Here is a 72,089-nt window from a genome sequence, read left to right as displayed (position 1 = left end):
AGTTACAGTTAGCGTCAGCGTTACTGTTACACGTTGGCTGTTGTGTGCAGCAAACACTTGGACAGACAGAAAGCTAGGCAAAGATGGTGGCTCTCAGGAATGGGGTATGAGGGTCCTGGTATCTGAGACCAGAACAGGGGACCACACCAACAAGTCTCTGAGCAGAAACTGGGAAGTTAGCTGGCTGAGGCATTTGTGAGGGCCTTCCTGAGGCAGAGAATACAACACTTGAGTCAACTAGACTCTGACAGCCATCTGTAGAGCAAGGCTGTAGTCTTAGAATATTTCACTCTCCAGAAGCCAAAGCAGCAGCAGAAGAAATCCAAAGGCCTCTCTGTCAAACAGAGGAGAGACATGAGACTGTTTGACATTAACCCAGAGCAACAGAGGTACATCCATCTTTTCTAAAGGCCTTGCCACTCACTGTTGCCTAGTCTTCCAGTTCAGGCTGTGAATTCCTCAAGATTCCAAGTCTCACTGGGCATCCCTGCCCCCTCAGTCACAAGGGCTCCTCTGGCTTCTGCAATAAGAGGGGAACCTCACCCTAGCATTCTCTCTCTCTCTCTCTCTGTGTGTGTGTGTGTGTGTGTGTGTGTGTGTGTGTGTGTGTGTGTAGTATGGGCACTGAAGTTATGTAAGGAGTGTCCTTTGAATGCTGCTTCGATGCCTGTGTTTTGAGAGGAATCAGAAGGCAGAGCCAAAAAAGAGCGGGTTGCTTGATCAGCTAAGTTATTCCCTTTGGATAAGGATCCAGGGAGACCTGAATGAGCATGAGGGTGGCCATTAAATATAAGGGAATGTTCTAGTTCTTATGAGAGAAATTAGCTGCCGAAACAGATTACCAGTTTCAGAGATTTTTTTTTAACCTGACCTACAGTCTCTATAGGTCATGCAAAATAGGCTCTGTCAATAAAAATGTTGATTGGTTGATCTGAAAATGCAGTGAAGACAGCTATGACAGCATATAGTTCTGTCAATTGAGCAGACGAGGCCCCAGTTTGAAAGTTGGTGACTTCATTCTTCCATTCATAAGCAGCTATTCCCATGGAGAAACCATCAGTAAACACTGTTATCGCCCTTGAGATAAGATTCGAGAGGGTAATTTTAGGGAAAATAAACTCTTGGGAGCAGGCAAAGTCAATTAATTTATTGGGGGAATAATGATTATCTATTTCCCTCGTGTAGTCAGCCAAGGCTATGGGCCAGCTCTCTATAGAGCCCATGAGCCAATCAACCTGTTCTTTGGTGTAAGGGTGAAGAATCAGGTTTGGATCACAGTCAAAGTAGGCCTTTGCTTGTTTTCTGGCCATGACAATTTTGTCTGAGATTACCTGAAAATAGAGATTTAACACCCTCTTAGTAAGTATTGGTAAATGAACCCATAGTATTGGAGCAGTCTGCCAAAACATTGACATGGTAACCTGTGCTGTTTTACAAATGATGAACCATAATGGGCGATAGTAATCCAGAAAGGTGACTTGTTGTACTTCTATCACTTGTTCCACGAGGGTTATAATATTACAACATTCAGTGAAAGCTATCGAAGCGAGGTGGGGTCTGAATTGCAGGGGAGAATATCATAAAGGGATTTTAATTCATCCTTGTTAATTTTCAGATCAGTTAATAGCCAAAGAATATCTCCCAAGAAATTTTGAAAGTCACAGTCAGTGTCTAAAGCCTGTCTAATCTCAGGATGAAATTTTTAGAGGGTATTGTGTCTTCAAACATCTGAAAACCTAGATAGGTTAGGGATCTCTGAGTTGCACTTTTACTGGGGCTATCTGTACTCTCCTTTTTGTTAGATAATCACACTGTTCTTTATAACAAGATAATACCTCTTCCCCTTTTTGTTCTGCTAAAAGGATATTGTCCATATAATGTATGATATTTATCTGTGGGCATGAGTCTCTAACTATTGAAATGGCAGAGGCAACAAAGGACTGACAGAGTGTGGGACTATTGGCTATAACTTGGGGAAGAACACGCCATTGGTACTGGTGCATGGGTGCTTGAGAATTTAGAGAAGTGATACTAAAGACAAAATGTATTTTGGTCTTCTGGATGCAAAGGTATAGTAAAGAAGCAGTCCTTAAGGTCAATTATGATTTTAAAGTATCAGAAGGGTACTGCAACAAGTGAAGGAAGCCTGGCTGTAGGGCCCCATGAGATCCGTAGTTTTAGTTACAGCTCTAAGGTTCTTCAGCAGTGACCATTTTCCTGGTTTCTTTTTAATAACGAAGATGGGGGTATTCCAAAGAGAAGTGCTAGATAGAATGTGGCCAGCCTTAAGCTGTTCATGTACCAGTTGTTGAGCAGCAGTGAGCTTTTCAGTGGGAAGAGGCCACTGATCGAACCCTACTGCTACCACCTGTCAAGTGGGACAACCTGCCTGCATGATGGCCTCTGAGGTCAGGCTCCTGGATTTCCTGCAGTGGATTAAACAGGCATATGTCACAGCAGTGCATCCTGTGCTGCACTTCAGCCATTCTGAATCAGACTCCAGGAGTGAAACACTTATCTGTGTGTTAGTTAATATGACACCCAGCCCTGCAGTCACCAACATATGGTGATGGCACATTCCAGCTGGCATCTAATGCTCTTCCAGGCCTGATGTCTGATTTGACCATAGATGCTTGAGCCAGTATTTAATGGATGCCAAAAGGATCACCCAATGTCTAGTCTTTCTAGTTCTGAAGAATAAAAGTGAAGTTTCTTTTCCAAATCCATCAGTTAACATAAAAGGCTCACTTTCAATGTTTATAGCATTAGTTTAGTTTGCATTTCTTAACTATAATACCTCATTAAGGCATCTCTCAAATGTTATAGTGTTAATTTAATAGAGGGGGCTCTGCTAGAACTGTATTGGAAATGTCCATTTAATTAACCTCATAGGCCTGTAGGTCTTAACTAGAAATCATTAATAAGATTGCTAGCCAAATTCAAATTGGAGTCAGTTACATCCTTGATAATTTCTCATGAGCTGTGAAAGACAAGAATTGATAAGTAGGCAAACACAGAAATGGACTTCAAAAGAAAAGGTGTTGGAGGAGCAAGACATCCAGGATGGACAGGGCCCTAAGGGTTCACCATTCTGTGCCCAGTAAGATTTTGACACAGATAGTACTCAGGAGCAAAGGCTTCAGCCTTTATATGCATTCACAGAAAAGATTTCTGTCTTTTTACTACATTGGGCAGAGACCCCAGGAGGGCAGAAGTGAGGAAGGGAAGAAGATGAGGACAAAGAAAGGGATAAAGAGACAGAAGCATAAAAGAGGTGAGGGCTGTGACATTGGACTATGGACTGAACACAGCAGGACTGACTCAGGTGAGGCAGTTTGGTTGGGATGGTGGATGGAATGTAAACATTACATTGCTTCTGCCTCCACCAAGCAAACACCAACTCATTTATGTGATGCATCTTTGCAAAGGCTAAGACTGACCATATTTATCTCATTTGACCTTCCTCCTGCCAGCATTTAACATGACTAACCATTCCTCACCTCTATCCCCACCCTCCTTTCTCAAACTTCCTGGCCAAGACATATGCATATTAATAAACAATAAGCCTTTATATAATGCTTCAGAAGGTGCACTATCAAGAAGTAGAAGGAGTTGGAAGAAGTACAACAATAACCATGAATAAGGCTATGAAGCGCAAGCTTAGCTGCTAGGAAGGACCATGATTAAGGCTACTGGCCAGGTGGTGGTGGTGCAGGCCTCTAAACCCAGGGAGGCAGAGGCAGGAAGACATCTGTGAGTGCATGGCCAGCCTGTTCTACAAGAGTAAATTCCAGGACAGCTTCCAAGCCACAGAGAAACCCTGTCTCAAAATACAAAGCAGGTGGGGGGTGCTATTTAATGCAAGCTTAGCAGTTACCTGAGGTAATGTGAGCATCACCCTAGTAATCTTATATCACAGAGTAAGTCCCAGGCTACTAAGAACTGCAAACTTAAAGCAAGAAAACACGTAGTCCGAAAGATTTCAGTGTGTCAAAACAAAACAAAACAAAACAAAACAAAAAACAGTATTTTATTATCTCCTGCTACCTTACAAAATATTGGTAATATCTCTTCCCTGGATCTCTGGAAAACAGGGGTTCAACTGTGTTTCAGTCACTAGGGTTTGGTTGCCTTGAATCTGCTTGCCCACCTCATAGGTCCTCCCCAATTCAATGAGTAAAGTAGTAACTAGTGGAGAAGAGGCCTTGTGACTATAGAGTGGGACAGGGAAGAGAGATGCCTATGTCCTCTGGGAACTGATGTAAGAGTGAGGTCAGATGTCTACACTACAGTAAGGCAGACAGGAAAACTGGCATGGGCTATGACGCAGTGGCTTCCCTGATCAGGTGCAGTTGGAAGCTTTAGGTTATGGGTGGTCTGGGAAAAAGTCAGGGAAAATGGGCAAGAGTAGAGGGGTAGACCAGAGAGACCAGGGCAAGGACCAGTGAGGAGGTAGCCATGACCTGTGAGGAATATCTGAAATCTAGACCAGGGATAGCTTTGGAGGCTGTTTTAGTTAAGGTTTCTTTTCTGTGACAAAACACCATGATGGAAAAGCAAGTTGGGGAGGGAAGAGTTAATTTGTCCTATATTTCCACTTTGCTATTCATCAGTGAAGGAAGTCAGGACAGGAACTCAAATAGGGCAGGTACCTGCAGGCAGGTGCTGATGCAGACACCATGAAGGTGCTGTTTACTGCCTTCTTTTCTTACAGAACTCTAGGCAACAAGCCTAGAGTGGACCCTCCCTCATTGATCCTAACTGAGAAAATGCTTTAGAGCCAGATTTCAAGGAGGCATTTCATCAGCCAAGTCCCATTCCTCTCCAATGACTATCTTGTGTTAAGTTGACACACATAACCAGCCAATGCAGAGGCACACAAACATGGTTGCAACACTGGGAACTAAAACCCACCCTTGAACCTGCAAGATGAATACTGTACCGATGACCTATATTCCCACACTTTCTAAAAAGATTTCCTTTGTTGCTAGGTTGATTGGTTTTTATTTTTTTCCTTACAATGGAATCTCAACCTTGATAGATCAGGCTGGTTAGACAATACCAGATCTCTCTGCCTCAGCCTCCCAAATGCGAGCCTTATAGGCATAATATAAGCATGTTTTACCATGGCCTCTCAGAAAGTTATGAGTCATGAAAATACCACCCATGAGCAAGATTTCAGAAGCAGCCTCTGCCTCTTCGAACATCTATGTACTCACAGGCGGGTGGCCCAAAGAAAGATGAGCTAACTATGGCACACATGCATTGTAGGCTGGTTAGATGGAGAAGCTGGGGCCTAGTGCTAGAACCACTAAACAGGTGGAGACAGGCCTGCAAGCAAAGGCTCAGAGAACAGGGAAGTGAGAAGGGAGGCAGGAGAAGCCTGTTAGGTCCCAAATATCAGGGGCAAGGTTGGCACAGCTGAGTACCAGAAGGTGTTTCCTTGTCTGTCTTGTTTTTTTTTTTTTTTTTTTTTTTTTTGACATTACACAAGCCACCATCATCTTCCTAATACCTCAGGGTCATTTTTAAAATGAAAATTATGAGTGAAATATGTAAGGCATAAAGATGTTATATGTGGCTTCATCCAGAGTTGTGGATCTCTAGCACTGTCTTCCAAACCAGGGAACAGACACTTTCAAAGGCTGTTGCTGCCATAGAAAATTCCAGCTAGCCCTAAGAAATCCACACTGGCAGTTCATTGGCTATCTGATTACACAGACCCATCTACCTAGAGCTAAGGCAACAGCACGTGGGTCACATGGCTGGACTTCCCTCCCCCAATCATTTGTATCTTCAGAAATGAAACTCACCCTGAGTCTAAACCCCATGAACAAGAAAGAACCAAGGCTATTTTCTGCCAGTCAGATACCCCTGCCAGCTTCGTACTACTACCTGTGTTTCCTACAGGATTGATAGACTGCTATAACCATCCAATGTTCTAATATCCAGTAGCCTAATTAATGTAACAGATGCTTATCATCCACACACTTGACCTTATTTTGCTCTGTGTAGGCCCTGATAGCAGCTTGTGCCCCTTTCTAGGAGCTTTTTATAGTGGCAGATCCTCCTTGACTGTGTTAATTGAGACTAAGCATAGCCTTAAATAATGGAGACAGAGAGGTACAGGGGCTCCTGGAGTAGGGCAGCTGAAGCTGAATCTTGTGTAATCTTGTGGCAGCTCAGTACTATGCTTCTCTTTCCTTTCTTATGCAGTCTCAGCTGCTGCTCAAAACACATGTGGCCATGTTCAGAGGTTTCCCTGTGGGGTACAGAAAGGTGGTGCTTATCCCTCAAATGCTACTAGGTCGTCACACCTGGCTCTGTGCCTTCTCTACTCTCCTCATCCAGGCTTCCTTTTATACTTTGGATCACATGAAGCTGCTGCACTGATTAGGGTTGCCAGTGTCTTGAACCAACCAGAGTGACTGGTCACTGTACTTCACCTTGGTTGCAGACATGAGCCTGGGATGTCTTCCTTCCATGGGTCTACATCTTCACCTGTTCAGATTGATATCACAAAACCACAACACATCAGGTAACTGCGGTAACCAAACAACCTCTCATCATGTAATTTATAAAAGCCTTGAGTGGATCTGGGTGTTGGCTTGCCCAAAGTCAGAGTTTCAAAAGCTTTGATATTAAGTAGGGCCCCATTCTTTAAGATACCTGTCTAGCTGAGACATAGCTAAGGGTCAATTCTTGTCTGGTGATTCTTTCAAAGGATCCTATATTCTTTCTTTACCACAGCCTTCACAAATCATTCAGCTCTGAAAGGCTTTGGTGTGTGGCATGCATTCAAGGCCAGCCTGAGCTACATAATGAGATGCTGTCTCTAAAAACCTAAGGTTGGGAATGTGGCAAGACTCACAGTTCTACCCCCAGCACAGAGAAAGATAAAGACAGGAAGTCTATGAGGAAAAGGATGGAAACAGGGTCAAGTACAAGTAGATATTCATTATATTTTCTCAGTCTTGTTTCATGTTTTTGAATGGATAACTGAACAATCATAGTTTGCCATTGTATGTATGTCCCCTAGATCCCCAAGATAACTGTGGCCACAGACAGGGTGGGGTGCTTGTCTGGCCCAGAGTCACCTCTAAACAAAGCCCACATGGCAGGGGTTTAGGTGTTTCATGACCTGCCTTGTAAATTCAGAGGTTTTGAACACTGAGAAATCTGTCAGATTCTCAGCGGTTAGAAAAAAGGCTAGCAGGTGTTTAGTGAATGTGCACAGGCTGTTATCATCAGGCACTTGTAGGTCACCTCAAAGGCCATCATTTGTTCAAGCTGTCCTTAAAAGAAACTTCACTGATCATCCCACCAGGACATGTCTGTCTTAGCATGTCTTGAAGTAAGAGTGCCATGGGCTAATGCCTGCAAACTAGGTATCCTGACTGTACCATGTCTTGTTATTAAGATAACAGCGAGGAGAGTTGGAGAGATGACTCCATGGTTAAGAGCACTTACTGTTTTTTCAGAAAACCCAAGTTAAATTTTCAGCATCCACAGCACTGAGTGTGTTACAACTAAGTGTAACTCCAGTTCCAGGGGATCCAACACCATTTTCTGACTTCTATGTACCTTTGCATGTACATGCCAAACATAAATTCATGAAGGCATACATGGAAACATTCATTTAAAAAAAAAGCATTTTAAATAAAAGATAGTAGGGACAACAATGCCCCCCGCCCCATTTTCTTTTTAAGAAATGAGATAGACAACGTAATAAAATACCAAACTGCTACCAGGTGGTAGTACAAACCTTTAGTCCCAGCCGACAGGAGGCACAGGTAGGTTTGTCTTAGTGAGTTCAAGCTAGCCTGTTCTACCGAGAAAATTCTAGGATATCCTAGGCTGTTACAAAGAGAAATCCTGTCTCAAAATAAACACAACAACAAAAAGAACGGCAGGGGGAAAGAGAGACAGAGAGAGAGATGAAAACCTAACTCAGTTACACTTGGGGGCTGAGAATGTCAGAGAACACTCAGTCTGTGTACCCACACACACACTATCTCAGCTATATTCACAGACTGGAGGTTCTAGTGCTAGCTCAATCCCCACTCACCACCATCCAAATCTCTGCTGTAAATCACCTGTGGCTCTCATATATATATATAGATCCTAGTTCCCTCTCCCTCCCTCCCATGCCCCCTTACCCACATCACATTCCACACCCCCCAATTCCTTCCAAAACCCATCACTCCATAGGGAGACTGATGTGTTTCCAGGAGAGATTACCAAAATCTGTCAAGTCATTTGGAGTGAGGACTGGGCCCTCCCTCCTGCGTCTAAAGGAATATTCCTCAATGGGGAATGTGATCCAAAAGTCATTTTGTGCACCCGGGATACATCTTGGTACCACTCTCAGAGGTCCCTTAGACTGCCCAAGCCTTTTAACTGAGACCCACGTTCAGAGGGGTCTGTGTTGGTACAATGCTGGTTTCCCACCTCTCAGTCTCAAGGTCCATGAGCTCCACCTTGTTCAGGTCAGCTGTCTCTGTGGGTTTCTGTAGCCTAGTAATGATTCCTTTTCTTATCACTCCTCCCTTTCCGCTCCCGGAATCCAAGAGTTTGGCTCAGTGTTTAGCTGTGGGTGTCTGCTTCTCTTTCCATCAGCTACTATATGAGGGCTCTATGATGCCATATAAATTAGTTATCAATCTCATTATCAGGGAAGAGAATTTACATTAGCATTTTCACTGTTGTTCAGATTTTTAGTTGGGGACATCCTTGTAGGTCTTTGGACATTTCTCTAGAGTCAGTTTTCTCTTCAAAACTATAATGGCTCCCTCTATTATAGTATCTCTTCTCTTCTCTCTCTCTATCTCTCTCTATCTCTCTCATCTGTCCATCCCCTGACTCAATATACCTGATCCTACAATTTCTCCTTTTCTCCCCTTCTAATTCCCCTAAGTCCCTGTCCACTTACTGTTCCCCCTATGTGCTTGCAATATACTCAGGAGATCTTGTCTCTTTCCCCTCATATGAGGGAACCTGTATGAATCTCTGAGGTTTCTCCTAAGGCTAGTGATCCTTTGCTCTATGTCAAAAATCATATATGAGTGAGCACATTCCTTGTTCCCCTTTATGTGAACGGGTTCTCACTCAGGATGGTTATTTCAAATTCCACCCATTTGCCTGGGAATATCAAGATTCCATTGTTTTTTTTTTTCCACTGAATAGTATTCCATTGTGAAAATGTGCCACATATTCTTCTCCATTCTTCACTTGGGGGTCATCTAGGATTCTTCCAGGTTCTTGCTATTACAAATAATGCTGCTATGAACATAGTTGAGTAGATATCCCTGTTGCCTAAGACGGCAATTTTTAGCACCTGTGGTAGAATGATTCCCATTTTCCTGAAGAACCAAGAAACTGAACTCCAAAATGGCTTTCCAAGTTTGCACTCCCACTATCAGTGGAGGAGTGTTCCCCTTTCTCCACAACTTCTCCAGAATAAGTTGTTATTGGTGTTTTTAATTTTAGTCATTGTGACAGGAGTAAGATGGTATATCAGAGTTGTTTGATTTGCATTTCTCTGATGGCTAAGGATGTTGAGCACATTCTTAAATGTCTTTCAGCCATTGGATTCCACTATTGAGCATTCTCTATTCATTTCTTTACCCCAATTTTTTAAAAGAATTATTTGGAGTTTTGGTGACTAGTTTCTTGAGATATTTGTATATTTTGTAGATCAGCCCTCTGTCAGGTGTGGTGTTGGTGAAGATCTTTTCCCAGTCTGTGGGCTGTTGTTTAGTCTTGTCAACTGTGTCCTTTACCTTACAGAAGCTTCTCAGTTTGAGGAGGTCCCATTTATCAATTATCGATTTCAGTGTCTGTGCTACTGAAGTTATGTTCAGGAAGCACTTTCCTCTACCAATTTGTTCAAGGGTACCTCCCACTTTCCCTTCTAAGAGGTTGAGTGTGGCTGGATTTATGTAAAGTTCATTGATCCATTTGGACTTGAGTTTTGTTAGTGGTGATAGACATTGGTCTACTGCAGTCTCCTACACATCATCATCCAGTTGTGCCAGCACCATTTGTTGAAGATGCTTTCCTCCTTCCATTGTATACTTTTATCTCTTTTGTCAAATATCAGGTGTTTATAGGTGTTTGGATTAATATCAGGATTTTTTATTCAAATCCACCTGTCTATTTTTGGGCCAATGCCAAGTTGCTTTGAAGATTATAGCACTATAGTAGAGCTTGAAGTCTAGGATGGTGATGCCTCCTGAAGTTCCTTTATGGTAAAGAGTTGGTTTGCCTATCCTGGATCATTTGTTTTGTCCATATAAAGTTTAGTATTTTCCTTTCACAGTCCTTTGGATTCTCCTGAAGTGGGATTATCTGTTGCCTGTGTCTTTGTGATCTTAGTTAATTTCCTTGGGTTGGAGGTTTCCTTACAGAACTTTCTGTAGGGATGCATTTGTAGATATGTACTGTGAATATCTGGCTTGGTCATTAAATATCTTGTTTTCTCCATATGTAGTGATTGAGAGTTTTGCAGGTTATTGTAGCGTGGGCTGACATCTGTGAAATCTTACTACTTGTAGAATATCTATCCAGGACCTTCTGGCCTTGAGAGTTTCCTTGGAGAAATCAGGTCTGCTTTATATGTTACCTGTATTTTTCCTTTACTGCTCTTAATATTCTTTCTTTATTCTGTATGTTAGATGTTTTGATTATTACATGTCTAGTGTTCTTTTTTCTATGGTCCAGACTGTTTGGTGTTCAGTATGCTTCTTGTACCTTCATGGGCATGTCCTTCTTCAGATTGGGAAAGTTTTCCTCAAAGATTTTGTTGAATATGTTTTTGGCACCTCCGTGTGCTAGGGAAGGAGAATTATGAATCTGAGGTGTGGCTACTCCTGACTTCAAGGCTAGAGAACAAAGTTTGTATATAAACTGTGGGTACTGACCCCATAGAATAAGTGTGTAGGAAAAGGCTGTTAGATCTATATACTTGATACTGTGTTCCCTTTTTGGTTAAGGTATATAAGAGTGTTGAACAAGAAACTAGAGACATTTCAGTATAGACTGATGGATACTCCCTACCTTTATTCTGTCTTTCTGACTTTTCTTTATTGTCGATAACTAAACTTTCCCTCATCTTTTCTCTCCTCCTCAGATATGGACTTGGGGCTGACCATCTGGTTCTGATTGTAACACCACAGAGGCTACTTGGAACACTCAGACAACTCTATTGGTAGGTTGGCTTTAAGGCAGCCCTCAATAATTGTGGTTTAGCTGTCCCCTCCACTTCTTTAGTTCTTCCCATAGGCACAAAAGCAGGAGAGAGCGGTTAAGGAGAGATTGAGACTGTGAACCTGCACTCCTGCATTCTTGTGGATCTTAAATGTTCTGAGATCAGGCTCAGCTTCTTGCATTAATTATCCAGGGCTACAGGGAAGAGGAGATCATGAGCACAGTTTCTAAGTCGTGTACTAAAGAAGGCATTATGCAATTATGGGACTTCCCTGGTTCACATTCTGAAATTTCTAATTAGGAGGAAAATTCAGGGTCACACTCACAGAAAGTTGTGTGCTGTGATTAGCCACAAGTTCATTGTTTGTGGAGTCCTTCAAAACTTGCAGGCAGTAAGCCAATCCTATGAAAGAAGCTATTAGAAATGCAACTTAGGCCATTTTACTCTGAGTTGGTGGTGCGTCTAATGTAGGTTGTTCTTGCATGTTCAGAAGGCATGCAGTAGAGTATGGATCAATCTAAATTTATTCCATGTCAGGTAAACTCAGCACCATCTAAACAGGCAGGCTTCGCTCAAACATTTGGCATCCATTAAAATTTTCTACAAATTTTACTTTTAAGTAAATAGGCTTGCAGATTGAAGTCTAATTTGTTTGTATTAACTCAGCAACTGTTTAAAAACACAGGGAAGTGTCTGAATGATAGTGAGGCAAGACAGACAGCAGACTTCTAGCAAGATCTATTCCACAGAGCCCATCGTAAATGAAAAAGGGCTAATTCGTATGATAATAAAATGAACAACTAACACATATCTCCGTGGATATACCTATCACACCCTATGCCCCAAGCCTCTGGGGTCTTCTTGGAGTAGGGTTCAGGAAACAATGTAAGAGGTAGAGGTGATGGATCACATGAAGAAAAGAATTTTCCAGATTCAGCAGGGATGTTGTACATTTGAAATCACAGCAATTGTGAAAATGTGAATAAGAAATATTCAAGCTCAAATAACACAAAACCCTAGCATGGAGCAGTGAGGTAGGCACAAAATCCAATCCCTAGATGAGAAGTTATTGGTTGCTACGAGAGGGTCAGTTCTCTTCAATGACATGAATGCTCTTTAACCAAAGTCAAGGGCAGATGTCATTCCCAATACTAGTTGCTCATACAGTGTAGACATGATGAATGGGAGAAGAAGGAGGAGGAGGAGGGAAGGAGAAAGAGAAGAAGAAGAAAGAGGAAGAGGAGGAATAAGAAGAAGATGAAATCTTCAAGTTGTTTATGTAGGGAGGTGAGAGTGGAGTTATTGATGAGGTGTGAATATGATCAAAATGCTCAAATAATTAATTACACTGTTGTAAATAAAGAAAATATTCATGTGAAGAGCTCTTCTTAATGTCTAGGGAAGAACTCACTTTTCTTGTAATATTTCTATCTTAGTAAAGAGCAGGGACAGGAAAGATGTTTCAGCAGTTAAGAGCACTGGCTGATCTTTCAAAAGACCTAGGATCAACACCCAGATATCATGTGTAGCATAACAACAATCTATAACTCCAGTTCCAGGTGAACTGAAAATCTCTTCTGAACTCCATCGACACAAGACATGCATTTGGTTCATGTACAAACAACCAGAAAAAATACACATGAAAGAAAAATTAAATTAGAAGAGAAGGAAGAAGCATGGGTGGAAAGAGTGGTCCTGTGGGAACTGAAATTTGAGTCTAGAAAGGTTGAGGAATCCAGTACATAATCACTGCAAAAAACAATGTCTATCACAAGGTAGTCAGAACAGAAAGAGGGGCTGGTTTTACATGCAGGTGGTTTTATATTTGCATCAGGAAAATGCAAATCAAAACCACTCTGAGATACCATCTTACACCTGTCAGAATGGCTTAAATAAAAAAAGACCAACGACATTTTTTGTTGGAGAGGATTTGGAGAAGTGGAGCACTCCTCCATTGCTGGTGGGACTGAAAGCTTATACAGCCAACTAGGAAGCCAGTATGATGGTTTCTCAGGAAAATGAGCATCAGTCTACCTTGATGAGTATAAACTGTAAGGTTTATACTCAAAGACTGCACATTCATACCAACAGCTGGTGCATTTTGACTGCCTGCTTCTGCGAGCTGAGAGACTTGTACAGCCATTAAGTTTCTTCCTGAATCTGAGAAAAGTGCACAAATGCAAAGCCAATACATTTGTTCCCAGATCTCCACAAACTGGTGAGGTTTACAGTCTAATTTCAAAGAAACTAAGCATTCATTAGTATGCAGGGTAAGTTTCACTACGATTACCACATGGAGAAGCTTATGAAGACAGAGGGCCATTAAAGCCTGAATAATAAAATAAAATGAATGGTCATAAAACAATAAAAACCACGAAGTTCCCAAATCTGTACTTAACAGGGGTAATAGATAATTTGAATTGTACAACGGACAGCATTGCCTTACAGATCCTATTGCTGTGAAAAAAAAATTAGAAAATACTGCCAAAACCAAAATTGGGCATGAAAGATCTTTCAATTTAGAGCCCCTCTTTAAGGGAAGCTAATGCAAGAACTCAAGGCAGAAACTGATGTGGAAATCTGGAGGAATACCTCTTACTGGCTTACTTCGCAACACTGTTTCAGCCTGCTTTCTTATAGAAACAAGGACCAGCAGTGCAGTGATGTCACCATTCCTTGTGGTATGGACCCACCAATGTTAATCATTAATGAAAAAAATGGTCTACATTCTTGCCAAAAGGAAAATCTGTTGGGGGACATTTTTGTCAGTTGTCCTTGCTCACAGGAAACTCTTGTCTGTGTCAAGCTGATAGTAAAAAGTGACCATCACAGAACTGTATACTCTGTGTGTTTGCTTGTGCACATAAATGTGTACCTCTCCTCACCCTGTATATCTGAGCAACTTTGTGTGCTTAAGTGTGTATGAAAGACACACACACACACACACACACACACACACACACAGAGAGAGAGAGAGAGAGAGAGAGAGAGAGAGAGAGAGAGCAAAGCAACAAGATTTGACCCTTCTTTAAAAGAGTGAATGAATTAAATCTTCAGCTTCTGATTTGACTTCATTCATAGTTCTGAAACTCAGAGGTAGATTTCCTTAGACCCTCAGACACAGAGACCACTTAGTGTAGTGTGTCAGCAGACAACACTACAGAAGGAAATGATGAAATAGACAATTAAATAAGAGTAGGTGGTAGGATGGTTGTTAAAATCTGGTTAAAAAGGAGATCCCACCTCAGCCTTGTCTGAGTATTCTAAATGGAATACAAAGGGCTTGAGGCAATAGCACTGGAAGTTCTAAACCAGCTCTCACCATTTGTGACTAGGAGTGTAGGCTGAGGGAATGTCAGAGCTACAGGAGCTTGAGGGTGCTGGTCTATTACACCACAATCAGGAAACAGAGAAAGATTAAACCACTGCTCAGAACTATTTCTCCTTGTCTGCAGTCCTGCAGGGCTTCAGGGAAGAGTGGGAACCAAAATGGGCAGGTCTTCCCAGATCAATTAAAGTAATCAAGATGGTTTCCCATTGGAATGCACATCATCCAAGTTCATAATTAGCACTGTGGTAGTTTGAATATATTTGTGCCCATAAACACGAAGGAAGTGACACCATTTTGGGGAATCTTTTGTTTGTGGGGTTTGGCCTTGTTACAGAATGTGTGTCAATGGAGGGGGGGTTGGTTGGTTTAAGCCTTCTTGTGCTCAGGATACTGCCTGTTGTGTTAGATTGGTTTCCTGTGCCTGCAAAATGTATTAGGCTCAGATCCTGCAGCTCCTTGTCTGCTTGCACCCTGCCATGATTCTTACAATAATGCTAATGGATTGAATGTCCAAAACTGTAAGCCAGCCCATCCAATTGTATGGTTTCCTTATTGGACTTGCCATGGACATGGTGTCATTACACAGTAATAGTAAACCTTAAGACAAACATTAAAGAGCAGAAGAATCATTTTGTTTGTAAATGAACATCTTACAAGTTTACAAACGAACTCCTTCACAAGGGCATGTTGGCCAGCTGCAACTTTGGAGCGATACTCCTTATGTTGACATTAACGTCACTGGATTCTGATTGCTTCCAGTTTTCCACTTTTTCCTTACCAAATAAAACCTCAATCAATTATTAATTCAAAGTAGACTTCTCTCATTCATGCATTCATTCTTTCATGCTCTTTGAATCAGTTTCTCTGATGTCCTGAAATTTTCTCTATAGACTAAGTTACCCTGAATCTCACAGGCATCTGCCTGCATATTTCTTCTGGTTGCAATTGTTAAAGGCATGTTCCACCTGGGCCCAGCTTCAAATTGTCCTCTCATAGTCCTGGGTCTTCTCTGAGGTTTGTATTCTTGGAAATCATATATGTTCCAACCATTCCCAGCTAAGCCAGTATTTTTAACTTCCCTGCCTGGTTAGCTTCCTATGAGTGTCCTCACTGAGGATGGAATGAATGCCCCACAGAGTCAATAGCATAATGTGGGGATTGGGTAAATGATTTTGTAAAGGGAGGTCACCTTAGAATGGAGTATCCATCTCATTATTATGATCCACCTGGAGTGTTAGTTTGCTCACTTGTTCTAAGACAAAGCGTTGTTGTGTTTAAGCTTTCTAGATTTACACTTAGTGTGTATCCCAGGGATGCTTCACACATAATAGCCCTTCTGTCTCAGCCTCCTCAATGTTGGGATTGAAAGCATGTGTTGCTGTATCTGGATCCACATTTGAAAAAACAGAGGGATCTATCCAACACTTAATTCATGAGTCCCGCCATCCTCTCTCCAACCCTAGTGCACTCACCTTCTCTAACATAGAAACGTTTCCTCATGAAGGAGAACAGCAAGTGCATTCACATAAATATGTCAAATGTCATGTTTCATTTATACCTGTTGAATGAGGTTTGGTGTTACATCAGAATTTCAGTGGGTGCATTTTTAAACCACACAAATGCAATGATGTTTAGATTGTTAAGCACAGTTGTCTTCTTTTCACATTATTGACAGCACCATGGACAGTGACTGACTCCCAGATGTTGGTCCTTTGGGAGTGATGATGAGCTATGGACAAGACTGTAGAAAATACAAGAAGGACTCTGGGAATATTTGCGAGGATAAATGATTCCAGTTTCATCATCTGAACACAACCAGATAAGGTTGGATTTACAAGAACTTACACAGACCCCATGGAACCATATAATTAAGATATTTTAGTATGAAATACAGAAAGACAGAAGTTTAAATATTTAATTTCTAAATGGGCATGACTTTCTGAGGCCTAAAGAATCTCATATGTATATGTATATATGTAATATATACGTACATATATATGTATGATGTTCATTTAATACAATTAGTCACCCGAGAAATTTCATTTACACACTCAGTTCCTAATGAAGGTTTATTTAATAGTGTGTAAGTTGATACCACAAACTTTTGATACTAAAAATGCTGACATTCGCCAAAATAATAAGTGGATATTTCCTATATTTTTGTTATGTGTTTATATAATCAATTCGTGACATATTTGAGAAAATGCATCCAATTAATAACACATGCATACTCTGATTCACCAATTTTACTCCTGGTATGTGCCCATAAGTAGTCATATATATTTATGCTAATAGAATGTGCAAAATTTTAGAGCTGTCTCATATAAGTGCTATTTCCAGTGCCACCAAAAGGCTAATACTCGCCAAATAGTTTGCTGATGCAATACAAAGAGGATGGAAATCAATAGAATTTCAGTTTGTACCATTAAGTTAATGATTACAAGGACATGACACTGGTAAATATTGTTATTTCATTAATGTGTTTTTAAATAGAGAAACATGCCAGGGAAGATGACTAAGTCAATAAAATTGTTTCGATAGCCAGATTGTGGTGGCAAACAACTTTATTCACAATATTTATGAGGCAGTAGCAGGTATTTCTCTGTGAGGTCCAGGCCAGCCTGGTCTGAAGATGTACTTCCAGGAGAATCTGTGCTACAAAGAGAGATTCTGTCTCTACACTAAATAAATGTATTTATTTACTTTAAAATAATAACTTTAAAATCATTGTTAAAATTTAAGTAAACAAAGTGATCTGAATTCTGTCCCATACATAAATCTAGGAATAAGCCAGCAGAGTGGAACAGGCTTCTTATTCCAGAGCCAAGAAGGTAAAAACAAAAGGATCTTTAGGGTTCCCTGAATCACATGGGAGGGTATATCTGCAAGAACTAGCTTCAGGGGAAGATCTTGTCTCAAAGGGTATGATGGAGTGGAACTGAGACAGAAACATGGACAGGATTGGAAGAGACAAAGGAGGGGGACCCTCTATAGATGGAGGCATCACAATACATTTTCCATTTAGAGTTGGTGTTATGTGGGAGAACCTTCTAGGGTGCACTTGAGGAATGGGTAAATATATATATATATATATATATATATATATATATATATATATATATATAATCACTGGAACTGTTTTCTCTGTCAGTATTATACTTGGGCAGCAACTACAACTTGCCCCGTATAGTTTTATATGAGGTGCAGTTCAATTAAAAAGTACAAACAAGAAATAGAATTTTAACAAAGACAATATGTAAACAGGGGAAATTTGATTCACTGTGGTGAATGAAGAATGTAGGGACAGCAGCTTCAAAATTAGTCCTGAAACATCAGCCCAGAATCAACTTTAGACTCAGCACACCAGTAGCACAGACACTGACAGCAACAATTAATAAATGATACCTCCTGAAACTGAGAAGCATCTGTAAAGAAAAATACATCTTAAACAGGAAAACACAGTTTCTAATAGAATGGGAACCCCACATCTGATAGAGTGCTAATCTCCAAATTATACAAAGTATTGAAGAAACTAGGAATCAAAACAACAAATAATCTAATTTTTAAAAATGGGGTAGAGATATAAACAGAAGAGTCTCACCGGAATAATCTCAGAAAGGCTGAAACCTAAAACACTGAGGACAGTTTATGCTGGAGAAGATGTAGAGAAAGGGTAACACTCCTCCATTGCTGGCAAGAATGCAAACTCTTACAACTGGTATCAAAATCAGTGTGGAGATTTCCCAGAAAGCTAGAGATCAACCTACATCAAGATCCTCCATTACTACTTTTGGGCATGTACCCAAAGAGGCACATCCACATAAAAAGGACAAGTACTCAACTATGTTCATAGCAGTATTATTCATAATTGCCAGATCCTGGAAACAACCTGGATGTCTGTCAACCGAAGAAAGGATAAGGAAAGTGTGGTACATTTACACAGTGGACTACTAATCAATGTTAAGAAACAAAAGCATCCAAAATTGGCAGGCAAGTGAGAAAAACTAGAAAAAACCACTTGTATCCCCAAAGGCAAATATAGTATACACTCACTCATGAGGGGATACCAGACATAAAGCAAATGCTACAAAGCCTACAATCCACAATCCCAGAGAACCTACAACCCTTTTCTAGAAACAGATGGAAACAGATGCATAAATCCACACCTAATTATTGTGCACAAATTCTGACTCCAAAAATCACCAAGAGAACCGATCTGATGCAAAAGCAAAGAGTTTTAATTGACTAGTTAACTGTATTAATTTGTGTCCTCTATCCATCTGACAAATTGGGTGGATTGAGAAGCAGCCAGAGGGATAATTGGGCAGGGGATTCTTTGTGGTAGAGGAAGGGGAGTGTCTGGGGTCTGCAACAGTCTCAGGATGTGTGACTCCAGGCTTGGGCAACCTGTCCTTTGTTGATTGGCCAACTACCCCTGCAGAAATTGTTGCCATGTTCAGAGGCCTACCATGGAGGCTGCTATGCTCTGTACTTCGCATACTATAAAGCACATTCAGACCCAGCCAGCTAACTTCAGATTGGTTCCTTGCCTCAGGGAGGGATCTGGCTTCCTAGTGACTGGAGCAAGGTTCAGCAAGGTCAGGCAAGGTCAGAAGCTGGACAAAAGCTCAGCACATGCTGGTAAACCAGAGGCCTACATCTTGCTGGGTCTTCTGCAGCCTCTCATGGTTGGGTGAGGCTCTAGTCACTTCAATATTCATTGGGTCAAGCTCCTGAGTACAAATGAAGTGAGGGAAGAGTAATAGTATGAACAAAGGAGACAAGACTGAGAAGAGGAAACTCACAGAATCAGCTGATACAAGATAGTGAGTGATCACTGACTCTGGTCAGACAAAGGGGAATCTGCTTAAGACCCAACTAGACTCCCTTAACAAAATTGGCAATGGTGTAGATGGGGCACATATGAGGTTACTGGCTGTGGTTCCAAGATCCAAGTCTAATACAAAAACTGACTTAGCAGAGCCCATTCTATGGAGAGATCAATTGTTCAGAGGAGACACAGGTGTGTGGGTGTTATGGAGGTGCCATTTTCATGCCTCTGTGAGATTACTTAGTAAAATTACTAGGGGAGATGTTACCCTCTGAGGTGCAGATGTGAATTGTGAGAGACATTGGGGGAGGTAATGGCATTGGAATGTAAAAGATAAATTAATAAAAAATGGAAAAAGGCCATGCAGTGGTGGCACATGCATTTAATTCCAGCACATGGAAGGCAGAGACAGGCAGAACTCTTGACTTTTAGTCAAGCCTGGTCTCCAAGTTCCACAAAGAAACCCTCTCTTTAAAAAAAATGTATATTGTTTAAAAAATTATCACTGGATGATGTATCATAGTGTATTTAAATTGGAATTCAGTAGAGAAAAGAGAAGTAGCAAAACTTAAGCAAGGCTGAGATTTTCAGCTGTGTTGGGACACACACATACACACAAGAATATACATGGAAACATAATATTAGAAACACAAACACCTAAATATATATATATATATATATATATATACATGTATATATATGTATTATATATACACATATATACATAAACACATAAAAGGTTATACACACAGAGAGACACAAACATATAAGACTGTACACACATACACATATGTGTGTGTGTATATATGCATACACATATATACATATACATACATACACATACACACACACACACATATATATATATACATATATATATATATATATATAAAATCTTCCAAGCAATGAGGAAGATGAAGCAACAAAGATGTTGATGAGTATGGAGACATTTTAGACTAAAGCATTAGTAAAATAAAGGGAAAATGAAAACATAATTTACTCAGTTAATTAGGAAACAACCAGATTATGTTTGGCTCTTCTCAGATGACAACATAACAATTACCTAGCTGTAAAAGCCAGGAGAAAAGAAAGTACAATAATGTGGTAAGATGGGGACACTGACATCCTCACTGTGATCAGTCTCATCCAGAGATGGGTGGACAATTTGGAGATCTATGTCACTGGAGGGAGACTGTCTGGGATACTTTGTTACTGCAAAGTTCTATGTATCTCCTCCCCTGACACCTCCACCCTAGCTGGTCTTCCAGTTTCCATTGGCTCCTGGGATCAAAATTCTCTGCATCACTGGTCCTCCTGGCCCCATCAGCTCCCTGCATCCATTTCCTCTTCATTGCTCATTCTACTGGCTCCATCTTTTACCAGTATGCATCTACTCTGCAAACAGGTCTCCTCTCTCCAGCAACTCCAAGGAACCTGTACATGATGTCCAGGAAAGACCTTCTGACTACTTACCAAAATTAAATAAATAACAGACAAGCAACTTAAAAAGACCTATATCCCTCAATGAAAGCCTTCCAACCAAAAAAATTCCTGGGCCTGAGGGATTCAGTGCAGAATTCTACCAGGCATTCAAAGAAGAAATACTAACCACTACTCCTCAAACTGTTCCATAAAATAGAAACAGGAGGTTCATTGCCAAATGATTTTTATGAGGCCACAATAACTTTGGTACCCAAGCCTCACAAAGACCCAATTAAGAAAGAAAACTACAGACCAATATTCCCAATAAACACTGATGCAAAAATATTTAATAAAATACTGGCAAACCGAATTCAAGAATACATCAGAGAAATGATCCATCATTACCAAGTATGCTTCATCCCTGGATTGCAGGGATTGTTTAACATATGAAAATCTTTAACGTGATCCACAATATAAACAAACTGAAAAAGAAAAACCATATGATTATGTCCCTAGATGCTGAAAAATGTTTCGAAAAAATTCAACACCCTTTCATGATAAAGGTCTTGGAGAGATCAGGGATAAGAGGAGCATGCCTAAATGTAATAAGAGTAATATACAGCAAACCAACTGCCAACCTCAAAGTGAATGGAGAGAAACTTAAGCCAATTACTCTAAAATCAGGACCAATATATGGCTGTCCTCTCTCTCCATATCTCTTCAATATTGTTCTGGAAGTTCTAGCTAAGCTGTAAGACAACAAAAGGAGATCAGGGGGACCAAAGTGGAAAGGAAGAAGTAAAACTGTCTCTATTTGCAGATGATATGATAGGTTACATAAGCAACAACTATAAATTCTACCAGGGAACTCCTACAGCTGATAAACACTTTCAGCAAACTAGCAGGATAAACTCAAAAAAATCAGTAGCCCTACTTTTTTCAGACAACAAAGAGCCAAAAAAAGAAATCAGAGAAACATCACCCTTTACAATAACCACAAGCAACATAAAGTATCTCGGTGTATCGCTCACCAAACAAGTAAAAGACCTATATAATAAGATCTTTTTGGCTCTAAAGAAAGAAATTAAAGAAGATACCAGAAAATGGAAAGTTATCCCATGCTCTTGGATAGGTCGGATAAACATGGGAAAAATGGCAATCTTGCCAAAAGCAATCTACAGATTCAATGAAATGCCCATTAAAATCCCAGCACTATTCTTTTCTAACCTTCAAAGGATAATAATCAACTTTATATGGAAAAACAAAAGACCCAGGATAGACAAAACAACCCTATACAATAAAAGAATTTCAGGGGACATCACCATTCCTGACTTTAAGATCTACTATAGAGTTATAGTTCAGAAAATAGCCTGGTATTGGCACAAAAATAGAAAGGTAGACCAATGGAATCGAATTGAAAATCCTGATATTAACCCACACACTTATGAACACCTGATTTTCGACAAAACAGCTAAAATTATACAATGGGGCAAGGACAGCATCTTCAACAAATGGTGCTGGCACAATGGGATGAGGGTGTGAAGAAGACTGCAGAGAGACCCATGTCTGACGCCATGCACAAAACTAAAGTCCAAATGGATCAAAGACCTCAACATCAATCCAGCCACATTGATCCTTTTAGAATAGAAAGTAGGAGGTACCCTTGAACGAATTGGTATAGGACACTGCTTCCTGAACATAACTCCAGTGGCACAGACACTGAGAGCAACATTTAATAAATGGGACCTCTTCAAACTTAGAGGCTTCTGTAAGGCAAAGGACACAGTGGACAAGACGAAACAGCAGCCCACAGACTGCGAAAAGATTTTCAAAAATCCTATATCCAACAAAGGGCTGATCTCCAAAAATGCAAACAACTCAAGAAACTAGTCAACAAAACACAAAATGAGCCTATTAAAAAATGGGGTACATAACTGAAGAAAGAATTCTCAATAGGGGAAATCAAAAAGGCTGAAAGACACTTAAGAAAGTGCTCCACATCCTTAGCTATCAGGGAAATGCAAATCAAAACAACTTTGAGATACTATCTTACTCCTGCCAGAATGGCTAAAAATAGAAACACCAATGACAACTCATGCTGAAGAGGATGTGGAGAAAGGAGAACACTCCTCCACTGCTGGTGGGAGGGCAAACTCGTACAGCCATTTTGGAGATGAGTATAGCAGTTCCTCAGGAAAATGGGAATTTGTTTAACACAGGACCCAGCAATCTCCCTCTTAGGCATATACCCAAATGATCCACATCCATGCAACAAAGACATCTGTTCAACTATGTAAATAGCAGCAATATTTGTAATAGCAAGAACCTGGAAGCAACCTAGATGCCCCTCAATTGAAGAATGGTTAATGAAGATATGGCACATCTACACATTGGAATATTACTCTGCAGAAAAAAATAATGTTATCTTGAAATTCGAAGGCAAGTGGATGGCACTTGAAGAAACCATCCTGAATGAGGTAACCCAGCCACAAAAAGAGGAACACAGTATGTATTCACTCATATATGGATTTTAGACCTAGAACAAAGGATCACCAGCCTATAATTCACATCACCAGAGGAACTAGGATACAAGGTGTATTCTGAGAGATTCATATAAAGTCCCTCACAGAACTGGGAAGGGACAAGTCCCCCCAGAGCTCAAGTGAAGTGGAGGGGCAGTGAATGGAGAGAGAAGTAGGAGAAAATGAGGGGGAGCAAAGGAAAACATGTGCGACCAGGAAGATTGAGCCTGGTTAGGAATAGAAGATAAGAAAGATCTAGAGAGACAGACACACAGAGAGAGAACATAAAAGAGGGAGCCAATATTGGTTTGAAGATAAAATTGAACACAAAGAAAGGTCTAGAGAACTACAAGACTGCTGGCAACTAACAATTTGAGCTTCCATGGAAAAGCTCCCATAAATGCACTTCCCGGAGATTGAGATTAACAACTAACTTATCCATGGAGCCCATTATCTAATACCTGTTGGAAATAGGAGCAAACACCCATACATAAACAGTAAGTCAAACTAGAACCCAGATGCAGATGGAGAGGACAAGACCAGGCTGTAGAAACAAATAGAGACAGCTTACCTGAAAAAGGAGGGGCTAACGGGCCACCAGGCTGATAGCTGGGAAGCCAGCATGGGACTGACTCAAGGCCCCCTGACTATGGGTCTCAGCCAGAAGGACTGAGCATTCTAAGGAACCTCACACAGTGGAGCCAGGATGTATCCCTGGTGCACAAAAGGACCTTGCAAACACATCCCCCATGGAGGGATAACTGCCTTAACATAGAGACACTAGAGAAGCCCTAGTCCCTACTTCATGTGACCTGTCAGATCTACATGATTCCAACTGGATGGCATTTCCCTACATATGGAATTGGAGTGGGGGATGGGAGTGGAGGGTGGTTAGGGTGCATGTGAGCAACAGAGAAGGTAAAAGGAGGGAAGGAGGGAGGGAGGAACACAGTAGGAACTGTGATTGACATGTAAAATAATAAATTAAATATAAAAAAATGCTTTGACTCCAAAATTTAAGTTCAAGGACAAGTTAATGGGGAAAAGGATTTCTATTTTTTTCCACAAAAAATGAAAAGCTGTGGATTACTTACAGACTAATGTGGTCTGATCAAGCCAGACCGCCTGAAACAGAGTACCAGGTGATCCTACATTCAAAACAGCTGGACAAGGCAGCCTTGCAGACTACAGCCAGGATTTCTGCATCTTCTTAGAATACCCCATGACAGTGCCCCTTACAAGTGGGAAGTAATTTGGAAAGAATAATGCCCAAATTCCCAAATTTTGTGTATAAATGTTTTTTTCATTTAAATGGAGTTGGTTATAAAAAAAAATTAAAAAAACAGTAATAATGACATTTGGAAAGTGTTAGCCTTTCTAAATAAATATAAATTCTGAAAATAAATACTGAAAATTAAATATAAATTCTGAAAACAATTATTAGCACACCCTGAGGCCCTAAGATCTGTTGACCCTAACACTGAGAGCATGCAGCCTCAAAGGGTCACCAATTCAATGGACAGAGGGTCACACTCCCACCCTAAGCTTGTGGATTTTGCCTTTAAAAACACCTATGCCCTGGGAATGGTTCTTCTTTCTAGCCAAGCATGCTGAGCGAGCCCTTTCGTGCAAAAATTTCCTGTTCATTAAAGTCTCTTGCACGTTGCAGCTACTATGCTGGACATTGAGTTCTTGGGGATACCGACCGAAACTGGGAGACTCCTCATTCTGAGAGTCTTACAAAAGCAAGGTCAGAAGCTGGTCAGAATCTCAGCACATGTTGCTGAGTCAGAGGTCTATATCTTGGTGGATCGTTTCTGCAACCTCTCATGGCTGGGTGAGGGTCTGGTCACTTCACCAATCATTGGGCCAAGCTCCTGGAGTACAATTGAAGTCAAGGAGGAGTAAAAACATGAACAAAATAATCAAAACCATAAGAAGAAACCCATATAAGGAGCTGACACAAGCTAGTGAGAAATCACACCCTCTCCTGTGATATGTGGAGAACCTGCTTAATCTCCCTTAAAAAGGGTGACAGTGGTGTGTCCATATATGTCCATATATGAGGTCACTAGCAGGGGCTCCACAACTTAACTATAATGCACAAATTGACTTAGAGGAGCCCTTTCTATATGGAGAGATCAGTTGCTCATCCTAGACACAGGTATGTGCGTGGAAGGGTGGTAGCTTTGTTCTACTTCTGTGAGCTGACTTAGAGATGTATTAGGGGAGGCCTTATCTTCTTTGCAGAGTAGATAGGAGGGGGAAGGAATGAGAGTGAACAGTATTGTAAGGTAAAAAATAAATTAATGAAATGATATGATAGTTTACATGAGCAACCCAAAAATCACCTCCAAGGAAGTCCTACAACTGATAAACACTTTCGACCAACAAGCAGGATATAAGTTAAACTAAAAAAAAAAAAAAAAAAAATCAGTAGACCTACGATATACAGACAAGAAAGGGGCTGCGAAAGAAATAATAGAAACATCACACTTTATAATAGCCACAAACAACATACAGTATCTTGAGGTAATGCTTACCAAACAAGTGAAAGACATATATAGCAAGAACATTGTGTCTTTAAAGAAAAAAAAAAAAGAAGATAAAAGAAAATGGAAAGATTTCCCATGTTCTTGGACAGGTAGGATTAACATATTAAAAATGGTAATCTTGCCAAAAGCAATCTACAGATTCAATGCAATCCCCATCAAAAATCTCAACAAAATTCTTCAATGACCTTGAAAGTATAATACTCAACTTTATATGGAAAAACAAAAGACCCAGGAGAGACAAAACAATACCTGTACAATATAGGAACTTCAGGAGGCATCACCATCCCAAGCTTTAAGCTATACTACAGACTACAGAGCTACAGTCCTGAAAACTGCCTGGTATTGGCACAAAAATAGATAGGTAGACCAATAGAATCTAATCAAAAGTCCTGATCTTGACCCACACACATACAAGCACTTGATTTTTAACAAAACAGGTAAAAGTATACAATGGGAGAAATGTCTGTTCAAATATTCGGCTCAGTATTAAACACCATAAAAAATATAGTTAGGTTATATCTGCTACCTCATCAACTGAATATTAGTATTAAATCCTGCAAGGACTTAGTGATCATTAACATAGCAATGCATAAATTAACAAACTGTATCATTAATTTTTGGAGAGGCAAAGTATTTGTTTTCTTAACTTCTCTAATGCCTGCTGACAGAGCTCTTCAGGACTTTTCAGTGCTAGGCCCCAAGTGAGGTAAATCTCATTGCTGCTGAAAACAAATTTCTTCAGCATATAATCATATATGGCAAATTTTAAGAAATGGTACCATTTTTAAATTAGTTCTTATTTAAATTAAAATCTATCTTATTTTACATACTAATCCCAGTTCCTTCTCCCTCCCTTCCTCCCACTCGCCCTCCTCATCCCCATTAGTACCTTAGTAAGGAGATCCTAGATAGGGTTTGTGCACTAAATTAAATTTATTGAGCTGTATTAACACATGTGGTGTTTTATTTACTCTAATGCCTTTAGTAAGAGATTTGTCACACACACACACACACACAGTATAGGTGTGTGTTGTAGATAGTGTAATTACAATATGGCAGGAAATTAGGAGGTGCCTGCTGAAGTTCCCCATCTTCTGTTTTCTGTCTCAAGACAAGAGAACCATGCAGAAATATAAAGACATAACACTTCCACCACAAGAGCAGTTCCAATTTTTAATTTCGTTCAGGCTGAATGTTGAAGTAAGCAACAACATACCCTGGGAAACATACATAAAAATGAGGCATGGCTTAAAAATGGTGGCAGACATCCAAAAGAAAGGACTTGAAGAGGAAGCATTTGTGGTGTACCACAAATTTTTAACATGAGAATCTGCACTTTCCATCTCCTTTCCTGTGACTGTTCCTTCACTAATCTTGTCTTCCTCTTCATGCTTCTCACCTCTGCTGAGCTTATGAAACTTGACAAAGACAACTTTCAATCAGATTTCTGGCAGCTCACACACACACAAGCTGATAAATGAATGAGGACCTTTCTTTCTCCAGGCACTGGGAAGGAAAGGGATGTAGGATCCCAGGGTGGAACACTTCTCATTCCAAGAACTTCTGAATCCATTCCTAGAATTTTTATAGAAATATTTATGGAAATTTTATAGAAATGCCATATTTTGACATTTAGAACTTTTATGCATACCTTAGTCACTCTGCTTTATTCATTTAGACACTTTGTGGAGAAACTCAGAAAAGGCCCAGAGTACTGCAACATGCTTTCTAGGGGAACAGGATCCAAAATCAACAAGGTGGATCTTCTTTATCTTTGTGATAGACCTAAATCTCCAGAGTCAGAGGGAGCTACACAAAGAAATGTCACACAACTTGAACCTTGTTGGGAGGGGGGGTGATGCAAGCTTAGCATCACAGTACAGAAGAAAGGATTGGCAGTGAATGGAGCTCAAGTCATACATAAGAAACTGACATCTCATGGAACCAGGATGTATCCCTGCTGCAGGAAAGTACTTTGAGAGCACATTCCCCATGGTGGGGATAATCCTTTAGCACAGATCCATGGGGGAGGGCCTAGGCCCAACCTCAAATGACTTGACAGACCTTGATGAACCCTCATGGAAGGCCTCACCCTGTCTGGGGATTGAAATGGTTGGAATGAGGGAGTCCCTGGGAGGAATGGAGGATCAGAGCGAAAGGGAAATAGGACTTATGTGTAAAAGAAGAAAAAATATATTAAATTAAAAAAAGATTCTAATGTCTCTCCCAACTTGTTTTCTTTCCCCCTTTGCTGACATTAGCACTATTCTAATTCTCCATTTTGTTTTTGTGTTGCAGACAATAAATAGACAATAAATATAGCAAACTGCTGAAACAGTATAGCAAGGATTATGCAAAATACCTGCCAGATAAGGTCATCAACAAGTGAGCATGAAGACAGAATGTTTTTGTATCACTTAGTCAACCTGTGACCTGGGACTGTGTTTTCCTGTTCCAGTGGAGGGTTTTATCGAAGAGATACACTCTAGCTCTACACATACTTGCAAACACATGGGCTTGTACCTACACAAGTCAACACACAGACACACACACACACACACAAGCACATGGATGTGCACAATCATGCAAAAACCCAAGGTGCATTAGGGTACTAAGAACATTGAGACAGAATTGTCACTTAAAACAGCTATGCAGTAACTGAGTAAGGGAGTCATGGTTATTTTTCATAGTACCAGGGTTATGAAGGGGAATAGACTCCATGATGAGATGTCAGACCTGGACACAACTGCAGGTTGTTCATCTCTTTGCTGGCAAGTCTATTCTTCTCAGTTTTGAAGTATTACACTCATCCCATTTCTCTTTCTATAGGGAGAGAGAGAGAGACAGAGAGAGAGAGAGAGAGAGCGAGCGAGGAAGAAGAGGCAGAAAACAAGGCCTTCTATGAAGATGTAAGGAATACCAACAAAACTCCTCAGACTTTGTCAAATGGAGTGCTCTTCTGGATAGGACGGTGGATGGAGTTGATAAAGACACAAGTGGGGAGGTGGTCCCCAATCTCTCATTGGCATTTAAAAGTGCTGAAGTATCTTCAGAAGAAAGCTTTGCTATTAAAACAGCAGTGGTGTGTGGTCCACAAGAAGCCTTCAAAGAGATCAAAACGAACACATCATCAGACAAATATGATGGAAAGTTTAAGGTGGTGGAAAGCCCAGGTAAGTCACCACAGGTTTAAAGACTTATTTTTAAATGGACCCTATTGCATCTGGGTCAGCTACACACATTTGTGAGTACAAGTCACAAGTCAAGTAAGGTGGTCTGTTGAACAGGTATCTGAAGTCTGGAGCACTGAGAAGCACAGAGAAAGCTTCATCCCCTTTTCCATGTCCCCTTTCTTTGTCTTGCCTGGATCCACTTTGCTGTAGTAACAGAACCTTGTGTGACTGGTGTTCTCTTTCCTTCCTGCCACCTTGACTTCCTGTAAAAGAGGCCTTTAATTTAGTTTAAGCCACATCAGTTTCTTCAAAACTTGTTACATACGGATCCTCATCTTTTCAGAGCTCTGTAGAGATTAGAGGAAGCACATTGGGGAAATAATTAATCATATCCCATAGTAAGGAATGTGCTGTGCAGTGTTACTTTCTAAAAGTCAAACTCTCAGTTAATATAATGACATAACGGAGAGATGTGAAGGAGAGAGACATTTGGTTGTATGAGATTATGTTTTCAGCATTAGTTAGACCTTTGTAGGAAATTCTCAAGTAGATCAGGGAGATAATAACACTGACTGAAGTACTAGCAGTGACAGTGTCAGAACCTGGGACGGGATCTCCAGAAAGCACCCAACACCTGGGTGTGGTTGGCCATGGCTACATTCAAAGTTCTCTTCAGGTGACATGGGACAGGGAGACAGGAGAAGACACAGAGCACAGGGAAATTCTATTGGACTAAAAGGGCCAGGGAAGGCCAGCACTCCAGGCAGTCTGCTCACATCTGCAGATGTGCTGAAGCACCTGTTCATCTTTGCCCACACATGAATATGCACATTCTGAAAAATGCACACAGATCATAGGCATGTGTAGACACACGGGTCATATATGAAGGGTTTCAAAAGGGAACTCCAATAATATTGCGTGGAAAAGTTCTCATATATGTCATCTCATTAGTTTATTTGATTTTATTGATTATTTGTATCATCATATGGCTTACAGCCTTAATAGGCCTCACTTGAGATCCTGGCACCTCACCAAAGAAATGCTGAAAATCCAAATGTGCATACCCTAGGCTGGATTTTCACAAGTTTCTAAAGTATTGGTTGGATCTTGTCTTATCTGGCATGAGTCAAAATCTCTTCTTGAGTGAGAACCTCAAGCCAAATTGCAATTATCTTCTTAATTAGGCAGAAGTGAAAGTCAGCCTTTCCTAGCTGTGCATTCAGCAATCCACACATTTCCATATGGAGTTGAGTCAGTCTTAGCCAACCTTGGGCCTGTGCACTCAGCATTCTACACATCTGCACAATATAAAGTCAGTGCATGAGTAAGCTTTTCTGGCCCTATTGGACTGTAGAAACAACCAGGAAAGAGTGAGTGGCCCCAGCTACATTGAGAAAACTGTACCAGGGACTTTGTTGAGCTTAGTGCACCATCTTCACTCACAATTGGAGTGTAGTACACAACATTTTTAGTTTGTGTGTTCACATGGATGGCCATGTGAATTCCAGAACTCCAGAATCTCAAGGGTCTCCACCATCCCTACAAAATATCTTATTTGGGACTGTCTGTGGTACTATGACCTTGAGAAAGACTGTGTATGTTTCTATGTAATTGCAACCTCTCAAAATATGACAGGGTTTCTGTAGCCTCATAGATCTTGCAGGAAGCAAATGTTCATTACAACTGAACTTGCCCTCCAAAAGCTTTTTTCAAGGTAGAGGCTCTGGAATACTAGTAGTTAGGCTCCATATATATATATATATATATATATATATATATATATATATATATATCTGTTAAACCAAATTGGGACATAGCTTCTAATAGTTCTTTTTCCTCTGGCCTCTGCAGGAAATGCACTCATATATGTAATCCCACATACAGACACACACACACATACTTGTAATTTTTAAAAATAATGTAAAAATGGTCTATGTATACAACTTCCCACATATATGGCATGAAAGAAAAAGGAGTCTATTTAGGGGAACAAGAGGGAACTAGATGGAAAGAAACACAGGAGAGTCACTGTGGGTGAATACGGTAGAAAAGCAAATCACACACACACACACACACACACACACACACACCACATTTTATACAAAAACTCATTTTGTATGCTAAGTTTAACAATTTTTAAAAGGTGTTCCATATAAATAAAAGGCAGGTTGGGTAGTCAATGGAGACAGAGGAAAACCAAGTCAAACTGCACATGTAAATGTCTTAACTAAATTTAAGAACCAACAGATAGGGGCTGGTGAGATGCCTTAGGTTGTGAATACACTTGACAAGGAGTCTGATGATCTGAGTTTGGTCCCCAAAACTCAAATGACAGAAGCAGGAGTAACTATCAAAAGTTGTCTTCTCAGCTCCACTTCTGCACCATGGTATGCAAATGTGTGTACACACACAAATAATAACATAAAAAAAACTCAAAAGAAGTTAATAGGTGGATTTGTTATTGATTAGAAATATCTGAACGGAAGCCAGGAGGTATGCCCTTTTAGTCCCAGAAATAGGTAGGCAGAGGCAGATAGATCTCTGTGAATTTCACGCTAATCTGGTCTACAACGAGAGTCTAGGCAGGATCCAAAACCACAAAATAACAGTAGCTGAACAGGGAATAAGGACAGTTGAAAACAAAATTGAACCTAAAGCATAAACAACAAAAAGGATATAAAGATATACATGAGACATGGTATGATGTCATAACACATGGGAATTAAGATATGGCTCAGTGGTTACAAGCACCCAGAAGACCTGGGTTCAGTTCAGGAAACATCCATACCACTGTCCAGTACCAGAGTATCTAAACACCCTCTGCCTGCTCCAAGGGAAATATACACACATAGTACACAGAAGTGCATGCAAGTACTCTCACATTCATCTAAGGCAGAATCTAATTGTTCTTGTTCTCATATACTTTAAACTTAAATCAAAGATATATATCTGTAGTTCTAGAAAAAGTCAGAGTAGAAAGAACAGCACAGAGACATTTTTTTTTAAAACAACAAACAAAAAACTGAGGCATGAGAAACCTTTCATAGCACCAGACCTACCATTATCATGAATTGCATCCATGACATCTTATACCAGGATAAATATTCATGTGAATCTTAAGACCATGCTGTTAATGAAAGATGGCTTTACCATTTTCACTTGTGCTTGTTAAAGAACAAAACAGACCCAGCCATGACAAAAAAGGAGAAATCTTGTTTCACACCAGAAAACAGTTGATTCAAATACATACATGAAAGGTATGTAGGTGTAGGAGTTGGGGAAGGGGCACAGTACCAATGCATGTTGAGACCAGAGGTCAATGCTAGGTGTCTTTTTAGGTGCCTTGCGCTTATAACAAAGAAAGAAAGGAAGGAAGGAAGGAAGGAAGGAAGGAAGGAAGGAAGGAAGGAAGGAAGGAAGGAAGAAGGAAGGAAGGAAGAAAGAAAGAAGGAAGGAAGGAAGAAATAAGGAAGGAAAAAAGGAAGGAAAGAAAGAAAGGAGAAAGAAAGGAAAGAAAAGAAAGATGCATATGGGTGCTTTTGTCTGCATATGTATGTGTATCACATAAGTTCAGTGCCCTTAGGAGACAGAAGAGGGCACTAGATTCCCTGACACTTGGGGTATGTGCTGCTTGTGAACCACCAAGTAGGTTCTGGAAACTGACAAAGGTCTTCTGATTGAGTAGCAGGTGTCCTTAAAAACATTGAGCTATCCCTACAGACCCTCCTCCATGTCATTTTTTGAGATAGGTTTCTCTTCAGCTACCTTACACCTTGCCATGCTGAAGGGCCAACTTGCTCTGATGCCTGGATTTTATGTGGTTTCTGAAGTCAGATTTTCAGGTTTACACAGACAGTGCCAACTTCCTGCACTCCCATGTGTTTTCTGATGCTGCCTGCCCAAATCCATTGTTACAACTTCACTCTAGAGTAAAGTCATCATTTTTGATACAAGGGTAAAATGACTGATGTCCTAGGTAGAAGTTTAACAATCTAGGTAGGTTAGGGCATGAAACCTTCATGCATTTGACTTCACAGATCAGAGCTAACATATCTATCCCAGTCTGCCTCCTTCCTTAAGTAGAATAATATTCCCCACACCTGCCTGTCCTATGGAAGTTGGGAATGAACAAGAGGTATCAAAACTATGACACAAACTTCACGGTAAAGAAGCTTGACCCTACTCACCAGCAATCTCTCCTGCTGCCCTCTCACTATGATCCTTCCTATTGATATTCTGGAAGATTCTGATGGTCACATCCCAGGCTTTCTTCTCCATGAATCTTAACTAGTAAGTTGGGAAGATCTTCCGATGAGCCATCTTCACTTTGTTCCAAGAACTCTGTTTCAGTTTATACTGCAGGATTTCCTGCTTGAAGGCCTCTTGAACTCCATGAACTTTGAGAACATTCAACAAGTATAAATAAAAAAAATAGTCAGGCAGTAGTGTTACACAACTATAATTCCACTCACCGGCAGTCTAAACTCTATGAGTTTTAGCCCAGCAAGGTCTATAAAGTGATTCTAGGACACAGTGGACTACACAGGGAATCTTGTTGCAAGAAATGAAAGTAAATAAATACACTAAATAAATAATAAATTAATGATTTACCATGGTCCTATACACCTTTAAACCCTGCACTCAGTAGGCAGAGGCAGGATTATCTCCCAGCTTGAGACAGTCCATGGAATACAACATGAGACACTGTCTCCAAATAATAAATAAATAGATAAATAAACAAATAGGCAAGAATGAAATAACAAAAAAAAAAAAGTATAAATGAACAAAAAGAATCAGCAAGCAACTGGAAAACTCATCCGATGTCCTGCAGGTGTCAGAAGCAGAGGATGTCACAACTTTCAATCCAGTCTAGTGTTGGTTTTGTTCCAATATAAGGGCTCTTAGAGAACAACAGCCCTCATCTTCTTACTTCTTTTCATTTAAAGGATTTTGTTTTCAGCTTTAGAGATCAGTCCCTGGGCCTTGGGCATGCCACACAACCATTCTCACCACTAAGCTAAATCTTCAACCACTGACAGAAAAGCTAAAGGCTAATTTTAACAGGTGAAAAATTCCTCCCTAAGACTTTGGATTCCAACATATTCATCAAACAACTGGGTCAAAAAGAACTCAGCTTGATTCATCCAGGACTTATTTTACACCCACACCCATGCTCACAAATCCATGTGTCCTTACACATAGCACAACACACACACACACACACACACACACACACACACACACACACACACACACAGACACACACACAGGGTTTTTTAAGACAGGGTTTCAATGCATAGCCATGGTTGTCCTGGCACTAACTCTGTAGACATGGATGGCCTGGAACTGAGGTTAGCCTGCCGCTGCCTCCCAAGTGCTGGGATTAAAGGTAAGACCCACCAATGCCCTGTGAACACACCCACCACCTTTTCATTCATTAGTTTATGTGGTATAGGATCCTGGGTTCAAAGGCATAGGACACAAGATCAAGTATTTCCTTTATATATATAATAATATTGACTTTGAGGCATGCCTAAGCACTTGATCTCTGATAATATGACACAGTGGGGTGTGCATTACCAGATCAGAGCTTAATTTTTAAAATGTTTTCTGTCTGCTCTAAAACCGCTGCAGTGCTCACCTTGCTTCTCTTTTCTGCTCACATACCAACGCCTTAGGTTTGTGATACTGCATGCACCTACGGAGGTTTTTATGAGAGGAAGGGTGAAAAGCCAGGCAGTGGAAGGGAGCAGGGTCCTTGGCAGCACTTATTCAGGTAGGCAGGGGCCAGCACAAGCTAAAGGACTTGCACTCAACTCTTCTAGTTCTCCTGAGCGACACTAGTTCCCCCTGGGGATGATACACACTCATCCTGACATCTATTCTAGTCTAGAGATTGAGTCGGGTGGCTTCACACTCTGGGTCTTGATTGCTTTTATGCACTCTGAGCCAATTCCCTGGAAAGTGGTCTTGGGACTCTGTTGTGACAGGTATCCTGATTCAGCTTCCCGTTCCTGGCCCTCTATACTCGTACCCTTCTCAAATCCTTGTCTGTCCTCCAGCTCACCCTTCATTGTCGGCCGGCTTCCGGAGCTCTATCAAGAAGTCTAGTTGATTCAAGCCTCACTCACTCCTTCCCTTTCTTTGCTGTGTTCTGCAGCTTTAAGCCACCAGGGATCTTTCTTGTTGAAATTTCCTCTGGAAAATCCTCTGTGCCCAAGAAACAAAGTAACCACAGCCCACACACACTTGCTCCAGGGTCATCAATAGACCTGGACCAGACTGGATTTATTTCCTTGCGTGATGTCATAGGGCCGCTTCGGCCTGTGGCTAGACTTGTGCCTTGGGTTTAGCTCCATGGCAAAGTGGCCCCTTCAGTGGTGGGTGGGGTCTGTTTGTTGTGATCTCTTCAGTTGTTGTCTCCCCCCTGGCTGCAACAGTGGGGCTGCTGGTCAGGATAAATGAATATAGGAGGCAAACTGTCAGGGAGAGGATGCTGGGGAGAGTGGGGATTATGGAGGCAGAAATGCAGCTGAAATAACAGAGGTAATGGCTGTAGGGAGGGTTTCAGAGTCCTTTGGAGGGGGTTTGATTTATTTGTTGTTTGGTTTTTAAAGTTTTTCCAGACAGGTTTTCCACTGTTTAACAGCCCTGCCTGACTTGAAGCTCTGTAGAGCAGGTGCCCTCAAACTCAGAATCTACCTGCCTCTGCCTCCTGTGTGCTGGGATTAAAGGCATCTGACACAACCCTCTGTTATTCATTTATTTATTTATTTATTTTTATTTTAAAGTAAGGGACTCATATGACCCTAGCTGTCCTAGAATTCATTCGCATTACTAGAAGTCACGCTGTATAATGATGTCTGGGGTTTACTTCTGTTTCAGCTACTAAGTACTTTTATCAACTCTTTTAAGGAGTACAAAGGGAGAGTAGCTTTAGCTGGCTTTGGTCTCAGAACTCTTGCTTTTTCAAATTAGTTTTCCCCTCTGAAGACAAAGTAACCATGTATAGCTCAGAACTTGCAATGTAGCATAGGCTGAGCTCAGAAGTGTAATATTCCTGTTCCAGCTTCTGACACATTAGAAAGTAGAGTCCTCTCTTACCACATCCATGTATACATGCATGCATACATGTTCCTCAGCCTGCCCAGTGACAGGATTAGAGGAGATCACTACTGTATCCAGTTCTGGATCTTTTCAGTAGATACATGTATGTGAGAGAGGCAGCTATTTCTGTGCTCTCCCAGAAGAAAGCTGTATGTAACAGCATGAGAACAGCAGATAGTGAGTATTTCTCTTCTCATTCAAAAGGTTTAGAACCAGAAATGTGTCATCCTTTGAAGTTTCCTGGAAGGGGGGTTTGGGGGGAGACATTGGCTTGTGTTTGGTAACTATACAATCCTAATCTGAAAATTTAAAGCTGGGATTGATCTTATTTGAAGACTTTTCAAGGCACTTTTCATTCTGGGTCATTTGAGATCTTGGAGTGTGATTCTCCTGTGCTTGCTTCATAGGATGGCTTGGAGTATTCTACAAGACAGCACTATTTAACAGACAATACCCAGCTTACTCCGGGCCTTCCAAAATGCAAGGCACAAATTATGAACTTCCTGGATGTTCTTTGCACTTGATCCAAATTCTGGCCTCAGTACAAAGTACTGGCAAGCAGAGCTGCAGGTTGCAGAATGAGGATAACATGGACAACTAGCATCTGCCAGGTCGGTTGGTTATTTATTGCGTTTAGTTCTATGCTTGTGTTATCACCATGTCTCATATGTGGAGGTCAGAAGAGAATGTACCATAGTTCCTTCTTTTAATTAAATAACTAATCAGTAACAAGAGTGCACCACCTCAACCATGGCTCTGCCTCTACCCAATTCGCTTTCAGTCAGTCCCTCCAAATGAAAAGGCCTCACTACCACCCTCCTCTCCACTCTCCCCACCACCACCACCACCTTACTCTCTCCCTCACCACATTCACCCTGCCACCCTGGGCTCCAGCCTCCAGGCAGAGCTGATTTCTCACCCTCTGCAGCTTGGTGGAGATCCAGTCTTTGCAGAGGCCAGGAGCTCTGCACATGCTTAGTTAGGTGTGGGCGGGTACCTGTGGGAAAGACAGTTGGGAGGGTTGGAATTCTGGCCTCTGAGGCCGTGAAAACTGTGTTTCAGTGTTTTGTCAGCTGCCTTCTCTGATCCAGCAGGAGGAGAAAAGTGCCACTTATTCCCAATTCAGAGGCAGTGGATCGAGACCTGCCATAGCCATAACACTCTCCCGACATCTGGTTAAAATTAGATTTAGAATCACTAGGGCCCAGCCGGACATTCATGACAAGAGCATGTCTCCTCACAACAAGGCTTTTCAGTTATTCTGACAGTCTGAATTTGCCAAATCAGCTTTTACCCTCAAACACAGCACATGCCTTCTTTCTTTTAGATGGGACAGACAGCAGGTATCCATAGGTTCTGACTTCCAGGCTGTGTAAGCGGTGGAATTTCCTTGTCTGGTTTTCATTCTTTTCTCTCTTTCTGTCAGTTTCTATTTCTTTCCTCTCTTCGTGGATTATCCTCAAACATATTACAGTTAAATGAACAAATGCATCCTTTTACTTTAGTAAACAAACAGAAAATATTATTTGAATTAGCTCTGGTTCAAAATAGTACAAATGCTTTTCATATTTCTATGTATCTGTGTCTATAGACATGTGAGAAGTTGCCCCCACATTATTGACTTGGGGATTTTACTTTTTCTATTTTGAAGAATTTTCACATTTAGTTTCAGGTTTTGATAAATTTCATGGAACTACAAAGTAACATTAACACGAATTCATTCCAGGTGTAAGTTTACTGTTCTCCAGGGCTTTACTGTTTGCTCAAGCTCCACCAATCTCTTGTTTATTCCGAACTACTCATGTCTCACTTCCCTGTTCTTAGAGAATTTACATTAGGAGTCTGTAAATATTAAATTATCCTCTGCTGTTTTAAGATGTTCTTTCCCTAGGCTCTCAGTACTTCTATAGCACAGAACTTTATCAAGGACAAGAGTGTCCTGTCTGAAATACAACACTCAGAAATGGTTAGCACCTGTAGTTCCCCATCTGTGTTTAGTTTCTGACTTCTCTAACTGCTGCCAAGTCAGCAGATGCAAACACAGGTGTTCCAAAGGAATGGTACATCCTATATCCTGAAATCCTCCAACTCCTTTTCCATGGGTCACTAGGAAGGCTAATCTTGGTTGTCAACTTCATACCCAATTAAGAATTTGCTTCTTTCATGTTGGCCTGTGGGCATGTCTGTGGGACATTTTCTTGGTTCACAATTGATGTAGGAGTGCCTGCCCACTGTGGGTGGTACTGTTATTCCTAGGCAGGAAGGCCTGTGTTGTGCAAAAAAAGTAGCTGAGCTTCAGGCAGGGAGGAAGCCAAAGAGCAGTGAGCTTCCTTGGTTTCTGTTTCAGGCTCCTCCATTGAGCTGCTGAAATGGCTTCCTTTGGTTCTAAATCACAAGCTTTTATATGAAATAAACCCTTTCTTCCCCATGCTGGTTCTACTTATATTTTATCACAGCAATAGAAAGCAATTTCAAGGTATGTAATTGTGCCAGCCTTTTTTACATTTCATTTAATGTCTGTTTCCCTCCTAATGTATTTTTTTATTCAATTACATTTTTTCTTAATATTGGTTTTTCAATCGATTTATTGTAATTGAAATATTTATGCATAAAGTTTGGGAAAATGATTTGTAATGCAAAGCAATTCTGTTTCCAACCCTTTCTGTCCTGAGTTGTCCACAGGAGTGTTCTATGACAATTTTGTGATAACGAACTTGGAGAAGCTTTCTCTGAAGAGGCTATGCTTGTTATCTGGGAAAATAATGACACATGAGGGTGGAAGCTGGGGAAGGTCAGCTAGTAGCCAATTGGGTAACACGGGGCCTTGTCTAGCTGAGACACAAGCCCATTGTGTGCCTAGTGTCTTGATTGACACAATTGTTTCTTCTTGGCTCTTGTATGTGCTTTCTCCAAAGACACCCTGGTAGTATGAGTGCTCACTACTATTCTTAGGTAGTGAACTAACAAATCAGATACTGTGCTTCTGGTATATGAGTAGTTGCTCATGGGCATTAAAGCATACCCAGTTCCCTGAAACAGTCTCTGGAGTGCTTCATCTGCCTGCCCTCAACTGGCCCACCAGTATTACAGTCTGGGGAGGGCAAACAATGACTCTAATGATACTTTTCAGGGAAAGAAGGCTATAGTTTGGATTATATCACACTGATTGGAAAGACACTCTTGTTTTATTTCTCAATGTCTATATGTCATATGTCAACCAGAGGCAGAGATAATGTTCCATATTTCAACTTTCTTTATGTGAACCTGAGCAATGAGAACATAGACAATGTTCATGATTTTTTTAGTATAATTTCATAGGTTTCAAAACAGGTAAATTGGTAACTTTTTCAGACAGATAATTATGTTCATAGCACTGTAGGTGTGTGATGTGTACTGAGTATCAAAGATAAATTTTCCCAAGACTATCTGCCAACAGATGCTAGCTGCTCAAAGTATCTACATGCATGCTCTATTACCAGCTCTCTGTGTAGCAGGACATGACCTTAATTCAGAAAAACTAGAGCCTCCTCCATGAGCCCATTCCTTGGGTGTTAGTGTAGAGAAAAGAAACTCTATGACGTCATTTCTTGTTTGAGGAAGGCATTTTCATTTTAGTATGACTTTAGTATTACACTGGCAGTGCAAAGACATTGCAGAGACCTTTTCAGATGCCACACTGGAGTGACTTCAAACTGTTAACTCACTGTCTTAGACTGGATGTGTCACACAGAAAGAGTCAATCTTACACATGATTAGGAAATGAAATCCACATTTCACTCACATTAGACTTTACCCCCAGCCCCCTTTCTTTTTACATGTGAAAGTGTGAACTCAGGCTTCACTTCTACAAACTGTGTGCTTGAGTTTACCTCATGTGTGGAATTCCTGGAAATGAGTAGATCAGAGAGCAGAGGACGAACCTCTCCATAAGAAACCCCCAGATTTGTAAAAGAAAATATTTTTCCTATATTTATTATTTTCTCTTATTTTACACTTCAACCCCAAGTCTCTAACATAGAAACGTTTCCTCATGAAGGAGAACAGCAAGTGCATTCACATAAATATTTCAAATGTCATGTTACATTTATACCTGTTGAATGAGGTTTGGTGTTACATCAGAATTTCAGTGGGTGCATTTTCAAAACACACAAATGCAATGATGTTTAGATTGTTAAGCACAGTTGTCTTCTTTTCACATTATTGACAGCACCATGGACAGTGACTGACTCCCAGATGTTGGTCCTTTGGGAGTGATGATGAGCTATGGACAAGACTGTAGAAAATACAAGAGGGACTCTGGGAATATTTGCGAGGATAAATGATTCCAGTTTCATCATCTGAACACAACCAGATAAGTTTGGATTTACAAGAACTTACACAGACCCCATGGAACCATATAATTAAGATATTTTAGTATGAAATACAGAAAGACAGAAGTTTAAATATTTAATTTCTAAATGGGCATGACTTTCTGAGGCCTAAAGAATCTCATATGTATATATGTAATATATACATACATAGGTATGTACGATGTTCATTTAATACCATTAGTCACTGGAGAAATTTGGATTACACCCTCAGTTCCTAACTAAGATTTATTTAATAGTGTGTAAGTTGATACCACAAACTTTTAATAATAAAAATGCTGACATTTGCCAAAATAATGAGTGGGTATGTCATATATTTTTGTTATGTGTTTATATAATCAATTCATGACATATTAGAGAAAATTCATCCAATTAATAATACATGCATCCTCAGATTCACCAATTTTACTCCTGGTATGTGCCCATAAGTAGTCATACATATCTATGCTAATAGAATATGCAAAATTACTATAGCTGTCTCATATAAGGGCTATTTCCAGTGCCCCCATAAGGCTAATACTCACCAAATAGTTTGCTCATGTAATAAGCAGAGGATGGAAATCAATAGGATTTCAGTTTGTACCTTTAAGCTAATGATTACAAGGACATGACTTGGGAAATAGAGTTATTTCATTAACGTGTTTTAAAATAGAGAAACACGCCAGGGAAGATGACGATGACTAAGTCAACAAAATTGTTTCGGGAGCCAGATTGTGGTGGCAAACAACTTTATTCACAATACTTAGGAGGCAGTAGCAGGTATTTCTCTGTGAGTACCAGGCCAGCCTGGTCTGAAGATGTACTTCCAGAAGAATCTGTGCTACAAAGAGAGATCCTGTCTCTACACTAAATAAATGTATTTATTTACTTTAAAATAATAACTTTAAAATCATTGTTAAAATTTAAGTAAACACAGTGATCTGAATTCTGTCCCATAAATCTAGAAAAAAGCCAGCACAGTGGAAGAGGCATCTTATTCCAGAGCCAAGAAGGTAAAAACAAAAGGATCTTTGGGTTTCCCTGACTCACAAGGGAGAGTATAGTATATCTGCAAGAACGAGATTCAGGGAAAGACCTTGTCTCAATGGCTAAGATGGAGTAGAACTGAGGCAGGAACATGGACAAGATTGGGAGAGGCAAGGGAGGGGGACCCTCTACAGATGGAGCCAGTACAATACCTATTTTCATAGTTGGTGTTATGTGGGGGAACATTCAAGTGTGCACTGGAGGAATGGGTGAATATACATACATACATACATACATACATACATATATATATATATATATATATATATATCACTGGGAAGTGTTTTCCTGAGAGTATACCTTCTGTCAGTGTTATACTAGCTCAGCAACTACAAATTTCCCTGTATAATTTTATGTGAGGGGCAGTTCAATCAAAAAGTAGAAACAAGAAATAGCATTTTAACAAAGAATACAATATGTAAACAGGGGAAATTTAATTCACTGTGGTGCATGAAGAATGTAGGGACAGCAGATAAAAAATTAGTCCTGAAACATCAGCCCAGAATCAACTTCAGACTCAGAGCACCAGTAGCACAGACTGACAGCAACAATTAATAAATGATACCTCATGAAACTGAGAAGCATCTGCAAAGAAAAATACATCTTCAACAAGATAATACAGTTTCCTATAGAATGGGAAAGATCTTCACCAACCCCACATCTGATAGAGTGCTAATCTCCAAATTATACAAAGAACTGAAGAAACTAGGCATCAAAACACCAAATAATCTAATTTTTAAAAATGGGTAGAGATATAAACAGAACAGTCTCACCAGAATAATCTCAGAAAGGCTGAGACCTAAAACACTGATGACAGCTTATGCTGGAGAAGATGAAAAGAAAGTGTAACACTCCTCCATTGCTGGCAAGAATGCAAACTCTTACAACTGGTATCGAAATCAGTGTGGAGATTTCCCAGAAAGCTAGAGATCAACCTACTTCTAGATACTGCATTACCACTTTTGGGCATGTTCCCAAAGGCGGCACATCCACATAAAAAGGACAACTACTCAACTATGTTCATAGCAACATTATTCATAATTGCCATACCCTGGAAACAACCTAGATGTTTGTCAATCGAATAAAGTATAAGGAAAGTGTGGTACATTTACACTGTGGACTACTTATCAATGTTAAGAAACAAAATTATCCAAAATTGGCAGGCAAGTGAGCAAAACTAGAAAAAATCATTTGTTTCCCCCCTCACTCATGAGAAGATACCAGACAAAAAGCAAATGATACACAGGCTACAATCCACAATCCCAGAGAAACTACAACCCTAATCTAGAAACAGATGGAAAGAGATGCATAAATCCACACCTAATAATTGTGCACACATTCTGACTCCAAAAATCACCAAGAGAACTGATCTGATGCAAAAGCAAAGAGTTTTAATTAATTAATAAGTTAACTATATTAATTTCTGTCCTCTGTCCATCTGACACATTGGGTGGATTGAGAAGCAGCCAGAGGGATGATAGGGCAGGGGATTTTTTGGGGTAGACCAAGGGGAGTGTCTGGGGTCTGCAACAGTCTGAGGATTTGTGTGACTCCAGGCTTGGGCAACTTGTCCTGTGTTGATTGGCCAACTACCCCTGCAGAAATGGTTGCCATGTTTACAGGCCTCCCATGGAGTCTGCTATGCTCTGTACTTCACAACCTATAAAGCACATTCAGACCCACCCAGCTAACTTGCCTCAAGGCTTCCTAGTGACTGGGGCAAGGTTCAGCAAGGTCAGGCAATGTCAGAAGCTGGACAAAAGCTCAGTACATGCTGGTTAATCAGAGGCCTACACCTTGGTGGGTCTTCTGCAGCCTCTCATGGCTGGGTGAGGCTCTGGTCACTTCAATATCATTGGGTCAAGCACCTGAGTACAATTGAATTGAGGGAAGAGAAATAATATGAACAAAGGAGTCAAGACTGAGAAGGGGAAACTCACAGAATCAGCTTATACAAGATAGTGAGTGATCACTGACTCTGGTCTGACAAAGGGGAATCTGCTTAAGACCCAACTACACTCCCTTAACAAAGGTGGCAATGGTGTGGATGGGACACATATGAGGTTACTGGCTGTGGTTCCCAGATCCAATCTAATACACAAACAGACTTAGTGGAGCCCATTCTATGGAGAGATCAGTTGTTCAGACGAGACACAGGTGTGTGGATGGTATGGAGGTGCCATTTTCATGCCTCAGTGAGATGAATTAGCAGGCTTACTAGGGGAGGTGTTACCCTCTGAGGAGCAGATGTGAATTGTGAGAGAGATGGGGGGAGGTAATGGCATTGGAATGTAAAAGATAAATAAAAAAAATGTAAAAAGGCCATGCAGAGGTGCCACATGCCTTTAATCCCAGCACATGGAAGGGAGAGACTGGCAGAACTCTTGACTTTGAATCAAGCCTGGTATCCAAATTCCACAAAGAAACCCCCTCTTTAAAAAAATACATATTGTTTAAAAAATTATCACTGGATGATATATCATAGTCTATTTAAATTGGAATTCAGTAGAGAAAAGGGAAATAGCAAAACTTAAGCAAGGCTGAGATTTTCAGCTGTGTTAGGAAACACACATACACACAAGAACATACATGGAAACATAAGATTACAAATGTAAACAAATATATACATATATATACATGTATACATATATGCATAAATGCATATAAGATTATACACACACAGACAGACACAAACATATAAGATAGTACACACACACACACACATATATATGTATCTTCCAAGCAATGAGGAAGATGGAAGAACAAAGATGATGATGAGTATGGAGACATTTTAGTCTAAAACATTAGTAAAATAAAGGGAAAATGAAAACATAATTTACTCAGTCAGTTAATTAGGAAACAACCAGATTATGTTTGGCTCTTCTCAGATGACAACATAACTAATGCCTAGCTGTAAAAGCCAGGAGAAAAGAAAGTACAATAATGAGGTAAATGGGGACACTGACATCATCACTGTGATCATTCTCATCCAGATATGGGTGGACATGTTGGAGATCTATGTCACTGGAGGGAGACTGTCTGGGATACTTTGTTACTGAACAGTTCTATGTATCTCTTCCACTGACACCTCCACCCTAGCTGGTCCTCCAGTTTCCATTGGCTCCTTGGATCAAAATTCTCTGCATCACTGGTCCTCCTGGCCCCATCAGCTCTTTGCATCCATTTCTTCTTCATGGCTCGTCCTCCTGCCTCCATCTGCTACCAGAATGCATCTACTCTGCATGGCTGGGCCTCCTCTCTCCAGCAACTCCAAGGAACCTGTACATGAGGTCAAGGAAAGACCTTCTGACTCCATCATCATCTGGTTCATGACCTTTATACACAGAACAGAATCTATGATGCCATTCCTTCATTCCACCACTCCTGCCTTCCTACTCCCCTCTTCCTCCCTTTCCCACTTTCTGTAGCATGAAAAATAAAAGGACCAGAGACTGATATTGGGGTTACAATTCAATTGAAGATCAGAATAGCAAAGCAGCTGAACACTACTTCTTTTCTACCTCAGAATGGAAGGCTATTCTGGCTCACACCAACCCTAAGACTATTTATAACTTATCCACAGTGTGGCTAGAGAATATGGAAACTTCAGGGTCTTCCTATCCTCATTGTGGCTGGAGAATAAATCCATGATAGTCTACTAAAGACCCTACTTCTATCCTTTATACCACTCTAGTTCTGGGTTTAAAGGCATATGATTCCTGGTGCTGAGATTGTCTTTGTGTCAATTGTTCCTCTTTAGGACTGGATCAAGCTTGTATAGCTCTTGGTAGCCTTGGATTCACAGAAATCCATCTATCTCTTAATCTTGACTCCTGGGATTGAAGATCTGTGCCTGACTTCTATAGCTTGTGACTTAGCTTCCTGAATACTCTGGCAAACTTTAATGAATCTAAATAAAGTATCAGCCCATCTTATTTTATTCTCTTATTGTGTGACCGTGTCAGAGATTATATAATGAATTTTAGATATTACTATCACTGCCCACTGTCATACTTCTCCCTCTCTTGCTGAAACCACCATTCCTTTCCACTTTCATGTTTTCTGTAATATAATAATGCTGAGTCTAATTGTAGTTTCTTGCCTAAGTGTCCAGTATGACATTTCCTGAGAAAAGAGCATTTATGTCAGGAACTGCACCACTAAAGAAAATGCTAACCATTTCTGAACAATCACTAAGTGACTACTGTCCCTCAGGTTGGGTCCCATATCATCCATGAGGAACATTGACAAGAAAAGTTCTGTGCAGGTCTTGTACAGGTCACATTTGCTCTGTCATTTCTAAAAATGTTTGCTGTTGCTGTTACCCTTGTCTACAGTCTCAGCTCTTACACACGTCCTAACCTTCTTCTAAAATGGTTTCTGAATCTCAATGGTTTGTGATACCAAATCATTCAAGGTCCAATTCTCTCCCACCACTAAATTTTGGCATTTTTGTGAGTAATTGGCTTGTACATCAATCACCACTCACTGGTTTCCTCTTGTACTATCCATATACTGTGATCCAAATGAATTTCGCTTCTTCTCCAGCTGCTTCGATTATGGGATTTGTGACAACAGTGAGAAAAATAAGTATCACACTTACTTTCCTTTAAAATGTGCAGAACCAAAGTCAAGTTGTCAAAGGTGGGCCTGGAAGGTAGAAATAAATCCTGTTGAATCATGGAATACATGACTGCTTCTTCTTGCCAGTATTTGAGGACACTGCCATCCATACTTTCCAGTGTTCAGGAGAGTGATTTTATGAAAAATTGATGTATTTATCCTAAAAGTCACTTTAGAACAAACACACAGTGATTGAATTGAATAGAAGCGCTGTTTTGTCTATATACCTTATGTAGCACTTAACACTTCCTGGTCTCAGATGTCTAGGTACAACTACTAGAAAATGGTTTTTGACTTGAGAAGAAAATGTTAATTTTTAAAAAAATATATAGTTCTTATAAAGAATTACTTAATAACATGAGATAATTAGATAATCTATGAATCAGATTCCTTCCTTACTTCTTTCCTTCTTTCCATTTTTTCCTTGAAAATTTCTAACTTTCTTTATGAGACAGAACTTCAGAATTGTGAAGTGGTTGAGGACAGTAAGCTGTGAACTCAGTCTCAACACTGTAGAAGTTTACACAAAATTAAGAAGTGGGTAAATTTGACTTTAATGCCTCTGATTTTCTCTACTTCACTAATACATGTCTCACTAACATCCATATACCTCATTCTATGTTCAGATAATATATATTATTATTATAGCATAGCATGTATCCTTGTACCCCACAATCATCACAGAGTTTGGCTCCTGTAGCTGACTGCTGGTGGCTACATCATATCAAATACAAACCTGAGTTCTCCAACCCCATTCTCTAAACATTTACATTTTGTAAATTTTGTGGTTGTGGAAAGTATGACTTAGGAAGTTTGGTTTTTAATGTTTTCACTGCAGTGTTATGAAAAATTTTCTGCTGGCATAGTCATAGATATCTGTAATCCCACATAAATTAAGAGGGACAAATAAACACATCAGAATTTTGAGGCAAATCTGGGTTTCATGATGAGACTAGAAGTCACCTAAAACAAATAAAAATCTTTCTACAGACAAGAACACCACAGGTATTTCTAATAATTTACCATTTTTCTGACAAATTTTCTAATAAATATAGATTCTTACAAATATTAGGTAAGTACTTCTCCTACTGAGTCACATAAACCTCTATGTCTTTTATCCTACACGATGCTAAATATACAGTATGATATAGGCTGAGAAGATCACAGTGAATGTCCTATTTACAAAATATGATACATATAAGATTCCAAAGAAATATATTAGAAACATAATTTGGCAAAGCTAAAGTACCATCAGGGAAAACATCAACTTATAATGCAAGTCCCAAAAATTACATTTCTAAAATGATACCTATATATTCAGGTATGTAGTGTATTAGCATATTTGACTGATAAAGAATCCAGAAGCTTCAAATTACCATAGAAGACACTCTTGATAATCATTACTTTTTATGAAAATAAATTATGTATAGGAGCTTCACATAAAACATAAATTCAAGAATGAACTATGCAATCTGTCTTAATGACCACTTGAGATATAGGTACATAGCCTAAGTAAGAATCTTTCCAGAATAATCTATTTTATGTGTACTGATCTGTGGGCCCATAATGCCAGCTTCTAGAGAAAGTCACATTCAATTGCCAATCATCCTACAAATCTTATGTAAAGAATTAAATAAAACAAACATCATACTTGTAGCATAAAAGTGATTGGTTCATGAGTTGAATGCTTATTATCCTACAAATTGGGTTAGTATTATTACATATGCAGTACAAATTTGGAAAAGTAGATTACCAGAACATTACTTGAACTAATGTAAAGTTGAGAGTGCACCAGGTTGCAGAGAAAAATGAGAATGAACAGATCTGATGGAGACACAGTCTGAAGTTAATCATGTGTCTCACATCCATTGCTCAGTCCACAGGACATCTGCTTTCTGCTCACAGTCTCTCACAAGGAATGCTATAATATTTTTGTCTACACAGAAGTTCAGAACTGTGAAACAATGAGTACAGAAGACAAAAATGTATGAAGATATGGGTCTTGCAGACACTAAAGACTGACTATAGTAAATTATATGATGTATTATCTTCTGTTATAACACCTACTCACCCAGATGTTATGCCATACTTACATAGGAAGACACAGCTGCACAGAGCATAACTAAACCTGCTGAACTTGTAGTAACTAATTCTGAGAGTGAGCTCTATTGCTTAGCAATCGTGAAAGTATCTTTCTTCACTTATGCCTATTAGTTAATTTGTAATTAATTTGTGCCTACTAATTAATATTGTTTGAAGATCTACAAATACCACATAGTTAATTACAAGCTGTGTCAATTGCTATTATCAACAACTAACACTTTTGCTTTCTCCATTACCTGGTATCCTTGGTACTGGATATGCAATCAGTCTTTCTAAGCTACACATGCATAAAAATTCAAACAAGCAAGAGTTTAGAGTTGGACCACAAGTACCTTGACAATTATCTTCTCATTAGAAGAAATCATACATTCACTAAGTACTGTTATTCCCTTAGTAATTTATTAATTTACTAATACTAATTGAATGATCTTCAATGATACAAATTGTTTTGGAAGAAGAAATACACCTTAAACAGATTAAGTTATGGAATCTTAATTGTTATATCATTTCCCAATAATAGAATAATTTCAATTCAAATGAAAGGAAAATAAAATGTAAACAGTTTTATATGCATAATGCAAGCCAGCCAAATAGAACAATTTGTAAGTACGATGAATAGGAAGACAACTGGTCTAATATGTGATGACTGTAGATTTAGAAAGCTCTTCCTAATATATAAATATAAAATGAAAATAGAATTTACTAAAATTTTCATAGACTATATGACTAATTTAAAAGAAAACAATTAAGATGTCATCTGAGGGTATAATTACTAAGTATAAATAACCTAACTATTTATTTACTGTAAGATTTCATGTAGAGAAATGATGTATTGCTGAATATTTGCACAGAAAATCAAAACTGGTCCAGAAGATTGTATATCTGGGTAATGGGAATAAATTTTGCTTCGCTATCAGGGACATTTTTAGTAAGGATGGACATAAGAATAAAATGTTTACCAGGAAGGTTGTCATCTTGAAAAGGTTTCCCTGTGGTACTCAAGGTAAGGAGGGGCCACCAGTCATGTTCAAATCCTTTCTAACATTGTGTTTCTACAATGCAATAAAAGGAATCTTTATTAAATTTGAAATCCCATCATGTTCTAAGATGTACTATTATACTTTGTTGACATAAAATATGTAAACATTGTTTTATTCATTTTTACAGTATATATAATCTCTAAATGATTCCTAATATCAAATTATTTTTAAGAACTTGCATTTTGTACTCTTTGATCTCAATTCATACACATCCCTCTTTTATGTTAAATATTCCATACAGTCTGTTTTAGTCAGGAAATGTTGTTAGTCAAAGGGTTTCTAGCATCAGGTGTCATTACAAATACAAGAGGCTGAAACAAAAAACAGAAAATTACATTCACAATCTAGAATTGTAATTTTAGTAGAATGCAATATTAGATCAATTTTTCTCCACTTATTCAAAAGAGCTATGATCTTTCACCTCAAAATTCAGCCATGAATATAGCAAATGTCATAAATTAAAACATATTGCAGATTATGTTTCCTTTGCGATACTTGTGATTGAGCTGATGGCTTTGTCCATATTGCCTTATCACATTTCTCACTTTGTGCATTATTGAAGAAAGAGATTACTGACAAGTCAAAAATATAGCCACCTCACCTTGAAATCAAATAAATTTCTATGATCTCACATCTAGACTCAGGGTTTGTACTCAAGAGGTCTTGACTTTATGTATCACATTCTTCTGTGTTTTATCGAAGCTTTTCCTAATTGCTAAAACAGAAATGTAGAACTAAGTTCATCTGGGCTCTGTGAATGAACACAGTGTGCCATAAATACATACTATACCATTGATATCCTTAACACAGATGTAACATACATAACACAGGTTAACATACATACACAGATACACACCACCATACATTCAGTCACATATATACAAAATACACACACACACACAGACACACACACACACACACACACACACACACACACACACAGGCTCCCACTGAGGTGGGTCTGTGGGATTTACTCATCGCAAATCCGTGATTGTCACCCTGCTGTTTTGGATGGTGACATGACTGCAGTCCTGCAATTGGAAAAAGGGAAATATTGTTAGGGAATGGAAATCAGTTTTGAAACAACTTGTACATTTTATTTATACCAAAAGAGGGCCTTGTGCGACATAGGCTAGCAAACATAGCCTAGCTAAGCCAGAAGGATCCTGACATTATTCTACTGCTTCGAGGTTCCCAGTGCTGGATTATAGGCAAACATAAGCACAACTGTTTTCATCAGTGCTGGGAAAGGATTTCAGATACTAATGCTTAAAATTGGAACACTATCACAACTGAGCCACATCCCGAGCAGTAAGTTTTGATTGAAGAATTTCATTGCAGCCAAATAGTTCTCAGCCAAGTGGTGAAATCTTGATGTCATTAGAAGTAATGTCAAAAGTTCTGGTCCCCAACACTCCCACCTAGTTCTCCTCATGCCTCATGTTTAGAGTCAATCATCTCTGTGTATCTCAGGATTTTTCCATCTATTTTCCAGAGTCACATAGCAAATAGATTTTTGTTGTTGTTGTTTTTGTTATTGTGTTTGTTGTTAGAGATGTGTAAGTGCAGTGCACCATTGGAGTCATAATGTACATCAGATGGCAAAGGTGACCCAATAGACCTTGAGGGGAGTCATTCCATTAATCAGATTGTAAGGGTGACATTACTGATATTTCAGAGATGGTCACTCTGGGTCTACAACATGATAGGTAATGATCAGTCTAAAAGTCTTATTATGTAACATCAATTAGCCTCAAATTGATGATCTACTACAACTGCCCAAGAGCTTATGCTATGGGTGTTTTTCACCATGGAAGGGGTTATTACAATTGGCAACTTGGGAACTCCTGTTCTAGATAATTCGTTTTTAAAATGAGCAATATCTTTTAATATCTCAGAAACAACATTACTGTACTCCAAAATGGAGCTAGGTAATTTTGAACAGTTCTGGTAGAAAGTTTCTGGCTACAAAAACCTGATCACCCTGGTATGAACCATGATTTACAAGGTGGGGCCTTGAGAATAGTGCTGGGTTTAACAACACCTACTATTCTTGAAGGGAAGTAGGAAGTGTTCACTGCCTTGCTCCATATCTAGGGCATCTGCAAACGTCTTTTACCACACAGGCACTAAACTCCCATGTGAAAATCCACAGAGACAACAAATTAAAATAAAAATAGGTTCTATTTTTAAAAGGCTACACAATGAAAGTACAGGTATAAATATAATGAAATATAAAATTATATATCTTTTTAAAAGAAGAGCTGAAATGAATACAAGTGTTATTTTCCCTTTAGGATCAGAGTGTGATCCAAATTCTATACAATGCATATACATATTAATTATGATACATATAATCACACACAGAATGTTCTACCTCTTAGACTTAGCATTCTGATTCCAGGATTTCAAGCTTCCTTGAATCTCTGTGGTTGTATCCCTGGCTCTTATAAATTTTGTGGGACAGGGTTTGGATATTCTCACAATGTTATTATGTTTCTTCTCCTGTATACAGATACCTACACAGAAAAGAGCTGAGTCCTGATTATGGGGATGGAAGCCCCTCCTGGGGCAGCTTGATATTTCTTTTAATCCAAAAGTTGTCAGTGTGAAAATTCCTGTTCTGAAAAGAGAAAGGCAGACTCACAGTCAAACAGAAATCCCCACAACACTCATTCGTCTCTCTCTCCTCTCCCTCTTTCCATCTTCTTCTCTCCCCTTCCCCTTTCTTTCCTCCCTCTCTCTCCTCTCCTCTATGTCCTCTCTTCTTTCTCTTTCATACCTACACTTATTCCCCTGCTCTCCTGCTCTCTCTGCTCTGACCTGCACAATTCTTCCTCCCGCACAGATGATGTGTATGTCTTCCTTCTATTCCTAGTACACACTATCATTGAAATTCTGTTAGACTATGTCTTCTTTGTCATAGTCCTAATTGTCCTCCCTCCCTTCTCCCCTGCTCTTTTCTCTCCTCATTCCTCTCCTTACGTGTATCTCTCTCTATGGTTTTCTCTCTCTTGATCCCTTTCTTGTAGTTTGACTTAATAATAAAATTCTCAACAGTAGAATTGAGCACAAAGAAGAATCAATCCAGTTCAGGCCAATCACTGTGAGGAATAAATGGGGTAGCGCTCAAACCTATGACCACTAATTCCTGTGGGACATTATCCAGGGTACAAAATTCTTTCAAAGAAATAGGATGATTCATTGCTTTCCCAACACTAGCTCTGCTGAGGAATTCAGACTAAGGTGACATTGAGAATGACACTTTAGGCAGTTTCTTGTGTGGAATATCTTCAACCTCTGACACTTGAGATCACTTCTTTGTGCTTTGTCTTAGAAAACGAACAGTGGTGTCAGCACATCTGTTAAGAGCAGCTGGTGTTAGAATGTTCACCTTAAAAGGGGGCTTCTATAGCACTCAGTTAAGACTATCTGGATATTACTTAGTTTTTACAGTGTTCTGAGCCATAGAGGATTTTGCTCTTGTACCGTCTAGGCTTAAATTATATATACTCACTGTTTATATTTGGGTGCGCACACCACTGCAATTGATTCTGGCAGCATCTTCTGGTAGCAAAAATGTGTGTGTACATCCACACTCGACAAAAAGGCAGTCTCGGTTGGATGGGTCTATGGAGACAAAAGAATTCAAGAAATCACAGTAAGCCCAATGACATACCCAACACAGCAGGTCCCAAGAATTTTCAACCACTGCCTCCCACAATGACTCGCCAAATCATGCTGGGACACATCTGTGGTCTGCTAGGTGGAGAAGGAAGAGGAAATGACCTCACTTATCAACCTAATCTATAAGGTCATTAGAAGCTGAGCTTTAAAAAATTACTTGAGGCTGTTCCCTCACTGAGGACTAGACTTTTATTCATCCATATTTACTTATACCTGATGTCTAAACAATAACCATTCCAAGTTTGTCCTTTAGCTTCTAACCTACATCTGCTTCCCTCCTGCCAACAATAGAATCTATTCCATCTTAACCAAGAGTTCCCAAACTATTTAGAAGTTCAGTTCAACAGACTCTGTGAGTCTTCAGTTCCCTGCCATTAAGAGCTGTGGGATATCTTCCTATGTGAAGAGAAGCCACATCTGGTCGTATTTTGTGTTACTCTACCTAGTACTGTTGCATTAACATATGCCTCTTCCCTCCCTTCCTTCATAGCCTGCCAGGTTTAAGCACACCTCAGGCAACTGCATGCCACAAAGGTGACGAACATTGCAGATGTTAAGGCAAGCAAGCCAGATGTAAAAACCAAATATCTAACCTCTACATTTCAAGACACAAGCAGTACTGAAATGCTGACATCATGGAGGAAGGCACACTTAGTAGATGAATACTAATGAAATGAGAAAGAGATGGTTAGAACAAGAAGGAGATCAGTCTCAGAAGAGAGAAGTTGCAAAGCTTGACAAGGCCCTTGGAAGGTTCCTGTTTCCTTCTCTAAGAGAATTAGTCACATGGATGTTTCATCAAGAAGTCATTAATTACACTGCAAATGTATGCATACTTACAAATTAGCTATATTTTAAAATAGAAAACATTTGGAAAAAGAAAGGGAGTAAAAACTGGTAAAACCAACAAAACAAGCCATTGCCCCATTCATGTACATTTGAAGATTCTGTTAAGCTAGTTCTGCACAGAGTGGCCTCATGACTCTCCCTTCCTATGGGATCTACAGCTTAGATGAAGACTCAACATGACAGTCCTGTAAGACTCCCAGATAGCCGTAAACTCAACCCATTTTTTTCAAGCCTCTTTCTTTCTGGTTATTACTTTTTGGTGCCAAAGTCATCATCCAGAAGTCTTACCTCCTGAATGACAGGATGCCAGTATTCTGCCTGTATACTGTATTTCTATGGATTAGTTAAACCTTTTAGTCTCTGGCACCATGGCCTGCTTAAATTTCAGAAGCCAAACTCATCAATGAACCCCAGCTCCAGCATGAGAACTGAATCCCCTTGCAGATGGAGATTGTCCCTAGGTCACATCCTGAATTCTCTCTCTTACTGTCCCTGGTCTGTGGCTTCTGGGAAACCCATGACCAGTTCTCCTGCAGCCTTTTGTTATGGAATAACCCACTGTGCTCAAGCAGTCCCCATTAGGTCTTATTATCTGTCAGAAAGTCACTTCTCCTGCTGTCACACCCACCATTTACCAGGTATTCTGAATCTCAGCAAACAAAAGCCTCCAGGGGATTATCTCCTGCCTTCACCTGGCTTCACAGAACCTACTTCCATCTGCCATGGTGTATTATTGTAAGGCAAATAAGCAAATTTCGATGCAACTTTGCATGAAGAAGCTCTTTGGGTGTACAAAACCAAGTACTTCTTCATAAAGGCAAAAAGATATCAACAGAGGGAACTCTCTTGACTGAGTGAAATACTTCCATACAGCATTTAGGGTGATGGTGTCTACACCATGTTTTCTTACCTCCTAGGGAGTCTACAATGCACAACACATTAACCAAGAAGTGGAACAATGAAGAACTACACTGAGGAAGAGGTAAATTAGTAAAGCTGAAATGCACCAAGGAATGTGCCTTTTGACTAAACACTAGAACACCAGTGACTGTGGGTGCTCACAGATGGATGAAATTCGTCTTGATTGTGCAGACACAGATCTGGGCTCACCACCTGTGAAATCAATTTGCTTACATGAATCCAACCTAACGTCAGAAGGCCCAGTTCCTCTTGCATGAAATATATTTCCTCCTCGTTCTCCGCATAACAATAATTAGGGCCTGCTGTCTGCACAGGAATAATTATGTGGGTCACATGGTATTCTTCTTTGACCTGCCACAAGAAAACAACTTGTTACAATTACTGTCAATCCAACTTTCCATAAATAAATGAAGCCCTCACCCCAGTGAATGACCCTCATCCTTTACCCTCACCCCAGTGTTTCCCCACCTTGACTGCTCCAGTGCTTTCCTGGGAAACAGAAAAATGTAGGGGTGATGAGATGAACATGAGATGTCTCCAATAGCATATCCTAGGTTAGGGTTTTGTTTGCAGCAGGCATTAGGTCTGCTCACAGGTCTTGAAGTGTTTAGTTTCTATTCTAAGCCTTAGCACAAAGTAGGTAATCACCAGGACACAGAAACTCATCAAATTCAAGTTAGCTAATGTCATTTCACACATGGTTCCTTCTGTTGAGGGATATGTATGGATACAGCCCCTAGATATATTCTCTGGGAGTCAAGGGCAGCCAAAGGGGAATAAGATACAGCTTCAGATCAAGAAGGGGTTTTCCTATATTTACCATGGTACCACATAATACACCGCATGTCTCTATGCCTTTCCTGGTGTTCTTCCGTGCACAGCGCAGAAACTGATCACAAAGGTCCTTTGGAAGGACTACAGGGCGGAGGCCTTTGGAGTTCTGACCTGCAAAGGAAAAGAGAGAGAAGTCTGAGGTTACAGGACCTGGTGTCCATGAGCGGAGCTCAGCCTGGTGGCCTGGAGGAAAAATCTCAAAGATATTGGATATCACTTCAGGAGCCCCCTGCCTATAATACAACCACAATCCAGGTGAGAACTTTCTTCTCAAAGCTCTTTCCCTCAAATTAGGCGAGGCCACATACTCTATCCTGGTTGTTTCTACAGTCCAAAAGGAACAGAATAGCTTACTTCTGCTCCGATGTTATGTTATGCAGATGTGTAGATTGCTGAGTGCACAGGCTTTAGGCTCTCTAAGACTGACTCTCTAAGATCATCTTTAAATATGCTGATTGTTGAATACACAGGGCCACAGCTGGGGCACTCTGACTCTCACCAATGTGTAATTAAGAAGGGAATTGCAATTTTGCTTGAGGTTGTCATTCAAGGAGAGATTTGACTCATGCCAGTGCAGACAAGAATCAACCAATACTTTAGAAATATGTAAAATTCCAGCCCAGTAGTTGCATATTTGGATTTTAAGCATTTCCTAGGTGAGGGGCCAGGATTTCAAGTTAAGGCCTATTTAGGCTGTAAAGCCAGATGATACAAATAAAAAATAAAAGTAATAATGTATTTAGATGGCATATTTGAGAACTTTTTTCTTCAATATTTGTGATTTCTCCTTTGAAATCCTTCATATATGAACCATGTGTTTGTACATGTCTATGATATGTGTGAATTTTTCAGAATGTGTATGTTCATGTGTGGGCAAGGATGCGCAGGTGTGACAGTGCATCTGCAGATGTGAGCAGACTGCCTGGAGTGCAGGCCTTCCCCGGCACTGTTAGTCTAAAAGAATCTCTCTGTGCTCTGTGTCTTCCCTGCTATCTGTGCTGTGAAAAAACAGGTCTTCTCTGTCTCCCTGTCTCCTGTAACCTGAAGAGATCTTAGAATAGGGAGGTGGCCACCCACAGCCAATTGTCAGGTGATTTCTGGAGATTCTACCCTAGGTTTGAGGCTGTCACAGCTAGCACTTCAGTCAGTGTCATTATCTCCCTGACCTACTAGGAGAATCCTACAGAGGTCTACCTGATGCTGAAAATTCAATCACATACAACCAAAATAGTCTTTTCGAATTACCAATGCACAGCAAAGTCCTCACGATGAGCAATAATTCAGGAGTATTTTAATGTGCTTCCTCAATTCTCTCCAGAGCTCTGAAAAGATGAGGATCTGAATATCATGAGTTTTGAAGAAACTGAACTGGCTTAAACTAAGTTAAAGGCTTCTTTTATGGGAAGTCAGATGGCAGGAAGGAAAGAGAAAATACTAGTCACTCGAGGTTCTATTACCACAGCAAAGGGGATCCAGGAAAGACAAAGACTGGGGAAATTGCATGGGGGATGAAGCTTTCTCTGTGCTGCTTAGTGCTCCCAACTTCAGACACCTCTTCAAAAGCACAGCACTACTAGACTGGTGAGGTGCATTCGCAAATGTGTGTGGCTGACCCTGATGCAATAGGCTCTATTTAAACATAAGTCTTTAAAATCATGAGGTCTAGAGAACTACAAGACTGCTGCCAACTAACAATTTGAGCTTCCATGGAAAGACTACCTTTCCGGAAGAGTGAGAGTGAGATCAACAACTAACTTATCCATGGAGAAGTCAACTAGTGCCTGTTGGAAAGAGGAGCAAACACCCATACATAAACACTGAGTCGAAGTAGAACTCAGATGCAGATGGAGAGGACAACACCAGGAGGCAGAAACACATAGAGACAGCTTACAAGAACAAGGAGGAGCTAATGGGCCACCAGACTGATAGCTGGGAAGCCAGCATGGAAATGACTCAGGCCCCCCTGAATATGGGTCTCAGCCAGAAGGACTGAGCAGTCTAAGAGACCTCAGACAGTGAAACCAGGATGTATCCCTGGTGCACAAAAGGACTTTGGAACACATCCCCCATGGAGGGATAACTGCCTTAATCTAGAGACAGGAGCAAAGCCCTAGTCCCTACTTCACATGTCCCCAACTGGATGGCATTCCCCTACATATGGAATTTGGGTGGGGAATGGGAGGGGAGGGTGGTTAGAGTGCATATGAGAGGGCAGAGAGGGTAAAAGAGAGTGAATAAGGGAGGGAGGGAGAGAGGGAGGGAGAAAGAACTGGGATCGACATGTAAAATAATAAATTAAATTAAAAATAAAATAAAATAAAAACATGAACCTGTGGTGACTTACCTGGGCTTTCCACCACCTTCACCTCTCCACCCTGTGTGTCTGATGATGGGCCCCTTTTCATATCTTTGATTGATTCTTGTGGACTGCATGGCACTGATGTTGTAATAACAGTGCATTCTTCAGAAGACACTTTAGCACTTTTAAGTGCCAAGTCCTCTCTGCTCCTGTCTTCCTCAACTCCATCCACCAGCCTGTCTAGAAGATCACTCCATTTGGCAAAGTCTGCGGAGTGTTTGATGGTATCTCTTACTTCATGCCAAAAGGTCTTATTTTCTGCCTCTTCTTCTTCTCTTTTTTTCTATAGAAAGAAAAATGGGATTAGTCTAATATTTCAAAAGTCAGAAGAAAAAGCCCTGCCAACAAAGAGATGAACAAAGGAAGTTGTGTTGAGGTATGACAAATCACCACAGCATCTATGATCCCCTCCATAACCTTGGTACTATGAAAAATAACCAACACCCCTTTACTCAGATACTGTAAGGCTTTCTTAAGGGACAGTTTGGTCTCAATGTTCTCAAAACCATAATACACTTGGGGTGTATGCATCTGTGACTATGAATATGCATGAGTATATGGGTGTAAATAGGTGCATGTGTGCGTGCATGTGTGTGTTGTCTTCTATAGATATGAGTGCATATGTTTGCAAGAATGTGTAGATCCTGTTCCTTGGATCACAACCTCCGCTGACAGTAAAACAGAGTCCCAGGTCACAGGCTGATTAAGTGATACAAAAACATCCTGTCTTCATGCTCACACACTGACCTTATCTGCCAGGTATTCTGAGTACTCCTCGCTATATTGCTGCAGGAGTTGTCTCTTCAGGGCCTCAACTATGTCAAAGACCCTATATATTGTCTGCAAAACAAAACAGAAAGGGAGAATTAGAACTGACCTAATGTCAGCAAAGGGGGAAAGAAAACAAATGGGAAGGGACTTATGAATATTTTTTAATTTAATATTTTTTCTTATTTTATATATCTAATCCAGTTCCATCTCACTCCTATCATCCTATTCCCCACACAGACCCCTACCCATCCCATCCCCCTTCCACTCCCCAGAGAGGGTGAGGCCTTCCATGAGGAATCATCAAAGACTGTTAAATCAATTGTGATAGTGTTTAGGCTCCCCACCACCCCGTGTCTCCATGCTAAAGAAGTATCATACCATGGAGAATGGGCTCTAAAAGTCCCTTCCTGTGCTGGGGATACTATCTATTTCCATGAAATGTCAGAATCTTATTTATGACTTGACCCCAATTTGCTGCCATCCCTTTCTTCTGTATTGTGATGCTGAGAGATGTCCTGTTTACCCAGGGACAGGATCTGTGACTTTTCTCTAAGTAGCTCCCTGTGACTCTGGAGATTTAGGACTGCCACACGGATAAAAAAGACCTACCTTGTTGATTTTGGATCGTGTTCCCTTGGAAAGGGTGTTCCAGTATTCTGGGCCATGTCTCAGCTTCTCCACGAAGAGTCTAAAGCAATAAAGCAGCATTAATATGTGAGCAGAAAAGGTCCAAATTTGTGAATGAGACCCTGAAAAAATTTGGTCTCTCTAGGCATGGTTTCAGAAGATGCTGGAGTGAGAAGAGTTCCACCCTGATATGTTACATCCATATCCATCCCAGTGCCTAGAGAAAGAAAGGTCGTAATTCTTCTATCAACTAGTGCGTTCCTAAAATATCAGCTATCAAGTAGTATAGCTAATCTGAAATTGTGTGTGCTTGTCATCCTAGCATGCAGGAGACAGCAGGGAGGGTTAATGAGCTCACAGATTATCAAGGAAACAGACCATCCTGAACTTCAAAAGAAAAAATAGAGTGTGGTCTCATCCTTCTACTACCAAAGGAGAAGGATGTGTGCTCATAGAGAAGCATAGAGTATTGTTTCTGAGCAGGGAACAACCTTTCCCTGAGAGCATTAGGTAATGAAAAGAAACACTGGGAGAACACAGAGCTGCAGGGAGCTGTGCAATGGAACCTAGTGAGACGAGGCACCCACAATGACTGCTAACGTGCTTCAACACTCCTGTCAGTCCAGGAACCAAGAAAGTTTCTTGAGTGCAGGGTGGGATTGAAAACTGGTTGTGACAAACTGATGTTTGTTTGGAGGGGCAAATAAGTACTCTAGTAACACACTTATTTCTCTTAAGGAGAGGAAATAGAGGGGTGTTTACTGTAATCTCAAGAGATTACCTTCACCTTGCAGAAAACCAAAGTTGGAAAACCATCCAAATCATGTTCTTCAAGTTGCACAACCTGAGAATTATAAAATGTGGTATCTGTGTTCATGTCTAAGTCTGACCTTTCTTTTCCTCTGTGGAACCTGATGGAGATATGCCTACTCAGCACAAACAGCCTTCAGAAGATCAATAGATTCAGGACCACAGAGGTCTTCCCAAGAGCCTGGGCTCCTTACAGTCACCTGCATTTATGTCCTCAGGTTCTCTTTCACCAAATACAGGGCTAGGCAGGACTGGTGAGACCTTTGCCATCTTTCCCTTCCTCAAACACAAAGCATTCATGTCACGTAGGATAAGTGTAAATATCTGGTGACAGCTCTGCCATCTTGCATTTATTCTGCCTATCCACGTATGATCAAAAACAGAGAAAGTATGCTAAGCCACTTTGACCCCAGGTAGTACATAGTTCTCTGGTTCCTATTTAGGTTCAGGAAATGCTACCTTCTTTCTTAACTAAACAATATGCTACAGGATTAAGAGAAGAACAATCTGGGCTCTGCCATACATAGGAATAAGTCTGTGACTGAATGCCTGGCCAGAGATACAGCAGTTGACACACTCACCAATGCAGACACAACCACTTAAACTGCAAACTTTCCTCTAAAATGAAGGCCATGTGGAAACATGCTCAAGAACTATCATGATTTCCCTTATTTGTGGTTCTCGTGTCTTTGAATAGCAAGGAAAAACATTTGTGTGAGCGGCCATAAATCTGACTGAAAGATGTCTTTCTCAAGTTCTATAATGTCAGCAGAGGGGAGAAACATGAAGATGAAGACAGGATTAGTAAGGGATCTGTCACAGGAAAGGAGATAGAAAGTGCAGGTTCTCACGTTAAAAATTTGTGGTATAACACAAATGCTTCCTCTTTAAGTTCTTTTGTTTGTAGATCTGCCGCCATCTCTAGGAGGTCATCACTCATTTTTATATACATTTCCATGGGTACTTTGTCGCTGACTTCCACATTCATTCCTATGGAAATTAAAAATCTGAACCGCTCTTTTGGCAGAAGAGATATTTCTTGGTATTTTTGCATGGTGCTCTTGTTCTAAAACAGAAGAGACAAGATAGAGGAACATCAGAAGCCACCTCCTACTGTCCTACCATTCTGTATGTCTCCGGTCTGACATTCACACATACACAGTGTGTGTGTGTGAGAGAGAGAGATAGAAATAGAGACAGAGAGAGAGAGAGAGTAAGTGTGTGAAAAAGCTCTTACTAAAGAAATTATAGTAAATAAAACACCACATGCAGCAATACAGCTCAATAAATTTAGTGAACTACCCAGTTTTGGATCTCCTTACTTTGCTTAGTAGCAAAAGGGGGAGGTAGGGGGAATGGATATAAGGGAGGGAGAGGCACCTGGCATTAGTATGTAAAATAAGATAGATTTTAAGTTAAATAACAACTAATTTAAAAAATGATTCCATTTCTTTACATTTCTATATATGATTGCATGTCAAAGAACATTGTTTTCAAAAGGAATGAGACTTACCCCATTTGGGGCCATAGGAGTGAAAAGTCCCGGTGAGCTCTGTTGGTGTCTGAGACAGGATTTTAAAAATTTGCCTGTAAGCAAGAATAAAAGACCTTAGGAAAACAAATCCTCTGCTTCTCCAGAAACTAATGTTAGTTTTTGTTCATTTACGCACTGCTAATTTAATGACCACTATGGTCATAGATTTGAAGGCTTTTAATCCTATTATATAGCTGATGAGTGTGTAGATATGACCTAACTTCAAATGCAACTGATTACATCCAAAATTTTTTCAAGAATTTATTCAGTAAATATCAATTTGAGATGTCAGTGGCTGCTGGCATCTGCACAACCACAGAGCAGCTCCAGGATGCTTAGAGACCCAGGGAGACACTGAGGATATTGAGAGAACAAAAGAACTCTGAAACATTTAAAATATCAGGTCTTATGGGCAGATGCCTTTTAAAAGCATTCTCGTGAGACTGAAAAGAAGAAGATGATGCTGGCGATGACAGAGCAGATCTCCATGAACAGGCCAAGTAGAAGTGAAACAGAGCTGCAGAAGCCCAAACTAATGGAGATGGAGAGTGGTTCTTTATCTGAATTGACCCGCCTCAAAAGGCCTCCACAGACTGTGCTGTAGCTCCATGCCAGATTGGTCTCTATAATCTATACTGCCTCCTGAAGCCATGTGGAAGTCAATGATCTGTGGTGTCATTGGCTGTTATGGCCTAGGAAGCTTCCTCTGCATTGGTATCTATGATGACAGACTCTCAATTAAGAATGAGAAATGATTACAGGAGACTTTTATCTTCCCTCACATTAAAAAGAAACAGTGTAATCCAAAAGCCACTGAAGAGAGTCCTTAAATTGTGATAAAGATGCTGAAGTGTTATTCCACACACTTAATAGCTCAAGCAGAAAGGGTGAGTGTTGGCGGTGGAGAAGAACCAGATATCTTTAAGGGGTGGGTCAGTGAGACTTTGACCATGCTCCAGGGAATATACGGTCCCTATGCTGAGGTTAAAATTCAGGCAGTTTTTATAGGGTTGGGGTGGCAAGAAGCAGGCTTACAGAAGCAGAAGCATGGTTACAGGGATTTCATTGGTCCATTCAATTAAGGCAATTTGGGTTAACCAAGGAAAGACTTGCTGTAGTCTTTTTCAATTTTTCTTTGGGATGGTCAAAAAGTTTGGAGGGAAAATATGGGAGGAGATGTAAGCTAATGTGATTTGATGGTTTGCAAAAAACAATTCCAACATCATCAACAAAAATATTATCATTTTGAAAGACCCCAAGAGTTCGGAGCCCATTGGGGTAAGGTCCTTGCCCCCAATAGGCGAGACCAGACCACTGGATGCAAGCACAAGAGGCTGTTTATTGCTTACACAGGTACCTGTGGACGCTTCAGTATTTCAGGGGACTTAGTGTGCTGAGGTTAAAACTCAGGCAGTTTATATAGGGTTGGGGTGGCAAGAAGCAGGCTTACAGAAGCAGAAGCATGGTTACAGGGATTTCATTGGTCCATTCAATTAAGGCAATTTGGGTTATCCAAGCACAGAGTTGCTTATTCAGGTTGGGCACAAAAAAATACAAAGAATTCAGTTGTGACTATCTCAGCACTCTGGTGGTCTCCATAGAATGCTCCCAGAACCTTCTGTTCCCAGATATCATCCTGCTGACCTTGCTTTGGTCCAAGCTGCAGGCCACAGATATCTGGTTGACTTTGGATGAGAGTAGCAACTGGTTCCCTCCAGTATTTTTCCCATAACTTGACCTTGGCTAGTTGGCAAGAGCAGTTCAAACAGGCAATATGCATAGTGGGGGTCTTTCAATTTGAGAAATTAAAAAGAATTTTAACATGAACAAAGGTTCCTTTAAAACTGGACAGAGCTTTGCTAGTGCTGGATCAGGTACCTCAGCTCCCAAGTGCTCAGGGAACACACCAAAAAAAACAGTCCTGGAACTGACACTAATTTTCAAGAGTTTGTTTTGAGAGTCACAACAGGAAACACTATTGCTTCTGTGCTCTAGACATGAAACACAGACCCGTCTGTCCCATAAAGTAACAGGCCTAACTGTAAAAGCCAAGGTCCAAGAAGCTTGCCTTCTGGTCCATGAGTAAGACATAGCTGCCTAACCAGCTTGGACGGCCAGGCAACCCTGCTCATGGAGGTGTGGAAGATATTGCAGACATTTCCACTGATATGCCAAAATCACTGTTCCACAGTATTAACATGGTAATTCTCATGAGACAAAATTAGTGCAGGGAAGAATCATAGCCCTTACTTGACCTGTCTACATACCCAGCTCTCTCTGTGCTTCAGCTGAAACAGTCCCAGGAATAGTCTGGTTTGCTTCTTTCATACTCTTAAGACACAATACCTCAGAGAGCCCTTCCAGCCTGCTATCTCACCAAGGAAAGTAAAGACACATTTAGTGACAGGATGGAGAAATTCTCTGTCCAATACACCCCTAGGAAATGTCATATCCAAGACTACATTTATGTCATCATCCTGATGTTCACCAATTTCCCCTTAATCCCACATTGTTTGATGCTTCCCAGTTTATGGAGCTGTCCATTAAAAAAAATTGAAACCATTAAGTTTTTTTTTTTTTTTTTTCCTACCTGACATCTTCAAGTCAGGAACAACAAAGAAAAGGAGTAGATATGGATGAAGGGATGAAAGAACAGGTTGTTGGTTTCTAAAAGGTGTAGGATCTGGATAAAGGGATGAGTACTCTGGTTGTTGGGTTTCTCAGTAAAAAGTCCACGTCTGGGCACGATCAAGGATGCTCAGCAGTGAGGAATGTTTGGTCAGTTATTTCCAAGGTAACCTCAAAACACTATCTACTGCTGATTGGCTGAGGGAGGGTGATGTCATTAAGCTGGTGAAAGCCAATGGGTATCCCAGAAGCCATGTGTTAAAGGGATAGAGGGAACACTTGCAGGAAGATTACAGCATCCTTACATGCCTGCAATCTGGGCAGCTGAAAACATACAACCTAGACTTGACAGTTTCTGTTATTGAGATACTTAATTCAGGAACAGTGTCACAAGTTTGTTACCAGTGGTCATTAATACATTCATTAATCATTGACACAGGATTTTCTCATTTTAACTGATGTGGTGATATCTTTCTTACACAAACAAAGTCTTTCTGGGGTTCTGAGAATGGACTTTGCCAGTAGTTAACAATACTGGTCTGCAGTACTGCGCAGAAAGGCAGGAAGTGATGTAGCTAGGCAGAAACAGGGTATAAGCAGGGAAAAACAGGAAATTGTTTTGTTCCTCCTGAGATGCTTAGAAGATAAGATGAGCTGTGGCTTGCTCCTTCTCTGTGATCTCTCAGCATTTGCATCTATATCTGATTCCCAAACAGACTTTATTTGTGTAAACAAGATATCACCACAAAAGGATAACATTAACATATTTCTATGCACAGATGATATACTTGGTGAGTGTCTTAATTACTGTTTTACTGTTGTAAAAGCTACCATGACCAAAACATCTGTTTTTCCAGGAAGGATGTGATTGGGTGCTTGCTTATAGTTTTAGAGTCAGTCTAAGATATTTTTTTTTGTTTCTTTGATGTTTTAGACAGGGTTTCTTTGTAGTACTTTGGAGCCTATCCTGGGACTTGATTTGTAGACCAGGTTGGACTTGAACTCACAAAGATCTGCCGGAATTTTTCTCTGGAGTGCTAGGATTAATGGAGTGTGCCACCAAGACCCTGCTTAATTCAGAGAATTCTTAAATTATCTTCCATGAATGTATCAACATTTCCCACTACACTCTGGCAGGGGAGTTGAGTAGCAAAGTGAAAAGCAAGAAGGAAACATGGCCTTGGTCACTTCAAAAAGTTGCTTCATTTCATATTCATCACAGGAGAAATCCAGGAGTACAAAGTCTCAATTGTCAATATGTATGTATGACCCAAATAAAAGTACCTGCATTCGAAAAAGAAACACTACAAAACTCAATGATCACATTAAAATAAACTCACACACTCATAGTTGGAGACTTCATCACCCCATTCTCACCACTAGACAATATCAGAAGACAGAAACTTTAAATATATATATATATATATATATATATATATATATATATATATAATTAACACAAATTATGCCCTAATTGGGGGAGAGACATTCACCTGGGCCCAGCCAGGACAGATTTAAAAAGCCTCAAACTCATCCCGGCATGCTGGAGGCAGTGCAGGTCATTTACCCATGATAAGAATGAGTGAGAAGAAAATGGGCATGTACTCCACCCAGGCTATGATAAACTTCAGCAGCAACAAAGATTCCAGGACAGGACCTGCCATCACATCACTGCTGGATGAGACACTTGATGGCCAAAGGTGTGGTCAAACCCGGGGAAATGCTTACACAGCAGAGAGCAGTGCTCACACTTAGTGTCCATCTCCATCCATGGATGAGCTGCCCCTTTTTGGGAAGGCCAAGTAAGTACCTCTGGCTTTCCAAAAATGGACAAACCTCAAGCCAGAGCTATTTCCCAAAAGCATCACACCTGGGTTTCTAGCATTCCCACTGAAGCTTACCCTTTGAGGCCACATTCCCAGTCAACGCAGTCTACCACACTCAAAATATTCCAACCAGCTCCTGCCAGCATGTCTTTGATGGCCTCTGACAAGACAGCTGTTCTGACTGCCACCAGTGCCACACCACCTAAATTAACCAACCACATCCATTTTTGCAATAGGCCTTGACAAGCATCATCTCTTACTTTACTCCCAAGGGACTTGTTTCTGCTGCCAGAAACAAGGCCCCATCACCTCCCAAACCTCAAATGCAATATCTTCTGCTAGACTTCAGCTGCCATCCAATTCCATAAAGGAAAGTGAAATTCCACGGCCACTCCCCCTCAGCCCACCACAGCTGCCAGAGTTCAGAGAGGGAGGCCATGAAGAAGTGGGGCCTCACAGGAGCGACAGAATGCTGCCAACTGCACATTTTCATTCTCAGGGAGAAGGATAAGAATATGGAAGTTGATCCATATTATGGCTATGTGACTACTTAATATCAAAGCAATTAGCCAAAAACTGCAGTGTTGATAGTATTGTTCTCCTTGTCTTTTATTTTCATTATACTACTTACTAGACATATTTGCTTCTCAGAGGTTATAATATATAGTGATCACATTCCTGCTCGCTTCCCAATTCTTACGACTCTGAACCTCGCACCCCAGCCATATAGTCATTACTAGTCTGGGACAAAGCAATTCCTGCAAATGCATGAAATACAGGACTTCAGGTGTACACAGACAAGCACTCATTGTGAAGTGAACATACCCATGGGTGACTATCTTTTTGATTTCCTTCCTATGTTTATCTCAAGTTGTAGCCAGTTTGAAATCATCCATTTCATGTTTTAATTTATTTTATGTGTGTGTGTCATCCCCATGATTTCCTGTATGGAGTGCCCAAGGAAGACAGAAGAGGGCACCAGATCTCTGGAATCTGGATTTCACTGAGTCATTGAGTTTGAAAGTCAACATGAGATACTCTGTATTTATCCTGGGAACTGTAAGAAGAACAAGTGTCCTCATCTCCCGAGCCACCTCATCGAGCCCCATTTGGATCTGCATACTACAAACAACAGAACTACTTTTTATATAAGGCTGAAAAGATGTCACATTCTCAGTACATCACTGAGCTTCATCTGTGGCAATGCTTTTGGACACCAGGCTAGGTTCACTAATGTTCTGCACACAGTGATGCCATCAACATTGATGGGCAAGTACCTGTTTATAAAATATAATAAATCTATCAATGTGATCCACTATATAAACAAACAGAAAAAGAAAAACCATATGATTATCTCCCTAGATGTGGAAAAAGCCTTCGACAAAGTTCAACACCCTTTCATGATAAAGGTATTGGAGAGGTCAGGGATAACAGGAACACACCTAAACATAATAAGAGCAACATACAGCAAACCGACTGCCAACATCAAACTGAATGGAGAGAAACTTAAGCCAATTCCTCTAAAATCAGGAACAAGACAAGGCTGTCCTCTCTCTCCATATCTCTTCAATATCATACTAGAAGTTCTAGCTAATGCTATAAGACAACAAAAGGAGATCAAGGGGATCAAAATTGGAAAGGAAGAAGTCAAACTGTCTCTATTTGCAGATGATATGATAGTTTACATAAGCGACCCAATAAACTCTACCAGGGAAATCCTACAGCTGATAAACACCTTCAGCAAATTAGCAAGATACAAGATAAACTCAAAAAAATCAGTAGCCCTACTTTTTTCAGATGACAAAGAGACAGAGAAAGAAATCAGAGAAACATCACCCTTTACAATAGCCACAAGCAACATAAAGTATCTTGGTGTAATGCTTACCAAACAAGTAAAAGACCTATATAAGAAGAACTTTGTGACTCTAAAGAAAGAAATTAAAGAAGATACCAGAAAATGGAAAGATCTCCCATGCTCTTGGTTAGGTAGGATAAACATAGTAAAAATGGCAATCTTACAAAAAGCAATCTATTCAATGCAGTCCCCATTAAAATCCCACCACAATTCTTCACCGACCTTGAAAGGATAATAATCAACTTTATATGGAAAAACAAAAGACCTAGGATAGCCAAAACAACCCTATTCAATAAAAGAACTTCAGGAGGCATAACCATTCCTGACTTTAAGCTCTACTACAGAGCTATAGTTCTGAAAACAGCCTGGTATTGGCATAAAAATAGACAGGTAGACCAATGGAATTGAATTGAAAATCCTGATATTAACCCACGCACCTATGAATACCTGATTTTCGACAAAACAGCTAAAATTATACAATGGGGCGAGGACAGCATCTTCAACAAATGGTGCTGGCACAATTGGATGAGGGTGTGTAGAAGACTGCAGATAGACCTATGTCTGTCGCCATGCACAAAACTCAAGTCCAAATGGATCAAAGACCTCAACATCAATCCAGCCACATTGATCCTCTTAGAAGAGAAAGTAGGAGGTACCTTTGAACAAAGTGGTATAGGAGAAACGCTTCCTGAACATAACTCCAGGAGCACAGACACAGAGAGCAACAATTAATAAATGGGACCTCTTCAAACTTAGAAGCTTCTCTAAGGCAAAGGACATAGTGGACGAGACCAAACGGCATCCCACAGACTGGGAAAAGATTTTCAAAAAGCCTATATCCAACAAAGGGCTGATCTCTAAAATATACAAAGAACTCAATAAACTAGTCAACAAAACACCAAATAACCCTATTAAAAAATGGGGTACAGAACTGAAGAACGAATTCTCAATAGAGGAAATCCAAAAGGCTGAAAGAAACTTAAGAAAGTGTTCCACATCCTTAGCTATCAGGGAAATGCAAATCAAAACAACTTTGAAATACCATCTTACCCCTGCCAGAATGGCTAAAATTAGAAACACCAATGATGACTTATGTTGGAGAGGATGTGGAGAAAGTGGAACACTCCTCCACTGCTGGTGGGAGGGGCAAACTCATACAGCCATTTTGCAGATCAGTATGGCGGTTCCTCAGGATAATGGGAATTAGTTTACCACAGGACCAGGCAATCACCCTCTTCAGGCATATACCCAAAGGAATCACATCCATGCAACAAAGACATCTGTTCAACTATGTTCATAGCAGCACTATTTGTAATAGCAAGAACCTGGAAGCAACCTAGATGCCCCTCAATTGAAGAATGGTTAATGAAGATGTGGCACATCTACACAAAGGAATACTACTCTGCAGAAAAAAATAATGTTATCTTGAAATTGCAGGCAAGTGGATGGCACTTGAAGAAACCATCCTGAATGGGGTAACCCAGTCACAAAAGAGACACAGTATGTACTCACCATATATGGATTTTAGACCTAGATCAAATGATCACCAGCCTATAATTCACACCACCAGAGGATCTAGGATACAAGGTGTATTCTAAGAGATTCATATAAAGTCCCTCACAGAACTGGGAAGGGACAAGTCCCCTCAGAGCTCAGGGGAAGTGGGGGGGGGGGGGGCAGCAAATGGAGAAAGAAGTAGGAGAAAACGAAGGGGAGGAAAGGAAAATATGCGACCTCCAACATTTCAGGTGCCTTTAGGCCTTCTTGGTCTGCCCTCTTCCCAGAGTCTTCTCCATGACAGCTTGCCTCCTATATTCCTTTATCCTGACCAGCAAGGGAACTGTTGCAGCCATGGGGAGACAGCAACTGTAATGAGCATGAGAAACAGACTGCACCCTCCACAGTGGATGCCACTTCACTGCCCCTCCCTTAGCCATGGAGCTAAACCCAAGGCACATATCCCCCAGAGGACAAAGCTGCTCCATGATGTCATGGAAGGTGCCAAATTGGAAGTGTGATTGCTACACATCGATTTCCCTGGGGCAAGTCTGTGTGTGCACTGTGTCTATGTTGTTTCCTTTGCACAAAGGTTTTTCCAGCAGAAATGTAAACAACAAAGAGTCCTGGTGGCTAAAAGCTGCTGAACACAACAAAGAATGGGAAGGAGTGAGTGAGGCCTGAAGTAGACTTCATAGGAGACCTCAGGAAGCCTAGATGAGAGACAGGAAATTGGAACAGATGAAAGAAAAGAGGGTTGAACAAAAGACTGAATCAGGGATGCCTTTCTCAACAGAGTCACAAGACAACTTCCAGGGAATTGAACTCAGAGTACAAAAAATCAATCGAGACAGAGTGTGAATCTGCTGGACTCAGTCTCTAGACTAGAATAGATGTCGGATGAGTGTGTTTTCTCCCCAGGGAAACTAGTGCCACTAAGGAGAAATAGAAGAGGTGCATCCAAGGCCTTTAGTTTCTCTTGGCCACTGCTACATGGATAACTACTGCTCCCCACCACTGCCTGGCTGTTCCCCATTCCTCATATAAGAAGCTTCCTAGGAGCAGGTGGGGTCACATACCTAAGGCATTGGTACTTGAGCAGATAAGAGCTATGCCAGGAAGGGGGAAGCAAGCACTGGAGTGCTATTAGAGGGGAGAGAGAACACTGTGAAGATTAAGCTTAGGATGTGATGATTAATTCCCCTGCTGTGTCCTTTTGGCATGACGCAAAGTCAATATTATGATGTTCATAAAAGGAAATTACTTTATTCCTAATAGCTTAGAAAGGTTAATGAGACTAAAATAATGGTACAAACACACATGAGTGTGTGAATCTGTGTGTCCTTGTAAGTCAACTGCTTGACAGGCAGGAAGTATACCAGAGCTTGAAAGCAGAGGGCAGGTGGCTGTCTCAGTTCAAGGACAGCCAGGGCTACACAGAGGCACCCTGTCTCGGAAAAAAAAAAAAAAAAAAAAAAAAAACAGAGAGTGAGGCAGAGAAAGGCAGACGGAGAGAAATTCCAAGTGAGAACATAGCTGACCCAGTGAATAAAATGAGTTTGGCTGGACATGGGGTACTGGGTTGCACCTTGTGATTCTTCCATCTTGGCGCCCAGAACAGAGAGTTAAAAGCTAGTCCTCAGCAGTCTTAAGACCTGGGGGTTGTAGGTGTGGCACAGTGAGAATGTTTGTCTGTCTGAGTCTAAGTAATATCAGATCTGGATCTGAGTGTGTGGCTACCCTGGACCTCAAGTTCTAAGGAACAAGAAGTTTGGAGCAAAGGTGTGGTTATTGAACCCTTTAGACCAAGGGAGGAAGAAAAATTTATTTTGTTCCATACATGATACTGTGTTCCCCTTTTTTGGTTAAGGGTATATAAGAGTAGTGAAAAATAAACTTTTGGCATTTCATTATTGCCTGATCCTGTCGTCCTGACCTTTATTCTGCCTCCTGTGCTCCCTTTATTGTCTCTAGGTAGCCCTTCCACTTGTCCACACTCCCTCACTCTGGTATGGACTTGGGTGCAGTTTGTTCGGCTCAGATTGCAGCCCCACAAAGGCTGCTCCTGACCATAAGTGTGTGATCCCAAGCCCTAGAGAGACTGAAGTAAGGAGATCATTAATTATAGACAAGGCTGGGTTATAGAGACAGAGCCTGTTTTAATAACAAAGCAAAAGTGTAAATAAAAGGACAGTTTATTAAGACAGGGAAATGCAGATTCATAACTTTCCATTCACAATTTCTTAGGATATGGCTGCTTCTATCCTTTTCACTTACATGATGAAGTTTCCAGTACTGTTGTTTTTAATGCCAGGTCAATTTTGAATTTGTTTTTTGTACTTTCATTAAATTTATCCATTCTTCAGTCTCCTTCTTTCTGTTCTGTGAGGAGGGATGTGTTGTCCTGGTTGGAGGCTTTGCACTTGGGTGTGGCTTCTCCTCCAGTAAAGTCAGGACATCAGCACTTCTGATGGTTGATTAGGCAAAAAACATGATCACAACCTTTCATCTGTTCCGATCATTTCAGTCAAAAGTGTATCCAGAAATTCAAATTTGAACTGGTAGAGGAAACTTGCAGTCAG

At 40.4% G+C, this 72,089-nt stretch overlaps 1 long non-coding RNA gene across 1 annotated transcript; it reads right to left on the bottom strand.

Annotated features, from left to right (window-relative positions):
- Nucleotides 1–50,270: 50,270 nt before the first annotated feature.
- Nucleotides 50,271–52,926, bottom strand: LOC127217091 (uncharacterized). Its single transcript, XR_007834075.1, has 3 exons — nt 52,827–52,926; nt 51,833–51,932; nt 50,271–50,340 (listed from the first exon to the last, which is right to left on the bottom strand). It is a non-coding gene; the product is annotated as an uncharacterized LOC127217091 (long non-coding RNA).
- Nucleotides 52,927–72,089: the final 19,163 nt, after the last annotated feature.

The sequence above is a fragment of the Phodopus roborovskii genome, unplaced genomic scaffold, assembly GCF_943737965.1.
Source record: "Phodopus roborovskii unplaced genomic scaffold, PHOROB, whole genome shotgun sequence".
NCBI lineage: Eukaryota > Metazoa > Chordata > Mammalia > Rodentia > Cricetidae > Phodopus > Phodopus roborovskii.
This window is presented reverse-complemented; position numbering and strand designations above follow the sequence as displayed.